The 72,089-nt window shown below is 38.6% G+C and overlaps 1 protein-coding gene across 1 annotated transcript; it reads right to left on the reverse strand.

Annotated features, from left to right (window-relative positions):
* Nucleotides 1-10,388: 10,388 nt before the first annotated feature.
* LOC127123384 (secreted RxLR effector protein 161-like) lies at nucleotides 10,389-11,147 on the reverse strand. The gene has a single exon (XM_051053604.1). It carries the CDS (start codon nucleotides 11,145-11,147, stop codon nucleotides 10,389-10,391), a length of 759 nt encoding a protein of 252 aa, XP_050909561.1.
* Nucleotides 11,148-72,089: the final 60,942 nt, after the last annotated feature.

Raw genomic sequence — 72,089 nt, forward strand, 5'->3', positions numbered from 1 at the left:
TTCTACTCAACTCACTGCTCGTTACCTGAAAAATATAACTGTAAGGGTGAGTTCCTCAATCGATATAACAAATATTATAAATCATCATGTTATGTTAAGTAACTTTACACGTTAATCACCCACATCATATCATGCATTCGGTAGCAGCATATTCAACTCAACATCATATTCAAACACAACGTAAATGCAACTCAAATGAGACTCGACTCTTCATGCATGTGGTACCATTTGGAGTAAAACTCCCAACTTAAAATCATTGCCAGTTTAGTGGGCATCAAGGCATAAGCCTTCAACTTTCAACTTAAAATTTTTGCCAATCCAGGCCAACGTGGTGTGAGCAAAAGCCCCATAATTTTTGCCAATCCAGGCCAACGTGGTGTGAGCAAAAGCCCCGACTTAATGCATATGAATGTATATGGCATGTACGACTTGAAAGTTCAACAACATAATAACGACGACAACATAACAACTTTTTTTCAGCAACAACAACTTAAAATCAACTTTGGCTCATCAGCCTACAAATCAGCATTTTCAACAAAACAACTTATATTCAACTTTGGCTCATCAGCCTACAACTTAATATTTTCCACAAAAACAACTTATCAACATATTTGCATCAACATTTCGCAACATAGACTCCACGAATTTATTTATCACAATTGGATACAATAGGCCAATCACCAATTACACTTACATCATAAAAATCAACCATTTTTACATACTGCAACAGTGTTAACCGGTTAACGCTATAGGTTAACCGGTTAACGCAGGAAAATTACACTTCCAGGCAAAACGCAACAGTGTTAACCGGTTAACGCTATAGGTTAACCGGTTAACGCAGGCAAAACTCAACATTTTTCACAATTTATAACAGTGTTAACCGGTTAACACCCTGGGTTAACCGGTTAACGCAGGCGAAACAGCAGTTCCTGCGCTAACACAAGGCAGAATGCAGAGTTTCCGCATTTTCCGCCGTTGGAGGACTTCCGGACCTCCGATTCAACTTCCGTAAAAAGCTATACGCTCAGAAATTCACAATACACTCAAACACAAATTTAATTTCAGCTTTAATACAACTTATTCAACATAATTTCTCAGCATTCTAAATCCCAATTAGGGTCAATCGACGGCTTATCACTACCCATTACATGTTAATCGATAATACCCATTAAACGACGATAAACCCCCCTTACCTTAACAATCCGGCAACTCTTCGAGCTTCAAGCTTTTCCGTTCTCCAACCTTTGCTCTACAGCTCTTTGCCCTTTTCCTCTTCTCTGCAGCTTCTCAGTTTTCACGTAAAAACCTTTTCCAAAAATGAAAACCTTTTCTCTTATTCCACTTATATATTTTCCAATAATAATTATTATTCCAAAATAATAATAATAATCCAATAATTCAATTTATTTAATTAAATTATTAAATATATTATTAACTTAATTAAATAATTCTTTTACTTTATTTGGGGTGTTACACATATGACCATCACTGGAGCGTCCAACTCTCTAAAATGAAATATTTTGTTTGGCACTTTCAAGGATGCAACCTTACGATGGTATATGGGTCTACCTCGAGCCTCTATCACCAACTATCAAGAGTTGGTGAAGATACTTATATATTAGTTTACATCCAGTCGACATAGAAAGATGTCCATCCCTATTATGTTTAACATTGATAAGGCCCCTCAAAGTCATTGGGGGGAATACCTCGACCATTTGAACGAGGCCACCATAAAATTCGCCCACCCAAATCAAGAAATGTTCGAAGGAGTATTTTAGAATGGCCATAAAGTATGGAACTTCAACAACTCCCTCACCTAAAGGCCAAAATTTTCGTTAGTGGAGGTGGTCACAAGGGTGGAATGTTACATAAAAGGCAAGGAATGTAACACCCAAAAGAAGGTGTTGACCTAAAAGAGCATGTTCCTAGTACCGAAGGCTCACAACACTTACGGAAGAATAACTACATCTCTCCCATTAAGGATAAAGTGACATTCAAGCAAGGTGAAAAAGTTGTAGAGGGATTCACACCCCTAAACCATCATCATTAACATATATGGTAGAAGTTTCTCCACTTGCATGATATCCCTACTATCGCATCTCGAAAAATACGATCCCTCGCGATGGTCACGAAAAAAATGATTTGAATAGAGTCATCACCAAACTTTATTTATTTCAATGAAGGAATAGGAAAATATTGATAAAACCTTTAAAAAATAGAATAATGGTCGTCGCAACCATATTCGGGTTCGGGAGTTGATTACGCAAGGGGAAGGTATTAGCACCCCTCACGTCTGTTGTACTCAATGAGAACCTTTTAGTCTAATTTGCAATTTGACTGTTAGCTAATTTTATTTGTTTTCTTCGAGAGATAAAAAGTTTGAAAAGAGAAATGAAAGGGAACCTCAGAAGGGGAAAATAGAGGTTTTTTATTAGCGTGCTCGCCAAGATCTTGCAATCTCATTCCTACGTATCCTTATAATGCAATAAGGAAATCAGAGCATTTTTAGTTCGAGGGAACTACAATTTTTTGGTGTTTGTTAATGAATAATTGTTTAGATCGCATTCTAAGGACTAAACATTGGCTTGTCTACTCTCGGAGGAGGCTTAAGCACTAGTTTGTTATACACATTAGAAGGGATTGAACCGTGTTCTTTCTGAAAATGGTTTTGGGCACGGGGGCGAGAAAAGATTAGGTTTGATGTGTTGAATATTTTTTAGGATGGGGCAACGGAAGTTTGAGCGATATGGCACACGGAAATCGTTCAATTTAATCGAGGGAGAGTGAGGCGAGCACCCTCATTCCTTTTTTGTCCAATTTGATATTTGAAAATTGTTTGCGGAAGTCGAATGTTCGTGGTAGTGAGACGAGCGCCTCCCACTTGCATATTCGAGGAATAATGAGGCGTGCGCCACCTATTCCTTTATTCAAGTTTATTTAGAGCGTTTTAATCGGAAGACAAAAATTTGAGCAATATGGCAAGCGTCAGTCGTTCAATCATTTGAGGGATAGTGAGGCGAACGTCTCTCATTCCCTTTTTCGTCCGATGTTTAATTAAGAAAAAGTATTTAATCGCTTCGAGTAGGTGTACAAGAAAACTCGATGTTGATCGAGTGTTTATTCGCATTAGTTTAAAAATGATTTGTGAAATGGTTTGAATTGAAATGATTGTTTTCGTTTTGAAATGGATTTTAAAGTTGAGGAAAGTTGGAAATGATTTTGAAAAATGTACTTGATGTTGATCAAACACCTTTTATTTTAGTATTTTTTGAAAGATTAATTTTAATGGTCATTTTTTTTTGGATTAACAATTATGCATCAATTAAAAATACAATAAAATAAACTAAAAAATAAAGTAATAAAAAAGGAAAAGAAATAATAAAAGGGAGGGGGCACACTATCAATTCAAGATGTAAAAGAATTAAAAAAACTATAGGAAATAAAAGAAAGAACAAAAATAAATAAAGAAAGCAATAATAAGAAAATAATAAACCAAAAATATATACAAAAGAAAAAATAAGCTAAAAATGGGGTGTAGTTATGAACATGTTTTAGGCCCAAAGAATGGAGTCTCCCAATGGTGCATTGAGCAATTAGGGTGTGTGGGGTAGACTTCATCTTCTTCAACCTCATATTTGATTACTATTCTCGTACCATAAAAAATGAAAGAAAGTGGGTTTCAACGAAAACGTAAAAACACCATAACTTTCTCAATTTTTCACGGAATTAAGCAAATAAACAATAAAATTTTATCTACTCGATCTCACAAACACAGCGGTATATTTTAAATCAGAAAATAAACAATAATAAATTTCGAAAATCAACAAAAATGCAACAACATATATTTGTTTGATTTGACCATTTTATTCACCCTCGTGACAAACGAACTATGGATTCATGCTCGGGGTGATGTTGGGAAGTTATTGAATATATTATTTATGTAAAACAAACATCAATTTTCATTTGACCATTTTTATTTATGGAGGTTCATGAACACTTTAAACTCTTGATTTTGAAATCAATTGAGTTTTCATACAAAATGGTGATTATTAAGGTACTAAATAAATAAAACAAAAGTAAAAATACAATTGAATTAAATAAAGAATAAACATAAGAGTTATTTAAACAATAATAAACCACTTTTGTTTATGGAGGTTCAAGAACACTTTTCAACTCTTGATTTAAAATCAATTGAGTTTCCATGCAAAATGGTGATGATTAAGATACTAAATAAATAAAGCAAGAGTAAAAATTCAATAGAATTAAATAAAGAACAAACATATGAGTCATTTAAAAAATAACAAATCACTTTTGTTTATGGAGGTTCAAGAACACTTTTCAACTCTTGATTTAAAATCAATTGAGTTTCCATACAAAATTGTGATGATTAAGGTGTTAAATAAATAAAGCAAGAATAAAAATGCAATAAAATTAAATAAAGAATAAGCATAAAAATCTACCTATTCAATAAAAATAAAGAAATGACTTGAAAGAAAATGAAGAGAAAAATGAAAAGGGTTTTTGCTTAGTTTTTGTGAATGATTGGTGGTGTCATTTGTGAATGAGAATGATTTTATTTTATAGGCTCTAAAAAGGGTAGTTTAGGAATTACGCAAAGAGTGTGAGTGTCTTCTAGAAATTTATTTAATTAAATAGTGAAAAATGATGTAATATATGTATGTAATAATAATGTAATAGATGAAAGATGTTTTGCGTTTTCTAGAAACATTGACTTTTTATGATGCATGAAAATGATTAATAAAATTCAAATGGATATTTTGATCATAAATTAAATGATCGTGAATTTAATTTTTAAGATGCATAATGAAGAAAAAAAATGCAATTTTAGTCAATTTCTCCAACATGTAAAATATTGACTTTATGTTGATTTTGTTACTATATATGCATATATGTATAATTATGGTGACTTTATTTGATGATAAAAATGCATGTGGCTAAAAATCCTTCCAATTGTATCTAATACAACTCTCGAATAATTTAGTTGTGTGAATAACTCCTTATTCCAATCCATCACATGGATCATTTCCAACTCTTACTTCTAAATATATATAATCTTATAATAATTTGTTTAGTTAAGTTTGACTCATTGTTTTAGCAATTGGATATTACAATTATCCCATCGCACCTTACTAATATATAATATGCATCTCGCGTAGGCGAAACCTACATTATTCGATACTAGTCTTGATGAGTGTTAAAACTTGGAAAGCATAAACTTAATGTTTAATTTGAGGGAATTTGAAATTATTCTGATCTCACCGGCTTATTTATCATATAAATCGTCTCTCACATGCATCAATATACATACAAAATGAAACAGTTATGGCCCCTAGCGCAATTGTTCTCCCAAGTCAATGCGAGAATCTAAGCTAACCTAATAACGATTTAAGCTTCTCCAAGCAAGATCTTCAAGGTTGTCCTCCTTTGATATTGTATTCTTCTCTTTCTTCATAACATTACATTACATAAAAGAAACTCGTTTTACATACGAGGGAGTGAGGTGCGAAAAGAAGTTACATTAAGAGATTAAAAGAGAGACACGACACGCAAGTCGTATTTTAAAATCCCAAAACAAAATAAAGAAAAACTAAGGCCATAATCGATCACCACAAGACAATAATAATAAACACATTATTATTAATTTAAATTCTGTTAATTAAATAAACAAAATTAAATTTCGGCGATCGATCACACTACGCAGAGTTATCCGAGGGTTCTACTGCCCGGGAAGCGCCCCTTGCGGGGTTGCACGAGCAGCGCCCCGACGCAAAATCTTAATGAACAATTCATTTAAAATCGATGTCTATTTTCGCATTAACACTTGATACTTTAAAGCACAACTCTTGCGCGGTCACAACCCTAATCGCATAACTCTTTGACAGCACAACCCTTGTACCGTCATGAATCCTAATGCACCAATTTCATACCGTCAAACACACCTCGGTTGTTAATTCAGTATGATTGATCAACACGTCATTGCTTCACCATACTTTCGTCGGATTCCGAAGTAAATGACCATAGATCGCTCAAAGGAAAACAACCATTAAGTGTTTGAATGAGCGAAAGAGAAACAGTACATCATATATACCGTATTTTGCATCAGAATTACTTATATCATATATATAACTTGATCGATCTTAATTGTGTAACTTATGGACGACCGATGTATCGCTGCTTCACCATATTAACGTCGGATTCCGAAGCATAGTCAACATCTATCATCCAAATCATACACACATGATGCCAAATTTTATTACTTGTTTATTCTTTTATTCATTCTGTCTTTTAATCGTATTAATACAGAAAATACAGAAAATAAGCAGCTATCAGATGCATGGTTTCGTAAGTGGCTCTAATACCACTGAAGGAGAATAACGATCCAAAACACAACGGAAATTAAAAAGTTTCTCCTTTAGTGATCCTTACGAATGGGCATGATCAGTGATAGAATCGTTATCTCTTATGGAGATTGAAACCTTTGATGCAGATCTAAGAAGTGATCACAAACATTGAATGGTAACAACACCTCTACTCAGTCCACACGAACAGATTCCTTCAATCTCAGTGCTAGCTGCTACGAATGAAGGCTTTGAGTGTGAGAGAGAGAGAGACAAAGGAAATTTCAACTATACAAATGCTTCTGCACAAGGGTTCTATTTATAGAACCACTTGTGTGGGTTGTAAGCTAAAAAATCCACTTAAGTGTATGTGGCTCATATCTTATGATATGCCAAAATCACTTAAGCGCGTGGTACCTTACCATATTTCGTATTCTACTTAAGTACACCGTACCTTACGATGTTCTACAATTTACTTAAGTGCATTGTACCTTATGGTGTTCCTTATTTACTCTATCTCTCATCAATCCATCCTTTTCTGTGTGACCCTGTAGGCTTTCGCGACATTAGCAATTATATTAAATCATGTATTTAACATAATAATCTTAATGCTTTAATGTTATCCCATTTCACAACAAAGCTCGACTACGAATACTTTAAGAATAATGTCCTTATGTTTAATGGAATCTCATGATTAAGTCACACTATATACATAATAGTCTTAATGCTTTAATGTTATCCCAATTCACAACAAAGCTCGACTACGAATACTTTAAGAATAATGTCCTTATGTTTAATGAAATCTCATGATTAAGTCACACTTGATACATTAAATGGACTATCTATTCTAGGGACTTTATTAAACAAACATAATAAAGAAAAAGTCTTGTTTTATTAATAAATAATTCGATACAAGTACCAAAAGTATTGGCCTCTAGGGCTTACACCAACAAGAGATCCATAAGGAAAAAGACCATAACACATTTCTATTTAAGGAGACTCAATTCTCATGTTATATTTGATAGTTTTATGCACACGACTGAATTCTTAGTGCCTAGGGTTTGTGAGTATTTTGTTTCTTGTATTCCACGCTAATGCCATAATAAGGATTAATGTTGAATTTTTGTGTACACAATTATATGTTTCAGTAACTTGGCATAGTTGTTGGTTTATCTTAGTTGAGTTGTAAATTCAAGAATCAATAAACTTGTTATTGAGGTTGATCACTAGGGGTTAGTGGTTGAAGAAAGTGAGTGGGTTCTCATATTTAGGAAGAGACCTAAATATAACGTCACTAGGATTAGGGAGAGGCATATAACTTCATAGGGTTTGGGGTTCTTATAAGACTAATTTTTTTACTTCGAAGTAGTGAATTTTCTTTCTTGGGTAGAGTGCCCCCTTAAACGTAGGCGTGATTTCACCAAACTGGGTTAACAATCTCTTATGTTATTTTACAACTTTCTGCATTGTTTATTATTGTTGTCAAACTATTTTTAAACTGGTTTTAGAAGTTGGACAAGTTGTCTCAACATCTGGTCCAACATTTGTCCCTTGAGGAACAAAATTTCAATACACATAACAACATAAAGCTTTCCCTTTCTTAAACAAAACTAAAACAACAAGATAGAAGTAGAAGAAAAAAAGAGTGAATCAAATCGAAATAGAAAAAGACCTGTGCATTTTCGAAATCGTGAAACCATCCAGCATCTCTAGAAAACTAAAGCTCAGCCACCACGACCTCACTTTTGACGCAAAAATAAACACCGCATGAAACACATTCTCCGCGCGTCCCACCTCATAACCACCGTAACATCAACGTCACTGAGGAACAACATCACCATTCAAAATCACTTTCTTCGTCGATCTCCTCCACGGTAGACTTTTTCTCTTTGATTTTGTCTTAATTTTGATTGATCTTGATGATGTATAAAAGTAGAGAAAGATGCGAGTTTTAAGAGAGAGAGAGAGAGAGAGAGAGAGAGAGAGAGAGAGAGAGAGAGAGAGAGAGAGAGAGAGAGGCTTTTCAAAATGTATAGATTGAGAAGGAGACTTGTTTCACTTTTATTTACTTTTTTAATTTTAAATATTTTGCAAAGTGAAAATCACGTGGCAACGTCCTTTTTTAGCGACATGGTTTTCATGTTGCAATATCACGTGGCAAAACTTGATTCTCATTTTTTAAATTTTAAATGTTTAGCGACGTGAACATCATGTGACAACGTCTTTTTCTAGTGACGTGGTTTTCACCCATAAAAGCCTACAAAAAATAGGATGGGATGGGGTTAACATATTAGAGGGTGCGAGTCTACAACCTTGTCTCTCTCTGAAAAAAAATGGAGGTAAAATGTACAGGCCCTGAAGTACATTATGAATCTAATTAGGTTCATGCATCTTCGAGAAACCTCATTAGTCAACCAGTCTGAGCGGGATAGGGAGATACATGCAAACACTTTTATGTATAAGTTAGAGACTATCACGTGTGCGAGGTATTAAAATTAGGAAAATATATATAAGTTAGTGATTATCACGTGTGAGAGGTATTAAAGTTAGGAAATTGTGTGTACCTTGATTTGATGTTTATGGTCCTTTCTAGAGTTTTTGGAGGCCTATATCTTCTATTGTAAGCATGTTCTTGAGATAGACAAATTTTAGAGTATAATTCATTTTTTCATCTAATAATAATTCTTTAACAATTTTCTCACACTACAAGAAAAAAGAGGAATTACAGAGATTTTTTTGGATTTACGGTGGTTCTAAAAGTCGTAAAATCAGATTATGACGGTTCCACATCAACCACAAATAAATGTGTGTCGCGAGCCCATTTTATGACGATTAAAAAAATTGTCGTACCAACCGTTATAGATAAGCACGGCGGTTCTAAACCACCTTCAAAGTAAAATAGCGACATTCTCATATTGTAGTGAATTTTATTTAATCTTTCGTTTTATGTGTTGATAACGACGGCTTTAAAACGACTATGGAGATTTATAACCCCAGGCTAAAATATTTAATGTAGCATTGCTATATATATATATATATATATATATATATATATATATATATATATATATATATATATATATATAAAACAAATCACACTATATAACTACATCTCAATACAACTCAAACTCATACTCAAGAAAATCTCTTACCCATATTAGTACAATTTAATTTACAACGTATAACCACGTCACAAAACAACACAAATTGAATCAAGTACTCAACATATGCAGCAATTTAATCCTACAGAAAAAAAAATAACAATTTGACAAATATCAATGAAATGGAATTACAGTGAGCTTCTAATAGAGCAAATTCTAAACCTTATTCATATTCATAAGTTACTGCATACCTCTCATAATAACTTAAGGACCTAGAGGAAGAAATTCCTTGACTCCGTCACGACCAAATCGTACTTTTGATGAAAAGAATGGGAGTTCTCTCACCTATAACAATAGACTTTGTTAGTCCTTTGAAAAAAATACTTATTCGAGCTTCAACTTTGAGCAGAAAAACCAACTACACACTAAACTACATTTTATTACAATTATGATAGGGAAGAGGATTTAAGATTATCTTAACGTAAAGCAGGTTTTCAATATATCATGCTTCAAAATCAAATGCTCAGAATAAATTCCTTGATATTTATTCAAAAATAAATTAAAACCCGTCAACTTTTTGCGGTTTGATATCATGTTACAAGAAGCTATATAATCGATGATTTCAACCAAATCAAATATTTACCTCAAAAAAATTGATGCGAGCATCAGCATCCAATATTAAATTTCCAGAAAGCAAACACACTGACAGAAGAAGCGAGTAGTTTTATAAACTTCTATTTTTTATTGGAATGCAATTTTGGACTTTATACATACAAAAAACTTTAGCTATTATACTAATTATGATAAATAGTAAATACTCTTAATTTTCCCACTGTCTATTGACCTTCCAATTCTCTCCACTAACTTATTATTAAAAGCCCATTAACTGTAACATTTAAAGTTTATTCAACAAAACTCCTCTGTAAACTTAAATGTTTCTTCTATTCATGATGCCTATCAACTTCTTGCCTCTGTCGAAGATTTCCTTTGATAGTGGTTTTGTGAAAATATCTGCTGCTTGGTCCTTACTTGCTACATGCTTCAATTCGACACTTCCTTCCTTCACGTGTTCTCGAATAAAGTGAAAACGAACGTCAATGTGTTTGCTCCTTTCATGGTTTACTGGATTCTTTGCTAACTCAATTGCTGACCTGTTGTCAACGTGTATTATTGTAGCATCTTTCTGTTCTAGCTCCATTTTACTCATCAATCTTCTGAGCCATATTGCATGACAAACGCACCAGGATGCTGCTACATATTCTGCTTCACATGTCGAAAGTGTTACTATTGGCTGCTTTTTAGAAAGCCAAGTGAATGCAGTATTTCCCATGAAAAACACATATCCAGAAGTGCTTTTTCGATCATCTATGTCTCCGCACCAATCACTGTCAGAGTAACCAACCAACTTGTATTTTTCTGAATTCGAGTAAAACATCCCAAGTGACACTGTTCCTTGGATGTACCTCAGAATTCGCTTCAATGCCTTCCAATGTGTGTAAACTGGCTCCTCCATGAATCGACTTACAATGCCTACACTTAATGAGATATCTTGTCTTGTACATGTGAGATAGCGAAGACTTCCTACCAAACTTCGATATCTTCCTGCTTCGACATGTTCTCCTCCATCAAATTTCGACAGTTTTGTTCCTGGTTCCATTGGCGTCGAAGCCGGATTACAACTTTCCATCTTGTATCTTTTCAAGATTTCTTTTGCATATTTTTCTTGTGAAATAAAGATTCCTGTTTCTTCTTGTCGAACTTCCAGACCAAGAAAGAATCTCATCAGGCCTAAATCTGTCATCTCGAATTCACGTGTCATTGTGCTTTTGAATTCTTCTATCATCTGATCATTACTGCCCAGAAAAATAAGATCATCAACATAGAGAGCAACAAGTAATACATTCATTCCATTTTTCTTCACATAGAGAGCATGTTCGTATGGACATTGCTCGAACCCGTTCTCCTTGAAATATGTGTCGATACGTGTGTTCCATGCCCGAGGTGCTTGCTTCAGCCCATATAGCGCTTTCTTCAATTTCAGTACCTTCTTCTCTTCTCCAGCTTTCATGTACCCGAGTGGTTGTTCGACATAGACTTCTTCTTCTAGTACACCATTCAGAAAAGCTGTTTTGACATCCATTTGAAATATTGGCCATTTGAATTGAGCAGCTTGAGATATGAGTAATCGAATTGTCTCCATTCTTGCAACAGGTGCAAATACTTCGCCATAATCAACTCCTGCTTTCTGTTTGTATCCCTTCGCAACAAGTCTCGCTTTGTATCGTTCTATTTCTCCTTGAGCGTTCATCTTTTTCTTGAATACCCACTTTACACCAATGGGTTGACTATCTTTTGGCAATTCAACTAGCTCCCAAGTGTTGTTGTGGATAATCGCCCTCATCTCTTCGTCCATGGCATTTTTCCACTTCTTGTCTCGTACTGCTTCTTCAAAACTGATGTTTTCAGCATCTGCCAAGAGACATACAAGGTGCACTTCACTTGTCGAATCATACAGATCTTGCAAACTTCGCATTCTGGGTTGTGTAGGTTCATCTTCACTGTCAGAATCTCCAAGTTTTGTCGAAATGTTTGGTGGTACAGCGACATATGATTCTTCAACTTCGACAATAGCTTCTGTCGAACTGTTCCAGTCCCACTTACTTGCTTCGTTTATTCGAACGTCTCTACTCACTATCACCTTCTTTCTTATGGGATCAAATAGCTTGTACCCTTTTGTTTTCTCATCATACCCAATGAGTATGTATTTCTGACTTTTGTCTTCAAGCTTCGTTCTTCGTTGATCTGGTACGTGTGCATAAGCAACACTTCCAAATACTTTGAGATGAGAGACTGTTGGCTTCTGTCCACTCCACGCTTCTTGTGGTGTTTTATCTTCTAACTTCGAATGTGGACATCGATTCTGAACATAAATGGCACATTTTACAGCTTCTGCCCAAAATTCCTTTGGCATGTTCTTGCTTTTAAGCATTGAATGAACCATGTCAAGAACTGTTCGATTCTTCCTTTCAGCTACCCCATTTTGTTGAGGTGAGTATGCTGCAGTTAGAAATCTCCTTATACCCTGCTCTTCACAATACTTCATAAAAGCTGTCGAAGTATACTCACCACCTCTATCTGATCGAACTGCTTTAATGTGTTTGTCGGTCTCCTTCTCCACCATTACTTTGAACCTTTTGAACACCTCGAATGCTTCAGACTTTTCTTTCAAGAAATAAACCCATGTCTTCCGTGAGTAATCGTCGATAAATGAAATAAAGTACCTTTTGCCACTGAAAGATTTTGGCGTGATTGGTCCACATATGTCGGTGTGAATCAAATCAAGGATATGCTTTGCTTGATATTCTGCCTTCTTTTGAAATGAAGTTCTTGTCTGTTTGCTCAGCACACATTCTTCACAGAACTTTCCTTCATAATCCATATCTGGTAGTCCATGCACCATGTTCCTTTTCGCCAACCTTCTTAAACCAGCATGATGTAGATGACCAAAGCGTAGATGCCATATTGACGCTTTGTCTTCGACATTTACTTGTAAACATTTTTCTCGAACGTTTATCAGATTCAGTTTGTACATTCGATTTCTCTCCATTTCGACACGAGCAATCAGATGTCCCAGCTTGTCCTTCAAATACAATATTCGTTCTTTCATAAGTATCGAATAACCTTTTTCTGTAAGTTGTCCCAAACTCAAGATGTTGGTTTTAAGATTTGGTACATAATAAACATCTTGAATTGATCCAATCAACCCATTTTTCTGCAGGTAACGAATCGTTCCCTTGCCTTCGACCTTCACTTTCGATGCATCTCCGAAAGACACATTGCCATCTTCAATCTTTCTCATTTCTTTAAACAGGTGTTTGTGACCACACATATGGTTACTTGCTCCTGAGTCAAGATACCAAACGTTGTCATTTGTGTTGATCTCATTTTGAGCCATCAAGAGAAAACCTTCATTTGCTTCAGCTTCCAAAGTTAGATTGGTTGTTTCTTCTACCTTCTTTTCAATTCGACAATCTTTTGCAAGATGTCCCACTTTATCACAGTTGTAGCATTTGAATGAGTTACAGTCCTTCGCATAATGACCATACTTGCCACACTTGTAGCATTCAAAGTTGGAATGGTTCGACCTACCACCTCTTTGACCACGTCCTCTGCCACGCCAATTTTGCTGGATCGACTGTCCTCTGTCGAAGTTGTTGCCTCTACCACTTCGACCACTGTCACGTTCTCCACGACCACGTCCTCTTCCTCGAAAGTTTTGAGAAAAGAGTACCTTTTCGTCTTTGATTTGCTCCTTGGTTTGATTTGCGTCCTCTACTCCTTCTTCCTTCTTTTTCATCTTTCGTTGTTCGTGTGCTTCGAGGGAACCAGCGAGCTCTTCGACTGCAAGCGTCGAAAGGTCCTTCGACTCTTCTATTGCACACACAATATTCTCAAATTTATCTGTTAAAGATCTCAAAATCTTTTCGACAACTCGTGCATCAGTTACTGTTTTGCCATTTCTGGTGAGTTGGTTCACCACCTTTTGTACACGCGTGATGTAGTCAGATACATTTTCCGATTCCTTCATCTGCATCCTCTCCAATTCGCCACGAAGAGTTTGGAGTCGAACTTGCTTTACTCGATCTGCTCCTTTGAACACTTTCTCCAGTGTGTCCCACGCTTCTTTCGACGTAGTCGAACCGGCAATCTTTTCGAAGCCTGATTCATCAACAGCCCTAAACAGCATGTATAGTGCCGTTTTATCCTTCGATCGCGTCTCTTTCAACGCCTTGTTTTGAGCTGCCGTATATCCCTCAGTATTTGTTGGTTCTTCAAACCCATCTTTGGTCACCTCCCACGCGTCTAGAGATCCGAGAAGAGCTTTCATCTGAATACTCCAGTTTTCGTAATTCAACTTCGTTAGCCGTGGCAACGGCATTTGATTCATCATATTTGTCATTAGCTCTGATGCCAATTTGACAGAAGAAGCGAGTAGTTTTATAAACTTCTATTTTTTATTAGAATGCAATTTTGGACTTTATACATACAAAAAACTTTAGCTATTCTACTAATTATGATAAATAGTAAATACTCTTAATTTTTCCATTGTCTATTGACCTTCCAATTCTCTCCACTAACTTATTATTAAAAACCCATTAACCGTAACATTTAAAGTTTATTCAACACACACTCGCTTCTCGAATTCAGTATTGTTGCCTTCATTCACAAGACTTAAACTAGAAACACATCAACCTTTACAACCCAATAGATAGACATGCATAGTAACATAATACTATGTGGTTATTACACATCATTTATTGTTGATCTGCTTCTGTCACTACTACACCACATTAACAAGCAATTTCAAAACTATCTACCCATCATGCAAAATAACATGCAAATAGTTGGAATGAGTGGTTAATTGATCAGAGGCTCCAAGTCCAAAAATATAATAAATAAAGAGGAATTTTAATTAAATAGTAAGTATGAATATGTGTTGTTTACCTTTCCAAAATAGTAGATAGAGCACTCAACTAAGAAGCAAATAAATACCATGACAATAACAATAAATGCAACTAAATATGTAGGTGTTTAACAAGAGAATGGCCATGCTGCATAAAATAGTAATCAAATAAATTTAAAACAAAGCTGGGCAGATTGTGTATACAAAACAAGCTGGAAAATTGCAATGGTTTGCTTATATTTTTCATGGAATAAATTTATTAAAATAAATTTATCAAAAAGTCCTGTAACATAATTCCAAAAGCTAAATATTACTTTAGAAAAAAACCCAGAAAGAAATAATACTCAAAATAAAGTCTTTCCTTGAATTTATTAGAATATAACACAAGATCATATTCATCACTAGAGAAATTCACAATGACCAGCTTCAATCACAGTTATAAATCTTGAAATTCCAAATCATGGTGCATAGAAGAACACCTGATAGCCACCCTGAAGTCTATTGTAAACCAGAGTTGGACGGATAATTAGCATGGATTGGAAAAGATTGGTCATTGTCACAGTACGGTAAGGATGGTGCGCTACCATTTCATAGTGATAATAGTTCATTAGCATGGTATGATGATATAATCGGCTTCTGCTATAGCCTTCGCAGCAATATATATTGTAGCTGTGGGTGCGACTAAGAAGACAATGGAGATTGTAGCCCATCATTAGTCTGCGATATTGCTCGCAGCAAATTAAGTTGAGGTAACTGTTTGGTCTCCTCCTCCTTGAAGAAGATGATACAATTTTATTGTTATTCTGTGGCCTTTGCTGCCGTAGGCGATTAAAAATGGCTCGTGGTGGCGGCAGCGATACCCTAGGTGTTGGTCGCACTGGCACAGATAGTGAAGGTGATGGTGGCTCTGGCAGTGATAAAGAAGGTGATGATGGATGCAATGAAGGAGATGATGCAGTAGAATTGGATGATGAGTGTGGTGATGTTGGTGCTGGTTGAATATCAAGGTCTGGTCGTGGTAGCTCCGATAGCCATGGCTGCATCATAGACTGCGGTGGTTGCTGCCTTGAAGAAGATAGTGCAATAGAATGGGGGGATGATGTTCGTAGATGCAGTGAGGCTTGCCTTCGCCGCCATAAAGATTGTTGCGGTGGCCGCGGTGAAGGTATTGGTGCAATATAATGGATTGTTGGTCTTTGCGGCGCCGGTGAAGATGATCCATTAGATTCAGCTGGTTTCTTTAATAAAGCTTCTTTTTGCCGCAATAAAGGAGGTAGTGGTGGCCGCGATGAAGGAAGTGGTGGTGCATTGGAATGAGATGGAGGTAGGGGCTCTAATGATGATGACTGTGGTGGTGGTGGTGGTTGAGATGAGGATGGTTCTGCTGCATTTTGTTGTTCTTCCACGGCTGGTAGAGGTGGTGATGTTTCTTTTTCTTCTTTCTTTGAATCCGTTGTTTCTCCTTTATCTTTTCTTCTCCAAACCCAATGTTCCTTCTTTTTCATCATGCCGTGGCGTGGCGGTGGTATGGGAGAAGCTTCTTTTGGATCCATAACAAGTGACTTTCAGTTATGAAGTGGGATATTATATTGAAATAAATCTTATATAGATATAGAGAAATGATATTTCTACACCATAACCTACACTTACACTCGTATTTCACTGTTCATATCAATACGGTGAACAGTGAAATATTATAATAATATATATTTTTAAAAATTAAATATTAAAAAATATTATTTTATTATTTTTTTAATTTTTAAATTAAATGATATTGATATAAAATTTTATGATTAACCAATTTTATAATTTTATTAACCAACTTTTTACATTGTATTAACCAATTTTGATGACTGCTCAAAATTTATTTGGACAACTGAACGTTTATTAACCAACTTCATAATTTTATTAACCAATCTTTTACTTTTTATTAACCAACTTTGACGTACTGCTCAAACTTTGACGTACTAGTAATCAACTTTAATATCTGGACGTGTATTAACCAACTTCGTCATTTTATTAACCAATTTTTTACATTTCATTAACCAACTTTATTTTATTACTTTAAAGACACTGTTCACGATTATTGTTTATGGGTTCTGTCCATGCACTGTTCATGGGGTACTGTTCATGCACTGTTCATTTACTGTTCATAATTATTATTTTTTAATTAATAAAAACACTGTTCACCGTATACGGTGTATGGATTAGGTGTAGAAAATGGTGTATGAATAGCATACCTGATAGATATATGCAAGCATATTTTATTTTAGAGGGAGTTCCAAGGTGAAGTTGTACAAATGACACCTTTGAAAAATCAATTTCGGAATGAATTTAGTGTTATACAATGGTGTATAATTTTTATTCTTTATTAAACTTATTTATTTTATATTATTTATTATAAAAAAATTCTTAATCATCGTCTTCAACTTTAAATGAGTCACTTCAATTTTTTTTCAAACTTGTAATATCAGTATGAAATCCGACGGTCTCAAATCCATTTAAAAGATTGAAAATAACAATTAATTATCCAGGAACATCACAAGTACCATTTACAATATATTTATGATTTTAATTTTGATTTTTAAATGGTCTAAAACAAAAAATCTAAAGTTAGAATTTTCAAAAATTTGCATGTTACATGTCCACTGTGTTAAAGACTTTTGCACAGTATTATAGTTGGTTCATAAAATTTGCTGAAGAAACTTAGAGTAGACCCACAATGGGTTTGACCCTGATTTAGACCTTGCCAAGATGGAAAGGGAATTTCACAAAAATTCTAAAAATCATCAAATCAACGAATTAATTCACAAATTATATAATGTTGGAAAGGAATTTCACCATAATTTCAAATATGTATTCAAATTTGCAAAACAAGTCGTGGATTTGATAGATCAAAGTCAAAAAAGTGGCGTGAAAATCGAACACAAATACGCTCGATCTGACTTGGTTATGAAATTTTATGAAAAACTAATTATAGAATCGTGTTCGTGGTGAAATTTCGCTTCTAATGGTGTATTCATTTGCTTGAAACAATTAAGAATTGTGATTTTGGCATATTTGTATTCTTGAGTTCATGAGAGTTTTTGAATAGAATTTGGAAAAAATTTAATTAAACGTGTTTACATGCAGTTAATGATTGATCTATAGATTTATGAATGTACAAGATGGACATGAAAATCTAGATTTATATGAGAAGATGAAGATTAAAATTTTTGATCTATGAGATACATAGAGGATGTTGAATTATAATTCCTTGTGTCGAAGCAGGTTGCTCGACAGAGCAAGGAAGTGTCCAACCACCTAGTGTGTTGAGTAATGTTAGCTATTTTAGGTTTTTATAGTTTCGGGCTTTTATAGTTTTGGGCTTTGGCTTGAGGTTCAAGTTCACCTAAATCTATAAATAGAGGGAGTAACCCTTATTTTTGTAATAGAGGTGAATAGAGCATTCGCAACACATTGTATTCACAGTATTTTGCAGTTGCAAAGTGAATAACAAGTTTTCCACAATTTGTGGACAGAGAGAAACTCTGCAGAATTTTATTACTCTTCTCCTTCATCGTTCTTTACTTTCTTTCTTTCTCTGTTGTTCTTCTCTTTTCGTTGTTATTGTGTGGGTAATAACAATCTTGTTCATCAAGATTGATTGAAATTCTCCATAGGTTTTGGGGGATTTCCAACATCTGGTATCAAGACAGTTTAATCGATTCGTGGGAAGAAAATCACCATGGTAACGAATCATCCAAACGGGCATTTTCCAGCAAATCTTCTGATTCTCAAGAACAACAATTATGAGAATTGGTGCAAGCAGATGAAGGTTGTGTTCTGTTATCAAGATCTTTGGGATCTTGTGAAGGAAGGAGTAGCAACGCTTGCAGAAGCCGCGACGGATCAAGAAAAGGTTGCTCATAAAGAATTGAAGAAGAAAGATTATAAAGCTCTCTTTATAATCCATCAATGTGTTGATGCGGATAACTTTGAAAAGGGTAGTGATGTAGAGTCAGCGAAAGAAGCATGGGAAATTCTGGAGAAATCATTTGGAGACGCGGAGTAGGTGAAAGAAGTGAGGTTACAAACTCAAAAAAGAACGTATGAATTGCTTCAGATGGAAGACAATGAAAGTATAACTGATTTCTTCACCAAGGTTACGAAACTTGTGAATCAAATCAAGGTATGTGGAGAAGTGTTGACATCAAGATCTGTTGTTGGAAAGATCTTGAGGTCGTTGGCTCCTAAGTTCGACCACGTGGTAGTAGCCATAGAAGTGTCAAAAGATTTGTCAAAACTGGCAAAGGAAAAGCTTCAAGGGACGCTTGAATCTCATGAACAAAGAATGGATGAAAGAGCTGTAGGAAAGTCGAAGAGTGATATGGCTTTGCAAGCTCAATCAGCGAAAGAAAGAAAAGGCAAAGGTAGTTGGAATGGCAACAAAGGCAGAGGAGGCTACAACAATTCGACTGGTCGAAATCAGCAAGAAGGAAACTGGTCGAATCAGAGAAAACCCTAGAACCAAGGCAACCAAAGAGGTGGTGTTGCAGGTAGAGGAAGAGGTGGTGGTCAAAAGTCAGACAAGAGTCACATTCAGTGTTACAATTGTCAGAAGTGTGGTCACTATTCTAGTGATTGTCCATAAAAGCAGAAGAATTAAGAAACCTATGCAAAGCTGGGGAAACATGAAGAAGAAGAGACGTTGCTGATGGTTACAACAAGAGATGAAGAGATATTCAAGGACCAGTGGTACTTGGACTCAGGATGCTCATCACACATGTCTGGAAGAAAAGATTGGTTTGTTAACATAAAGCCCTCAATGAAGAACATGGTGAAATTTGCAAATGACAACACTCTAGCAACTGAAGGTGTTGGTGATATTCTGATCATGAGGAAAGATGGCAAGAGGTCAGTAATTTCAAATGTGTTGTACATACCAGGCATGAAGACTAATTTGCTCAGCATAGGGCAGTTGGTCGAAAAGAACGCAAGAGTGTCGATCGAAGACAAGATTTGAGTGTTCTCGACTCAAATGGAAGGTTGATCTTGAAGGCTCCAATGTCCCAGAATAGAACCTTCAAGATTGAACTAAATGTGATGGAGCATAAGTGCCTTGCAACAGCAACCAGCAGAGATGAATGGATATGGCATTACAGACTTGGCCATCTCAATTTCAAAGACATTAGAGATTTGAAGAGAAGAAATATGGTTTTAGGATTACCAGAAATCGACATTCCAAACAAAGTGTGTGAAGAATGTGTGCAGGCAAAGCAGCATAAGAACAACTTCAGTAAGGATGCAGGAAGCAGGTCGAAGGCAATTCTTGAAGTCATATACTCTGATGTATGCGGTCCTCTCCAGGTGGATTCGATTGGAGGTAACAAATACTTTCTTACATTCATAGATGATTTCAGTCGAAAACTATGGTCTTACCTGATCCAGAAGAAAAGTAAAGTGATCGAGGTATTTGCCAAGTTTAAATCTATGGTCGAAAGACAGAGCGGTCGAAAGATCAAGATTTTAAGAACTGATGGTGGTGGAGAATATATGTCGAAAGATTTCGATGCATTATGTATGAAAGAGGGGATTATGCATGAGGTGGTGCCACCCTACACTCCACAGCAGAATGGAGTCGCAGAAAGGAAGAATATAACCATTATGAATATGGTTAGAAGTATGTTAAAAGGCAAGCATCTACCCAAAGAGTTATAGGGAGAAGCTGTGTCAACTGTGGCATATATCCTGAACAGATGTCCGAAGAAGAATGTTGGTATGGTGTCAAGCCTAGCCTGAGTCATATGAGGGTGTTTGGATCTATAGCACATAGACATGTTCCAGATCAGTTGAGAAGAAAACTTGATGACAAGTCCAGTAAGATGATCCTGATAGGATATCATTCGACTGGAGGATACAAGTTGTTCGAACCAGTGAATAAGCAGGTGGTGATCAGCAGGGGTGTGATCATAGATGAGCTTAGAGAATGGGATTGGACTGAGAATGTCAAGAAAGATTCAGTGAGAATCTTTTATGATGAACCATCTAGTGAATTCGAAAGAGAAGTTCGACAGGAAGAAATCAGAGGTGAAGCAAGTACAAGCAGACCTCAAAGAACAAGACACATGCCTGCAAGATTGCAAGAATGTGTGATTACATCAGATGATGTGGTCGATAAAGAAGATGAGCTGGTACATTATGCTTTCTACGCAGATGTTGAACCTGTCAATGCAGCTGAGGCGTTGAAAGATTCGAAGTGGATGAAAGTAATGGACGAAGAACTGAAGTCAATCGAAGTCAACAACACTTGGTCACTTGTCGAATTTCCCCAAGACAATAAGGTAATCAATGTGAATGGGGTATACAAGGTGAAGTTGAATCCCAAAGGAGAAGTGACTCGACACAAGGCGAGACTTGTGGCGAAAGGATTTCTTCAGAAAGAAGGAGTCGACTTTGATGAAGTTTTTGCACCGTTACTAGGATCGAAACAATCAGGTTGGTTGTTGGTCTAGCAAACATGAACAACTGGAAGATGTTCCAGATGGACATGAAATGTGCATTCCTTAATGGCCCCTTAGAAGAAGAAGTTTATGTTGCACAACCAACTGGGTTTGTGAAACATGGCGAAGAAAGATGTACAGGCTGCATAAAGCCCTATACGGACTTAAACAAGCTCCAAGAGCTTGGAACAAGAAAATAGATGGCTTTCTAAGGGAGAAGAAATTTGTAAAGTGTAAATCTGAACATGAAGTATATGTAAGAAGAAGCAAGAGTGAATTGCTTATACTATGTCTCTATGTCGATGACCTATTGATAACAGGTAGTTGCAAGAAGGAGATCGGAGACTTCAAAGGTGATCTCAACAAGGAATTCTAAATGTCAGATCTTTGTGACATTTCATATTTCCTTGGCATCGAATTCTACAAGAGTGGTAGAGGTTTGATGATGCACCAAAGAAGGTATGCAGGCGAAATTCTCAAGAGATTTGAGATGCAAGATTGCAACCCAACTTCGACTCCTGCTAAGCCCAGATTACAACTGTCGAAGGATTCAGATGAAGATGATGTCGACCCAACCCAATATAGAAGACTTATTGGGTCACTTCGATACATGTGTCATACAAGGCCTGACTTAGCATATAGTGTAGGTATGGTGAGTAGGTTCATGCAGAAGCCAAAGGTATCGCATCTAGCAGCAGCGAAGAGGATACTAAGGTATCTGAAAGGAACTCTCAACTATGGCATTTTGTTTCCTGCAGCTCATGAAAGAAAAGAATGCAAATTAGTGGGATACACCGACTCAAGTTGGTGTAGTGATACCGAGGATCGAAAATCCACAGCTGGTTATGTGTTTATGCTAGGTGGTGTACCAGTTGCTTGGAGTTCGAGAAAAGAGCCAGTAGTGGCATTATCATCGTGCGAAGCAAAATATATAGCTGCTTCTCTTTGTGCATGTCAAGCAACATGGATGGTGAATCTGATTGAAGAAATAACAGCGAAGAGTCATGGAGCTATTACCATGAAGATCGACAGCATGGCAGCTATCAATTTGGCGAAGAATCCGATAGCACATGGTCGAAGCAAGCACATCGAAATGAGGTTCTATTATCTTCGAGAGCAGGTAGTTGATGGGAAGAGTGAAAGTGGAATACTGTAGAACTGAGAATCAGATTGCAGACATCATGACAAAGGGAATGCAGATCGAAGTGTTCAGAAGGCTAAGAGCTATGATGAATGTAGATAGCTTATACACAACGAATTAGGTGGTGTGTTGAATTGTAATTTTTTGTGTCGAAGCAGGTTGCTCGACAGAGCAAGGAAGTGTCCAACCACCTAATGTGTTGAGTAGTGTTAGCTATCTTAGGTTCTTACAGTTTTGGGCTTTTATAGTTTTGGGCTTTTATAGTTTTGGGCTTTGACTTGAGGTCCAAGTTAACCTAAATCTATAAATAGAAGGAGTAACCCTTATTTTTGTAATAGAGGTGAATAGAGCATTCACAACACATTGTATTCACAGTATTTTGCAGTTGCAAAGTGAATAATAAGTTTTCCACAGTTTGTGGGCAGAGAGAAACTCTGCAGAATTTTATTACTCTTCTCCTTCATCGTTCTTTACTTTCCTTCTTTCTCTGTTGTTCTTCTCTTTTCGTTGTTATTGTATGGGTAATAACAATCTTGTTCATCAAGATTGATTGAAATTCTCCATAGGTTTTGGGGAATTTCCAACAGAGGATACACAATAATGGCGTGTACCATATAATCCTATTTGACATTGACTAAGTCAACACTGTTTTTTGATTGGACAAATTTATGACTTCAACAAAAAAAAGTTAATTTAATGACTTCAGTTTATAATTTTTTTTTAATTTCTATTTTAAAATAAGAGAACAATTTATTATGAATAGGTTGGTCACAACTCACTAACTACTCCATTAATAGGAAAAAAAACTAAGTTAAAACAGGAATTGATGACGTAAACATTTTTTCATCTCAATAGAATTAAATTGAGATAGAATTAGTGATAATTTCTCATCACATGTTGAATTGCGTGGTTTTAGAAAACATGATTTCAAAAAAAGAATTGGTTTAGAATTAGGGTTATTTTAAAAGTAGTTTTAATATTAAGAAGTGGAAAAAAATGAAATTTGCAGATTATAAATTGCTTAAATTTAAAAGTTAAGGGAAAAGAGAAAATACTGAAAATTATAGAAGTTCGATCAAATGAAGAAAAATGATATATTCCTTTCTCCAATAATTAATCTTGAGAGTATCTAATAAACTTGAGAGTTTTTCGTAGGTTATACTCATAAACACTCTTTATACAAGGAAAAATGAAGTTTAAGGTTGACTCCGAACCAAAGAACAAATATCGGGGTGAAGTGGTTAGTGTTTCTTTCAAATGGAGGATCGAAGCGGTTAGTCTCCTTTCCACGATAATCTAAGAGCGATTAGTCTTCAAGCTTCTAAACAAAATTTGTAAGCTTTTAACACCGGGTTGAACTCATGAACATTAAAACTTGGCTTTACCATGGGATAGCCAATAACCCGGGAGACTATAACGTCGGGTTAATCTTGAACCTTAACTTGGTTTTACCACGGCCTAACCAAGTGTGTAACCTTATTTTGCAAGTGATATACTTTTAACGAGGACATCAACTTTTGATGATGACAACTAACAATAAGTCAATATGAATGATTAAGCGGATAAAGATGAAAACCTTATCTTTAAGGTTTAATAAACTTACATAGTAATAATGATCTCTTATTTTAGTAATGAATGAACGATTGTAAGGAAAAAACACTTACTCATAAAAGCATATGGCTAACAGACATACATAAAACCATTTTTAAAAATGCTTAACCAAAAGAAAATATTTGGAAAAATATCTAGAAGTTGTGTCATATGAATTGGGAGCAGTCAAACTATTAATAGGAAATTTTTTTACATTCCTAATCGATTAGAAAGTTTTTCTAATAGATTAGAAATGAGAAAACTTAAGGTTCAAGCTATTTTATGGGGGGATTGATTATGTGTAATGACTACATATCTTAAACTTCCTTTTTGAGAACTTACAAATGATTATGTTGATGTTCTGATCGATTAGGAGTAGGTCTTAATCGATTAAATTGTTACAAAATGTTTTTATTAAATTTTCATTTTTTTAGCTAACCACAGGCCCATAAATAGAGGTGTGATTTCTCATTTCATTTCATCCAGAATCATGTTTTGACACTTTCATCTCTCTCTCTAAACATTTCTTTGACTTTCTCTCACTATGTTTTTAGCCTAAGTTCTTTTGTGAGAAAAGTCATTTTGTGAGTGAGATTATTTTTGTAATTCTGGAATTGATAGAATTGTTAAATTCACCAAGGGAACCTTTTGTGTATATATTGGTTGAATATTGTCCAATTAGGGATTTGTTTGGGTTAAAGCTAAACCCGTAAAAAACTTTTGTTTGGGATTGAGCGTTTTAGTCCTAGTTTAGTTTGGAGATCAGCCTGTATAAAATCTCCTAGGTTCTTGGCCAACCCGATGTTAAAACCAAGATAGATTGAAGCTTAACCCGGTATTAAAATCTTCATAGGTTAGAGATCAACTCGATGTTAAAATCTCTCAGGTTTTTAGCTAGTCCATGTAAAACTAAGGTATTGAGCTTAAAGGTTTTGAAACTTGAAGACTAACCCCTCCAAAGTCCTTGTCTAGGAAAGAAGACTAACTTCTTAAATCCATCATTTGGGAAAGAAGATTGACCCTTTCACTCTCAAGTTTATTCTGAAGAAAAGACACAAACACACACATCCATCGTCTTGTATATTTTGGTTTAAGTCCAACCAACATTCCTTGTGTAAGGGGGTTCGGGAGGCTTTCCTGCTAAAATCTCTTAAAGTATTATTGGAAATATCAAGATCAATTACTGGGGAGAGGAGTGGGTCCTTTTGTTTTGACCGAACCTCTACAATTTTTGGTGTCCTTCTTTTCCCTTAAGATTAATTTCCACAATTTATTTTCTTCTTTTTATTTTTCGCCTGCTAAGTTTTTCAAAATGCTTTTTAACTCTGATTTTCCCAAAAAAAAATTTAGACCAAAAGTTTCCAAACCACACAATTTAAACCCCTTCCCACCATCCTCATTTGGTGTGAAGTCTCAAGTCCAACAAGTGGCATCAGAGCCTAACTCCTATTTAAGGACTAATCGTCCCAAAAGGAGGATGACTTCCGACACAAGATCTTTTCTAAATACACTGTCACTTTTTGAAAATATCAGTTTTATTATTTAGCAAGATAGGTTAAAAAAATTCTTTAAAGTTTAAATTGTGAATTGTGAGAAACATTAGTCAAAGGCACGATTTACCCTACCCATCAAAACAATGAAGTAGTAGAAAAACCCAAAAGAAAAAACAGAAATATATATATATATATATATATATATATATATATATATATATATATATATATATATATATATATATATATATATATATATATATATATATATATATATATATATATTAAAACCAATAACTTTATAAAAATATCTCTAGATGATAGTAAAATTTGTGATGCTCATCATTGTAAAACCGCCAAGGAAGTTTGGGATGCTCTTGAACTGATATATGAAGGTTCTCCATGTATCAAACAATAGAAGATGAACACGCGAGGCAAGGAAGATAATCAATGTTGTTTTTCTAAAATTAAAAGTATCGTTGGAAATTGTGTCACTAACAAATATGTTAGAATTAAGAATTTGAAGTGCAATCCAACTCTTAAATCAATAGATGAGGAGCCTTCATGAATTTCAGGAAAAATCAAGAAAGAAGAAAATTATAGAGAAGATGAATGAACCATCTTAACTACTCAAAGATGAAGGAATCCAAAATGAAGAATCATCATCCTCATCTTACTCCTATCATACAACTTGTGTACAGTCCTTAAAGAAAACACTCAGTTGTTGAACGATCTTCGGAAGATTCAACAGCAAATGAATGATCCTCTTATTCAAAGAATGACATAGAAGATTAAGAAATGTTTTCCATAATATAACGAAGAAGAGGAGGAGAAACATCAACCTTGGGGAGAAAACTAAATTCATCTTCCAACGAAGACGATGAAATATGCTTAAAGGCATCCCACGAGGGATACACAGTTCCAGGTATCAAACCTTCTTATTCTCAACTATTTAAAATGAGTGGACACTTAGTGGAAGAAAATGGAAAACTAAGAGATCGTACCCTAAGTCTTAAGGAATCCTTAAGATACCTTAAATAAGTCAACCACTCTTTCAAAATATATATAACTAAGCATAGAAACTTGAAAAGAGATGTAAGCAATGTAATTCTCTTATAAAAGAAGTAGTTAACCTACGAGAAACCTTACCAAAATCTACCCAAGGAAAAAGGAAGCTTGACCCAATTTTCTAGTAAAAAAATCCTCCTTCAATGGTATAGGATTTAAAGAGAAACAAGATCATAAAATATAGAAGCATCACATATATAAATGCACTCACTCTCAAAGATTAAGGCATTTAGAATCTTTCTGTTTTGATAAGTTAAAAAGATCTAAAGGTAACAACCTTAGATCTTCTATGACTAATGCAGCTGGACTTAAGAAGAAAACGGAACCAAAGGTGAAACCTTAGTGTTTTGCAGGAAGACTTTGCTGCTTGGAATTATGGAAAATTATTATTTAAAGCAGTACAAAGAAATAGTATACTTTTAAAAGCATACAATATTGATGACATTTCTGATCTCGAAGATGAACGATGATATCAAATGCCAACAGTTGTGACCAAAACATTTCTTTGAGAATATCACAAAGCATATGATCCGCGGTGATCAATTGAATGAATATGTTTATAATTGACTTATTCGTTTTGTGGTTTTACTAATTGTTGCATCCAATGATGTGTAAAGAAGGATACATCATTTGGTATCTGAAGGTAGAGAAAAATAAGAAAGGGGAGTTTGAATTTTTTTCACAGTAATAAAAAACTTTAGCAACACTACACACACGAAAGTAAATGCTAACAACACATGAAGTTTATACTGGTTCGCTTGAAAGTCAAAGCTACTCTAGTCCACCCGACTAAGGTGATTTTGCCTTCAATAAGGACTTAATCCACTAATGTCAATAGATTACAAAAACGTCTAAGAGTTTAACAATCTCTTATCCCTCTCAAGTCTACAGACTAAAACAAGTCACTTGAGGAATATCAACAAATTTAGAGAAATACAGGTGTTTGCCTTAGTGCTTTTAGGTAAGCAGTGTAAACACAATTAAGAACATTAAAACAATGAACAACACAATATGAGCAATAACTCTTGTGTGATTACTAAATATTACAATGAAAATATGTTGAGTATTATAGATCGAAGGTATTGTCCAATTGCGTGTCGTTAGTATGATGCATAATTTAATGTCAGTCCATAATTCATAATTTCCTTAAAGAGAATTATACCTTACTTAGAATGCTTCTTGATTAAGTTTTCTGATCTGGTGATATCAGATAGAGTGTTGAGCGTGAATCAGAGTGAGCAGAGTCAGAGTCTTTGAGTAGAAACTTGCAGTCTTCATAAATTCTCTTGAATAGTCTTCAGATAGATTCTTTTGAGTAGTCTTTTGATAGATTCTTTTGAATAGTATTCAGATATCAGAGTTGAACTTTAGTGTCAGATTTAGTGTGTTTGCTTCTTAGAGGTGTTATTGTTTAGATTCAGATTTGATTTCTTCGTGTTGGATCGGCTTTTCTGGACTGCGTCAGATGCCAGATATTAGTTTCCTCAGATTCATTTTACCTTAGAAGCCTGCGCACTTAGAGAAAATTATTAGGTTACCAATTTGTTTCATTCTTTGTTATCATCAAAACTTAGAGATATATTGCAGAACTAAATTTTGTTCTAGCAATCTCCCCCTTTTTGATGATGACAAAAACTCAAACTTTTAATGAAACAATGGTACTTTACAAAGATACATATTTAAATTAATCAGAGTCAGATCGAGAAATATTTTGAATGATACTTAGAAATTTTTTAAAGACAATTGTATCATAAATGTTTTTGGGGTAAAGGATTTCTTCCCAAATCTTCTTAGGTTGCTTGCCTTGTTTTATATTTATTTCTCATATACAAATTCATTTCTTTCTTTGTTTAGATAGATATGTTATTTCATCAGATAGGCTTCTATTCGCTTCTCCCCCTTTTTGTCAGACTTAAAAAGTTAATGAAAAAACACAAATGAAAAATTCACAGAAAGCATAATTTCATTGATAAGTCAGAGAGATACACAATAGGAGAACATAGAATAAAAGGGCCTCAAAGGAAAAAAAACTCTTAGAAAAAAATTACAAGCAAATAGTCCTAGAGTGCCTCAGGGTTTGGAGGAGGAGGCATCATCTGAAGTAGTTGAGTAAGCAGAGTCTGGATGTTGGAGTTGACCTGATCCTGCTGGTCGAGTCTGGCTCTGACCAGTTGTTGTTCTTTCTGTAGCTCTTCCAGAGTCTTGAGGACTAGAGGAGCTAATTCAAATGTTGATGACTCACCTCGAGTCAGAGCAACTTCATTTGTCCTCTCAGCGTCTTCTGTAGCTATGTAAGCAACTTCAGCGGCTAGTGCTGCTTCAACTTCACCTTTTGCTTTAGCTTCAGCCTCTGCATCATATTTCTCATATTCCTCCTTAGCAACAACTCTTTCTTCAGCTTCTCTCTGTGCTCTTTCAGTAGCCTCTTGCACCAGACGCACCTCCAGCCTCTCTTCAACACCTCTGATGTGGTCATTTCTGACTTGTTTAGAAAGTCCTTTTAGCTTAAAGACCTTAGATGTCATCCACCTAAGAAATTCGTTCCAGTGAGTCCTTACTTTAGAAGGATTTCCACTGAGCCTGGATTCTTCAGATAGATGTCTGAGTCTCGAAGCAGAGTCCTCTGAGAACTTGGCAAAAACCTCATCAATGGTGGGAAAGATGAGGTCTGGTTCAGATGTTTCAGAGGTGGGTTTGAAGGGATTATGTATGGGTTCAAAAGGAGGTGGAATGGGTTCAGAAGGTTCTGGTGTAGGCTGAGTCTTTTCAGATTCAGTTGTGGCCTGAAATTCTGCAAGTGTTAGGGAGGTTGGGTCAGGGATATCGGAGTATTCAGAATTTGAGGTTAGGTCATAGTAGGGAGGAGAGATGGGGGTAGAGGAGGGGGGAGATATGGGTTCGTTGAATAAGATGGCTTCAGATACAAGGATTAAAGTAGTTTTGAGATTGAATTGGGGTAGTGGAGGTGAAACTGTGTTTGGTTCAGAAGTATAGGGTTCATAAGGAATGGGTATGGAGATAGTTGGTTCATAGGGAGAGATGATGGGAGGTGGTTGAGGTAGCGATGAGAGGATTTTCCTAGAACCAGAAACTAAAGGATCTTTTGAGATAGGGAACTTATAGGATGCTGAGGAGCTCAGAGGCACAAATTTCTTCTGAGATGCTGAAGATTCTCCCAGCTTCAGAGTCTTCTTCTTCTTAGAGGGCTCTCTCTTCCTCTTCATGAAGTTTGGTGGCTGATCTGGTAGCAATCCAAGTTGAAGCTGGAAATGTCAATTCCTTGAGCTTCCATATCATTAAGGTAATGATCGATGACCTCTTGGGGATCAATCTTGGAGAAGAGGTACATACCATTTGATATCTCCCTTTGATTCTTTCGAGCTTCCCAGGAGGCGTCCTTTGTGGGTTTGACTATGAACTTGTCTATTAAGCTCGTGCTCTTCATATTCTTCGCATTTAGAGGCTTCCCCACGTCCACAGTGACTTCTGCCATGATATTGAGAGACATGAGATAGTCCACCAACCCACTCTCTATCAGAACATCAGAAATTAATCTTCCCATAGGGATGTAACTTATGGGCTTCATGTTATTTCTAGTATCTCTGGCGAAGTCCCTCAGATACTTGAAGAGGAGAGAGGGAAGATTCAGCTTCATCCATTTATGCAAATAGTACAGAAATCACTTCTGGTCCGTGTTGATGTAGTTAGAGGAGCTAGAAGCAAGACAATGATGGATTATTCCCAGAATGATCTTCAACAAAACTCTCAGATTTTGGTGAAGTTCTTTATGCTTTGAGGTTCTACCTTACGACTTCTGAGAGAAAATAGAAGGGATAACTTCCTGGGACATATACTTTGCCCTAGGGTTAATGTTGTATATCCTTCTTCCCCCAGCTTTTTCCATGTCCATAAGCTTGGTAATTAATTTCTTTGTGATCAATGTCTTGACGCCCAAAACATAAGATACGATGTAGTGATCATCGCAATCAAAGAATCTCTAGAATTCCTTCACCAGGAATGTGTAGACGGGGCCATAAAGGCGTTTGAAGTAGTTTTCCCACCCTTGGTTCTCCAGCTCTTCAGTTAAATTTATGCCACTCTTCTTGAGGTTGTTGAAATCAACCAAAAGTTCACACAGTACTTCCAGTTTTTCAAATGGTGTGGCAAGATTGATGTGAGGAGGAAGATCAAGAACATGAGGTTCTTGATATGTGGTTGTTGAAGGCGTAGCAGTTTGGGTTAAAACTTGTTGTGGAGATTCAACATTTTGCTCAGCGGTATTCATTTCTTGTGAGTATTCGAACAGTTGTTGTTGTTGAGGATTCATGTTGCTGTTAGTTGAAGGAGATGAAGTTGCAAATAGGTTGAAGTTGCAGAGAAATTGAAAGCAAGGGTTTGTGTAAGTTGTGAGAGTGAAAAGTGTGAATGTGGGAGTCATGGTAATATATATACAAGTCCAAAACACATGCAAAACGACATCGTTATATTAAAGAGGGGACAAAAGTAATTATGATTGCTAGAATCTGAGTTGGCAAGCGTAGGGAGAATTAAATGCAACTAATGATGGTTGTCTAATCTCAAAAATATGCACACTACTCAAGGAGATCTCAACTGTTTGGCTCTTGAGTTCTGAGCTAGACAGTTGTCTAGAAGATCCAAGGCCACACATTTGAGAGACGACATGTTGATGTTTCTGGAATCAAGAATACCAAAGGGTTTCTGACTCAGAGTATTTCTGATCCAAATATCACCTAACTTGTAGAAGTATCAGAACCAGAATCAGATAAATAACATAAGTTTAAATGATAGTCTATTTTTAACATTAGAGATGAGAGACACATGTTCAGATTCATTCTGGGTAATCTTCCATATTTAAATGTTTCAGAATGAAAATAAATTTATCTTCAGCTAAGGGTTTTGTAAAGATGTCAGCCCATTGATGGTTTGTATCTATGAATTTTAAAATGATTATCCCTTTCTAAATATAGTCTCTGAAAAAATGATGTTTAATTTCTATGTGCTTCGCTCTAGAATGTAAAATTGGATTCTTACTTAAATATATAGCAACAATATTGTCACAAAGATAGGGATGTTACTCTCATAAATTTTAAAGTCCTCAAGCTGGTTCTTCATCTAGAGCATATGAGTGTTGCACAGTGAAGTTGAAATGTATTTTGCTTCTGTAGTTGACAGTGCAATGGTTGATTGTCTTTTGCTTGCCCATGAGATGAGATTTTCTCCCAGGAACTAACAGTTCCCAGATGTGCTTTTGCATTCCAACCTGTCTCCAGGGTAATCTGCATCACAGTACCCAAAAAGCCTAAACTATGATGTTTTCTTATACATCAGGCCAAGGTTAGGTGTTCCTTTCATACACTCGAGGATTCTCTTAACAGTAGTTAAGTGAGATTCCCTTGGATCTGACTGAAATCTAGCACAAAGACATACGATGAATAATATATCTGGACGCATAGCAGTCAGATAGAGGAAAGAACCTAGCATACCACGATAGAGTTTCTGACAAACCTTTTGACTTACCTCTTCTTTCTCCAGAAGGCAAGTAGGATGCATGAGAGTCTTGGCTGGTTTGCTTTATGACATGTCGAATTTCTTCATAATATCTTTTATGCATTTGCTTTGATATATGTACGTGGCTTCTAAAGTTTGGTTAATTTGAATCCCTAGAAGGAACTTTAGTTCTTGCATCAGACTCATCTCAAATTCTGCATGCATTAACTCAGAAAATTCTTGACACACCGTGGGGTTAGCAAAACCAAATATTATGTCATTAACGTATATCTGACAGATCATAAGATCGTTTTTGATGTTTTTATAGAAGAGAGTGGAGTCCACTTTGCCTCTGATAAAGTCATTCTCCAGAAGGAATGAACTAAGTCTTTCATACCAAGCTCTGGGAGCTTGTTTCAGACCATAAAGAGATTTTTTAAGTTTAAAAACATGTTCTAAAAGTTTCGAGTTATCAAAACCAAGAGGTTTATGGACATACACCTCTTCAGAAATATAACCATTCAGAAACGCGCTTCTAACATCCATCTGATATAATTTAATGGAATAATTTATAGCAAAAGATACAAGGAGACAAATAAATTCTAACCTTGCGACTGGAGCAAAGGTTTCATTGTAGTCAATACTTCCTATTGACTATAACATTGTGCCACCAACCGTGCTTTGTTTCTGACCACTTCACCCTTTTCATTTAGTTTATTTCTGTAAACCCATTTGGTTCCAATCACATGGGTTCCTTTGGGTCTTGGTACAAGATCCCAAACGTCATTCTTGGAATACTGATCAAGTTCTTATTTCATTGCCAGAATCCATTCTTTGTCTTAAAGAGCTTCTTCACATGATGTTGGCTCTATCAGAGATACTAGTCCCAAAAGTGTTTCTTCAGAAACTTTGAATGTTGATCTTGTTCTAACAGGTTCATTATTGTTTCCCAGAATCAGTTCTTCAGAAACATTTTTCCTATTTCTTGGTCTTTTCTAATTGATTGTGACTTTAGGTGCTTTTGACGTGTCTTTTTCTGCTTCAATAGATTCTTTGGTCTTTTCGTCAGAACTTGCAAGTGTTATCTCCAAATCTGCAATGTTCTCAACTAGCTTTGACTTTTCAGAGTCAAGCTTGTCATTAGATCTGACATGTATTGATTCTTCCATAATTTTTGTTTCTGTATTGTATACTCTATATCCTTTAGAACATTCTGAATATCCCAACATAATACACTTTTGTGCCTTAGAGTCAAACTTGTTCAGATTATCTTTAGTATTTAGAATAAAACAAGAAGTTCCAAAAGGATGAAAATAAGAAATATTGGGTTTTATTCCCTTGTACAGTTCATAAGGAGTCTTCTCCAGAATAGGTCTGATAGAGATTCTATTCTGAGTGTAGCATGTTATATTCATAGCTGTAGCGGTGTATTCGTCGCTATATGATTTATTGATTAAACCACAAGCAAAGTATACAATGAATCGAGTCGCCACCGCACTTTTATTTATCCTAAGGAATGGTTAAAAAGCGAACAAAAACCTAAGAAGTTTTACACGTAGAAAATTAATAAAAAGATCAGAGAGTCTGGGTAAGGGGTAAATTACGCAATGGGAAGGTGTTAGGCACCCATCACGTCCTAGGTACTCCTAGGGATCCCTTTTCACATTTGTTGTATAAAAATGTTTATTTGTTTATGACATATTGTGCAAACATGAATGGGATGATGAGAAAAGAATATACAAGTTAGTTATTTTTGTGTTTGAACGGATGAACCCGTTGCCTACGTACCTTCCATCAAAGGTAAGGATCAAAATGCCGTAGTTCGGCTAAAAGATTTCCAAAAATTAGTGAGTTCATTTTAAAACACAAGCATTAAGGCTTTTCATTACCAATGGGAGAAAACTCAACCTGAATTCAACAATCCACCATGCGAGGACGGCTTCGACGTACTAGAGGGGTTAACCCTGTTTTCAGTACGGAAGTCTTACAATCGACTCACTAAGGACAAGGTAAGATTTACATCAACCGCTATGGTAATTGAAACCTATGGCTAATGTATGAAAGCATATTAACAATGGACAAAGCCACAAAACAATTGAATGTGTGAAGTTAATTGATTATGAGTATTCACAAAATATGGTCAAGGTATGATTAAGATTGATTCAAAGAAGTGTTATGAAATGGAGCTTGAAAAATCAAGGACTTATGGTCCAGGTTTCTAATTTGAAAAGACATGAAGATGTTTGCACAACAAGTCAAAGTTTTTTGAAAGCAAAGTGAAAAGGTTTAGGACAATGAGGGTATGGATAATGGAATAGAAAACTTCTTAGAAAGGTTCACCTCTTGAAATCAAATAGGAGATGATTCAAGTGTGTCCTTAGGAATGAGGCAACAAAGCAAGTAAGAAAATAAAACAAGGTGATACCGGATGTCATCAATGGACTTATACCAATCTCACAAACAAAAGCGGATATCGGATACCAATAAATGGATTTATACCAATCTCCTAAAACAAAACAATGATACCGGAAGCCAATAAATGGTCTTACTCCAATCTCACAAAGCAAAAGCGGATATCGGATACCAATAAATGGATTTACACCAATCTCCTAAGGTAAAACAAAACTTGGATGTCGGATGCCAATCTATCTGGACTTATACCAACCTCTAAAGGATGATCATAGGAATACAAGAGCCAACAACATGGTCTTACACTTGCACCCTCACATACAACAAACAAACAATGCACTAAGCAATGGACATGAGTGACCAAGTGAAATGGTCTTACACTCTATCCCTTCCAAATCATAGGAACAATGGCCAATTAATGGACTTACAGTTGTCCTCAATGGGTAAACTCAAACATGGATCACAAAGATATGCAATGATGATCATGCAATAATGAACAATTAATGATGATAAATGCACAAAGGCAAGCAAACATGTACAAATGCAACAAGCAATCAATCAAACAAACAAAGTCATTTAGCACCCACTATAACCAAACAATTAGGCTCAATCAAAGGGTTAGACTTAAAAGTCAACTGGAATAGGATAAATGGTGCTCTTAACCTTGACATTGAGAGCCAAGGTGAAGCAGATGAAAGGATATGAGGGGTGTGCCTCATCACTCTTATCCCTGGTCAGGGAGAGCATTGAATATCAGAAGGTGTGGGAGTTCAGAAAGATGGAACTCTCTCCACAAGTTAGACTCGATAGATCTTGGGTTTTTACTCACTATGCATCAACACATGTGGTGTGAGCAAGGTGAGTGACTCACAGAATAGTAGGAGATAGGCTACATATCTCTTTTGTCTACCAATTGCCTCATATGAGGTCTTTACCTGCTTGGGGACAAAGTTAAACAATCACAAACATCGCCTCTTAAGGAGGACTTCAGACAGTTGCCTGGCTAAGTAACAAGCCAGGTCTTCCAGACTACATGGAGACAAGAGAGTCTACCTCAATGCTTAAGCAAAGCAAAGCAATATCAAGTTCTCAAAGGAACTAAAGCGACTATGGTACCTGAAATCAATCAAATATAATCAGTATCCCAATCACAAAGTCAAAACAGACAAGGTATGAACCAACAGTCAACACAAACAATCACATGTGCAAAGCACAAACTCAAACCAAATGAGTTAGCATCCTACAAAACAAGCCAAGTTAGTTCATCACAATAAACCAAATTAGATCAACTTGAATTAATCTCTTCAAAGCATTTGCTTCTTAACCTGAAAAGTCAAACTTAAACATGAGAAGTAAGACCACTAGGACAAGCCTAGGGTCAAAGGAGGTGAAGAATTCAAAACAGCAAGTGAAAATTGATCAAAATCAAGATTTATCAAACAAGAGTAGAATCTAATTGGTCTCACATCAAAACTATGCACCAAATCCATTTCATAAGCTAAACATGTCAAACTATGCACTTTGGAATCACATTGGAGCAAACAGAATGATCACAATCAAACCAATACCAAAATAGCTCAATAAATTCCCAGAAAATTCAAGCTTAAACAGAACACATTCAATGAGCAACATACCAAATTTCATGCTATTTGGACCAGAGGAAGTATAGAAATTAAAATCAACAAATCATGGTATGCAAAAACAAACCCAACCAAGGCCACAAATCATGTATCAAATTCAAGTGAATGCAAAACAGAATTGGCATAAGGTAAATGAACCACACCAAAGCCAAAATGAAGTTAAACATGTTAAGAATCAATCCACAAAATCTCAGCTTCATATGATAAGGCATGAGAATTTCACAAAGCATGGAAGTTCCACACTCAAAAAGAGTTCACAAATGACCAAACAGCAAAGAAAAATCCCAATCAAATAGGAAATGAATCTAAAAAATCTATAAAAAATCATGCTCACACAAGACATACAGAAGTAATCACATGCAAACATTTAGAGCAATTGGCATAGCCTAAGCATGGAAACAAAATTCAAGAAGTTGGACAAAACCTAGTGTGACATACATTGTCACACTCATGAAGATCACATCATATCTCTCAATCCAGAAATGCAAAATTAGCAAACCATATACCAAAATCACCACGAATGAGTCTAGATCATGCATATAAAATTTCAAGCATTTTGGAGCAAGCATCAAGATTTCATGAATGAAATGGCAAAACATATGCAAGAAACATACATGAACAAAGATATTAGGCCAAAATAAAAACCATCCGTGCACAACTTGTATTATCATGCCTATACAAAACTAGAGATCATCAAGAGCATTTCACAAAAAATCCCAGCCAATTTGGACAAATATTGAAGAACTTATGAATTTTCTAAGATTGACATACAAAATGAAAATAAAAAATGAAATCAAAATGAAATTAAATGGAATTATTGGACGTAGTGGCAAAAGCGTAATTACGCTGCTCACTTAATGAAACTCTGCGTTTCATTAAGTGAGGTGTCCTCACGTGAGTGGTGGCCAGGCGCGGGAAACACAAATTTGAACGCGAGGCACAGGAAATATGGATCTAACGCGAAATCTGAAGCAAAAATTCGAACACATCATCGTGTTCTTCATGTTCATACTGGTCAACAACAAATCATCACAAAAATTATCATGCCATATACCAATCGAATCATCACATCATGTAGATCACTAATCTAACAAGCAATTAACCTAATTCTAATCATGCTTCACGGATCGAGCAAAACTAATTTCACACTCAAATGTTCAGATCAAGATATCTTATTCGATACTCAACGAAAATTCATGATTCAAGTTGCAGTGAGCTCAGCAAGGAACGATCTATCAAAGCCATATCATGATTTTAGCAACTGTAAGAATCGAATTCTTACCTCTTGAAGTTGCAGATCTTGAATTTGGTGATTTCGCGGCTTGGAAGTTGAAAACAGAAGTCTAATGATGATTAGGAAGGTGAATGGAGGTGATAATTCAGCTCGACACAGCTTGATGATGAAGAAATGTCAAAATGCCATGGACGCTCGAGGTTTCAACAGTTGCGATCTAGCACTAATTTGTCCACGTTTTGCTTCAACAGTTCTTCAACAACATCTGCAAATGATGATTAGCACGAAAGAAAGCAAAAAGAATGATGAATTCTTGATGAACAAGTGAAGAAAAGTGTGAGAAAAATTGAGAGAATTTGGAGAATTTTTGCTTTGGATCTGAGTTTGTGATTGTGGATCCCGAATTTCTGTTACAATTAAGCTCTTATAGTCCCTGCTAATCCAACTGTTAAACATGATTAAGCAAATCAAATGGATTAGTAAAAATGAGCTTGTTATGTAATTTGGCAAAATTGCCCTTTTGATGATGCAGCCAATGGAACAGTGAAATATCTGTTGAAGCAAGTCACAAATCATGTTTAGAAGCAATTTGAATTGGCTTGGCATGAAAATTCCATGTATTTTTGAAAATCACTATTTTTCCCACCAAAATTCAATTGGTTCACTTGAAAAATGACCTTTTTATGTGATGCTTTTTGATGAAATGTAATGATGGATCATGATAGTACATGTCAAATGGGATTTTCTCAAAAAAGAATCACCCAAATTGGCCAAATGGTTTGAAAGTTATGCCTCCTTGAAGTTCAACTTTTTCTGAAAATGATTTGATCATAACTTGCCAACCACACATGAGAAATGAGTGTTCTTGGACTTTTTGGAAAGGAAAGATCAAGATATTCAACTTTCATGTTGGACAAATTTTGATTTGAAGCTTGCTTGGACATGTAAATTTGAGGAGAAGAACTTTCCATTTTGGGCAGTTGAAAATTACAGGTCCTTACTATTTTGGGAAACTTTTTGTCTGACCTCCAATTCCTCAATGATGATGTTTGACATGTTATATGAGGCTTGTATGGACATGAATGAGACCTTTCTAACCATCTCACACCTTCAAATCCCTGATTAAATGCACAGTTGACCACAGTTGACTTTGCTAGGGTTTTGGTTGACTGAGCCATGTTCTGATGACTTTCAAGCCTTTTTCTCTTGAGATCTTGATACCAAATGATGTCACAACTCATATGAACTCTTATGAATGATCATGGTGCCCAAATTCTTCAAGAATGGCCACCATCTATTGCTCAATGACTTGCTTGACTGATTGACTGATGATTGCTTCATCTGCAAGTAACATGGTTAGATGACAATATTTTTGTACTTTTGGGTTAGTAAACAAATGAAAAGCAAAGATATACAAATGCAAAACATGCTTGGTGATCCAGAACCACTCTCACAAGGTAACCCACCCACTAGGAGGGGAGCAGGGTGCACAAAGATCCTTGAGGCAATGATATGATATGATATGATGCTATGAGGGATCTTAGGGCAAAAATTGGGGTCTTACAGATGCCCCTATTTAAGGTCATTCTAGCCGGAGAAGTGAAGTTTAGAAATATTCATCTTGACGCGGTAGAATGGGCTTAAATAACAGTAATGAGACAAATTTTGGTCCCTAAGAGACCTCACGATGCAGATGTATGCATGTAAAAGACACAAACTCTGTGGGGAATATAATTCACACAGAAGAAAAGACGATCCGTCAGAGTAATACACTCACCAGGAACAGAGACTCTAACAGGACTCTCGTGGGGATTCTTATTGGGGATTCTTATTGGGGATAAGAAAAAGAAAAAGAAAGCGTGAGCAGGACACGACTCTGAGTTAGGGGATACCAAGACATCGGACTGGAGACCTTACTGGGGAAGTAAAAGACTCAAACTGGGGAGAGAAAGAAATTCCAGAGGAAGGCACTTCCATTGGAAAGACTGAAGCTGACTCAAAAATGCATGTATTGGGGATAATACCAATACAGCAACACGAATAGGAATACAACTCCGCTGGGGAGATCTAGAAAAGACTTTCCAGGGGAAACCAAAGGATGAGATGTTACCGGTTAGTGAGTAACAACCTCAGGAAGAATGAATATCTAAGACCGGTATACGGGTGAGAGATATCAATCAACCAAACATCTGAGAAAGACCTGAAAAAGGTACAGCAACTCAGGAAAATCTGACTCCACAGGGGACCAAGGTCATAATAGGGAGCAGAAAGGAAGGAACACCAAGGATACCGGGTTATAGGTATGTAACAGGTGACCGGCCAAGGCGTGAATTGGTGTGTGTTCCAAAACACTCATCATCCTGAAGAAAGCTGGAAAAGCAGACTTGTTTATAGGATGGACATTTGATTCTGTAAAGAATGCAAATCTTACTCAATTGGGGAAACAAACAAAGGATCCGACAAAAGAGCGCATGAGACATATTATCTATAGCCGTCAAAACGTAGATAATATACTCGCATGGAAGATTATCCTGAACCGGGTTGTAGGTTGTTTATAGGATAAAAATCCGAAAACGTGAATTGGTTTGTGTGCCAAAACACTCATCATCCTGAAGAAAGCTAGAACAGCAGACTTGTTTATAGGATGGATATTCGATTCCACAAGGAATACGAATCTTACTCTGCGGAGAAAACAATCGAAAGATTGACCAAGAGTGAAGGAGATATAATATCCATTACCGTCAGAACGTGGATAATATACTCAAAAGGAAGATTATCCTGAACCGGGTTGTAGGTTGTTTATAGGATAAAAATCCGAAAATGTGAATTGGTTTGTGTTCCAAGACACTCATCATCCTGAAGAAAGCTAGAAAGCAAACTTGTTTATAGAATGGATATTCGATTCTACAAAGAATACGAATCTTAATCTATTGGGGAAGATCAACAAAGGATTCCAACCAAAGAGTGCATGAGACATATCATTCATTACCGGCAGACCGTGAATAATATACTCGAAAGGAAAAGACACCAGAGATACCGAAGTATATAATAGGTGACTAACCAAAAAGAGAGACAATCGATACCAAGCATCCGGGTAAACGAAAGACAACTCAAAGGGATAAATCGCAAGCATCCGGCAATTATCCAACAACAAATATTCGATTCCGCAAAAGGGAAATAACGAATCTTACTCGACTAGGGAAACACAAAAGGTTTCAACCGAGGAGTGCATGAGATATATTATTCATAGCCGTCAAAACGTGAATAATAACCTCGAAAGGAAGATTATCCTGAACCGGGTTGTAGGTTGTTTATAGGATAAAAATCCGAAAAGAAAGGCATCGGGATACCAAACTAGGTATATAAAGATGGCCAATCAAAGGGAGCAACAGACATTACCAACAAGAGGGTAAATGAAAGGCGATCTGCTGAGGATTCATTGGTAAAAATCAATGACCCGGGGAACACAATCACTGGCAAACGGTGGAAGGACCCGCTGGGGATAAAATTGCTAGCATACGGCAATTATCCACAAAAGACTTGCTAGGGATATAAGTGCTTATTCAAGCAACTCATCCAAGCGAAGAAAAATCAACATCAAGTACTAGATGAAGATAACCACAAATAGGGGATTACATCGGTTGGGATGAACAACAAAGTTAACTCCGTTAGGGGAGAAAACAGGGTTTGTAACTACCGGGTAGTAGGTAGAAAACCGCAAAGATAGGACTTACAACTGCTAGTTTGTAGGCAGAAGCCAAAACATTCCACTGAGGATCAGATGAATGAGCGCCGGTTTGTAAGCAACTATTCATTTATACCACAGGGAAGCGCGAGAGACAGTTGAAAAAGGCCAATTTAGGATCGAACCAAAAAGGCAAACTGAATCAAGACTTGTCCTAATGAGGATATAACTCAAATAGGAACATCCATCCCAATATATATGTTGGGAGGAAACGGAAGAAACCGTCATCCACGAGGAGATATCTCAGTGGGGAACTGCAGAAGGAAAGACAGACACTTTCTGCTTATGGGGCTGACTCTATATTGAGAGATTTTAACACCAGACATCTGCTTGGGAAGATCTATAAAGAGATCTATATCACCCAAAAGCAGGGAACAACGAACAAAGGATATATGGCAAAAATGCAACATGAATATCTGAATGTTTATGAATATGCATGAATATGTGTGATTTATGTTTGATGAATGCTGACAAAACAGACATTTCTAACACAAACAGAACCAGGAATCAAACGTCTGGTACTATACTTCCAGGGAAACCAACTGGAAAGCCAATTTGCTGGAGATCTTCAAGCTGAAAAGCAAAGATCCGCGGGGAGGCAGAAGATCGGAGATATCAGGAAACACCAAATCTCTGAGTGATGGATCAGCAATCGACCCAACTGGAGTACAGAAAGTCACAACAGGCAATAACGGCCACAAAGACAAATCTGTTGGGGAATGGGAGAAATCCCAAAACATTTGCAGGGGATTCTCAGTATCAACTGAAGCACAAGAGTTCGCTGCACAAGCAAGAACTACCACGAAGGCAACTCCGCAATAACTCCACTGGGGAACAACCCACTGAGGGAGAACAGATCATCCACGTAGAATCTGACTGCATAAGCAACTCTACCTGGGGAGAACACAAATATCCATTCCGTTGGGGAACAACCCACTGAGGAGGAAGAAAAGATCACACAAGTAGATTCTGCAATAAGCCACTCTGCTGGGGATCAAAAGCAACAGGAGATCAACCAAATCTATGGATGATAGCTCACCAACCAACCCTACTGGGGGAACTGAGGTTTCCAACTCTGGCGAAGATTCTGAGGGGAATATCATAGATGCAATCCTGATTCTGTTGAGGAATACCCATTCCATTGGGGTTTTTGCATATATACGATCTGCCGAACCACAAATCTGCAGACAGATCCATTGCTTCTGAACTTCCTCTTTGATCTTCACTGCCATATCTGGATGAGTTCTTCTGAGCTTCTGCTTCACTGGCACGCACTCAGGCTTCAAAGGAAGGAAATGTTGCACAATATCTGTATCTAGACCCGGCATGTCTTCATATGACCAAGCGAAGATATCGGAATATTCTCGTAGCAAACTGATCAAATCCTTCTTGACAGACTCTTCAAGAAGTGCCCCAATTTTCACCAGACGAATACAATCCTCAGACCCCAAGTTGACTGTTTCCAGATCTTCAAGGTGCGGCTGAATGATCTTCTTCTCGTGCTCAAGGAGACGGGTAATCTCATCAGGAATCCCTTCAACATCATCTTCCTCTGCCTCGAATACAGGGGATTCAAAATTGGGAGATGGCGTTGGATCATTATGTTCAATGGGTTTTAGAATCAACCTGCATAATGATTTTGGTTAATGAAAACTTTAGAATTTAAATAAGCAAATCATTATGCAGATGAAAAATGTTTGCTTTTATTCTTGTTTTTATGGGTTTTTTGTGATCACTGATTTCATGCAAAAAGCAAAAAGTGAAAACAAATGGAAAAACAAATGTTTAACAATGCATTAATTGAATGAAACATCATTGTATTAAATGCTGCCAATAATGTCATCACTTCTCCTTTTGGCATGGGAGAAGGGTTTTGAACAAAGTGAACAATTACTCTGATCTATGGATGACTGTAGGAACATCTACAGCGACCCAATTGTGGCAGACACCACCAGGAATGACGAAATTGTTCAAATCCTCTGCATCCTCTTCCAAGATAGCAGCAACTTCTTCTTCAGGTTGATCGTCATGGATGAATCCTCCACTTGTGAACAAACCTTGCTCATTAAACGCCCCAGTACAGTAGCCAATGTCAGCCCGGGATCTATTGTCTTCCAGCTCGATCACCTTCCCTAAACCAGCAACTGCACCACATTCAATGGCCAGTTTCGCATCACGGTAGGAAGTGAATGAAGGAGACTTCTTCTCAATTGGTTCATCAATAGATAAAGCTTGGAACGGCGTTCCAACTTCATCCTCAGCGTCAATGTACGAGAAAGAAGACAAGTGGCTAACCAGGAGAGCCTTTTCTCCCCCTACCACAACCAGTTTCTTGTTCTTGACAAATTTCAGCTTCTGGTGTAGGGTGGATGTCACGGCGCCAGCCTCGTGAATCCATGGTCTGCCTAAGAGACAGCTATAAGATGGGTGGATATCCATTACCTGGAAGGTAACTTGGAAGTCACTTGGTCCGATCTTGATTGGGAGATCAACTTCCCCAATCACAGTTTTGCGTGACCCATCGAATGCTTTCACAACAACACCACTCTGCCTCATAGGGGGACCTTGATATGACAACTTGGAGAGAGTGGTCTTTGGCAATACATTCAAAGACGATCCAGTGTCCACCAGCACGTTGGACATGGCATCAGATTTGCAATTCAGGGAGATGTGTAAAGCCATGTTGTGGTCTCTTCCCTCCTCAGGGAGATCAGCGTCACAAAAACTCAACGTGTTGCAAGCAGTGATGTTTGGAACTATGCTATCAAATTGTTCAACAGTGACGTCGTGATCAACATACGCCAAATCCAATACCTTCTGCAGAGCCTCCCTATGGGGTTCTGAATTCAACAGCAAGGATAACACGGAAATCTTGGAGGGCGTTTGTAGAAGCTGGTCTACAACATTGTACTCACTCTTTTTGATGAGCTTCAGCATCTCATCAGATTCTTCATTCAAAGTGCCACTCGGGCCAACTGAAGAAGTAGGAGCCTTTTGTACAAAGGAGGAGGGTTGTCTGGCAACAGCAAGTGCCGGATTCTGAATATTAACAGCTGTCCCAACCGGACGCTCAGCAGTATTAGAAGCAACAAGAGCCTTGGGAGGTGCGGAAAACACACGACCACTACGGGTCAGCCCGCTCACATCAGCGATATTGGTTACAGACGTTGAAGGCAAAGGTACTTCCACCCCATCTTGCACGACAACGGGATTATATCTAAATGGCACAGCTCGATCTGAAGAATAAGGCACAGGGCCTGCAGGCTTAATGACCAATGAAGGAGATACCTTCGGCTTGCTGCTATCATAACGAATAACAACAGGCTCGGGTAATTTGAACACTGGTGAAATCACATTCACCTCTGGCTCGTCTTCATCAACATTGCGATTCTGGAGAATCTCAATGGTACCCTCATCCAACAATTCTTGGAGTTCTCTGCGCACCTGATTGCAACCCAGACGATTGACTGAACAAATACGGCACTTGTCGTGGTCATGCTCCATGTGGCTGTACTGACACAGCAACCGATGTAATTCGACCAACGACTGTCTAATATGGCTTACATATTTGACCTTGTACTTCCCAGGGCACCCCTGGACCATATTCACAGATTTCCCATGCGCGGGCAATGGGTTCTTGGTAACATTCGGGCCAGAATCTTCAAAGCTCAGAATGCCACATCTCATCAGATCTTGCACTTTGGTCTTCAGCTGAAAACAATTCTCTATATCATGGCCCGGAGCGCCAGAATGATAGACACAGTGCAGGTCAGGCTTGTACCACCACTGAGGGTTGACCGGTACAGCCGGAGGATCCCTTGGACTAACCAATTTCCTTTCCAACAAGGAAGGATAAAGCTCTGCATATGACATAGGAATTGGATCAAAGCTGATCTTCTTCCTATCATAGTTCATGTTAGCTTGATTAGTTGTACTACCACGAGGCTGGTAGGCCTGCTGCTGTGGACGAGATTGTTGCTGATACTGCGGTTGCTGTTGATGCTGATGTTGAGGTTGCTGGTATTGAGCACTGTCTCTGAATACAGGTGCTATATGAGCCACCTGGTGCTGGTTATTGTTATGCCGTGCAGGCTTCCTCTGAACAGAGGGTCTCTTGGATTTGGCATGGGATTTCACAACATGCGCCTCTCCATCCTTCTTCTTAAACGCCCCATACCGTTTAGAAGAAGAGCTCTCATCTTTTGCCAATCGTCCTTCACGGACACCTTCTTCAAGACGCATCCCCATATTCACCATCTCGGCGAAATCAGAGGGAGCACTTGCAACCATCCGCTCGTAATAGAATGAGCTAAGAGTCTTCAGGAAGATCTTAGTCATTTCTTTCTCCTCTAGCGGTGGAGTAATTTGAGCAGCCAGCTCTCGCCACCTCTGGGCGTACTCCTTGAATGTTTCCTTTTCCTTCTGGGACATGGCCCTGAGCTGATCACGGTCAGGCGCCATATCAACGTTGTACTTATACTGCTTGACGAAGGCTTCGCCAAGATCGTTGAAGGATCGGATATTAGCACTGTCCAAACTCATGTACCATCTGAGCGCAGCACCAGACAGACTGTTCTGAAAATAATGGATCAGAAGCTGATCATTATCAGTTTGGGTTGACATCTTCCTGGCGTACATGACCAGGTGAGCAAGTGGACAGGTGTTCCCCTTATATTTTTCAAAGTCAGGCACTTTGAATTTAATCGGTATCTTGACACCGGGAACTAAGCACAACTCGGCAGCAGACTTGCCGAACAAATCTTTACCTTTGAGGGTCTTCAATTCCTTCCTCAGCTCGAGGAATTGGTCATTCATAGCGTCCATCTTCTCATTGACATCCGGGCCCTCAGACGGCTCGGAATGATAGATGGTGTCGTCTACCCTCGGCATGGTATGCACGACAGGAGGAGCAGCAACAGGGACCGGGCTAGATGCCGGCATGTGAGCAAAGGTTGGAGCAGGCAGATCAGGCATGAAACCTGGAGGCATACCCCAAGGAAATCCGGCTGGCATGGCGTGAGACCCAAAATGAGCACTGGTAGCAGGCACAGACGGAGCCACAATCTCTGAGATAACTGTCCTCTGAACAGGAGTAGCAGGCGGTTGAGCAGGTTGATTCTGAGCAGCAAGGAGTTCAAAGCGCCAAGTCTGGCGACCTCTTCCTTCAGTTCTCTGTTCTCTTGCTCTAGCTGATCCATAACTCTTGCGGAATTGGCTCGAGTATAGTACCGGTGAGTCAGCTTGTCTTCAAAATAAATGAAGAACACAGAGTCAGAACAGGAAGACCAGAAACAAGGTACCTGCTTATGCGATATGATGCATGAAATGCTTGTGCATATGCTTTATTTTATTTTCAAGGAACCTTTAGGGTATTATTTGCAATTTTTGAATATTTTAAGCATTTTAATCATTATGGAGAATATCTCAATCAATATAATCGAGACAAAGAAGTACAACATTTTTTGATTCAATTACAAAGAGAAAAGGAAAATAACATCCTATGGATCCTTAATAGCTCGGGATGCTGGAAAACGAGAAACACACAGCTTCTTGATCTCTCTCTCATAGGCAGCTTCCATATCTGCTTTCTCCTTAGCAAGCTGATCATACTTCCTCTTCCAGAATTTGGAAGACTGAGGAAGCAAAGAAGTCCAAGTATTGTTGGGATCGTCGATCACCCGATGCTCGAGAAACTTAATCAGAGTGTCCTTCTTCTTAAGTTGCTGAAGTAATTCTTCTCTTTCACGGATCCAAGCACGTGAAAGGTCTTCTTCTCTCAACTCCTCTACACGTTGGGTAGGGAGGGTTGAAGGCCCAGCCACATCCAACGGTGTAGGTCTCAGATGATCATACGGCATCAAGTATACTGCAGCTCTCTGTCTGACCCAAGAGGTATAGGGCTCCAAAGCAATGCAATTCTTCGGACCCAATTCATTCCTACTCTTCTTGCAGATCTTGCGCCAAGCGCGGACAAATCTGGCTTTCAGGCCTTGGGGATCTTTACCCTCTTGGAAGAATACACCTTCTAACAGAATGTTATGAGGTTTATCCTTTAGGGGGAACCCAAGCTGACGTCGTGCGAGAATAGGATTGTAGCTGATCCCACCACATGTACCAAGAAGAGGCACATTAGGGAATCCACCACAATAGTCAATGATCTGGACGGTATCATACACGCGATCATACCAAGAGATATCATCATTAGTGAGAGACATGAGTCTCTGAGACCACCGTAGACATCCCTTGTTCTCCTTAAAAGTAACAGTCTGCGGCAAGTGCGAAATAAACCACTTGTACAGCAAAGGTAGACAGCAGACGATAACTCCTCCACCCTTTGCATTCCTCAGGTGCAAAGAGAAATAGGCATCACCCAACAAAGTCGGAACGGGATTAAGAACTGAGAAGATCCTAATGGCGTTCATGTCCACGAATTTGTCGAAGTTGGGAAATAATACCAATCCATAGATGAGCAACACAAACAAAGCCTCAAAGGCATCCTCACTCATGGCCTTCCCATAGATGGTAGCTTGAGCGACGAGGAACTCGGAAGGAAAACCCTGAATTCCACCTTTGGTAGTCAGATTAGCTTTGATCAAAGCTTCATCTATGTGCAACAAGGCTGCAATCTCTCGAGCAGTCGGAATACTCTCTAAGCCACTGAACGGCACCTGATCCAGAATCGGAATCCCAATAAGATGAGAATATTCCTCCAAAGTAGGCAACAACTGGAAGTTCGGAAATGAGAAGCAGTGATACAAAGGATCGTAAAACTGAGCCAAAGTACTCATCAAACCCTCATCAACCTGAGTAGTCAACAGAGGCAGAAGCTTCCCATAGCGAGCTTTGAAACCCAAGGGATCTAATACATAAGATGTCAGATTCCTTAACTCCTTCACATCAGGCTGTCTAAAGCTGTACTTCTTTGTATGCCTTTTTGGTCTTTCCATGTCTGAATTTTTTTTGCAAATAAACCCTTTAAGTTCCTTGAAAATTTTCTTTTTTTTTCGATGACATGAAATGCAGATGAATGCATGAATGCATGAATGCAACAATCACACTCAAGGATCAAGCAAGTCACACCAAACAAAGGTCGTGGGAAAGCTCATTGTATCCCTAATATCAATCATCCATTTTGGTGGATTTAGGTTTTCACCTTATCAACACCCAAGTTCCATTGATATTAACGGTACATGAACCGGCTCTATCATCCTTAATATCAATCATCCATTTTGGTAGATTTAGGTTTTACACCTTATCAATACCCAAGTTCCATTGATATTAACGATGTTTGAACGACTCAACCACGAATCACGGGTTTGCTGAGAGTCACGAGCATGGAGTCTCGGTTAAGAACCACCCAAAGGGAGTGTACTAGGGTTTAAACCTGCCAGACATGTTCTACCAGAGGTTCCCATAATCATCGTCCCATCTCTCGGATATTATCGGAGAAACGAATACTCGTATTCCAAAAATATTCTCAAGAGAGACTCTTATGAGTGTAGTATCGCGTAACAATCGCATCAGATCTTACATCTGAACGACCTCCTCACTACGTCCTAAAAATAGGCCAAGATGGGTTTGGTAAACTAAGGTCCTTGGCTTCTAAGGCACATGATTGAACGAATAATGCCTAACCACAAATGACTTGTGTGACATTATTAATCCAACATGACCTCCACCAAGTGAATGGACTCGCAAGTCAACTGGCTAAGGAATACTCCACACCAGTCAACAAGACTACGCCATTCTCCTATCCTAAGGTGCACTCGAGTTCGGGTATAGAACTCATCTCACAGAGATCACCAAAGCAAACAACAATTGTATATCAAGCAATTCAAACATTACAATCAATACAGTTATCCCAAATTGTACAAAAATATGTCAAATAACACATAAACAAATATCATACAACAAGGGTGAAAAGTAGGCAATACCACCAGGGAAGGTCTAATGATTATCCCCAGCAGAGTCGCCACTTTTCTGTAGCGGTGTATTCGTCGCTATATGATTTATTGATTAAACCACAAGCAAAGTATACAATGAATCGAGTCGCCACCGCACTTTTATTTATCCTAAGGAATGGTTAAAAAGCGAACAAAAACCTAAGAAGTTTTACACGTAGAAAACTAATAAAAAGATCAGAGAGTCTGGGTAAGGGGTAAATTACGCAATGGGAAGGTGTTAGGCACCCATCACGTTCTAGGTACTCCTAGGGAGCCCTTTTCACACTTGTTGTATAAAAATGTTTATTTGTTTATGACATATTGTGCAAACATGAATGGGATGATGAGAAAAGAATATACAAGTTAGTTATTTTTGTGTTTGAACGGATGAACCCGTTGCCTACGTACCTTCCATCAAAGGTAAGGATCAAAACGCCGTAGTTCGGCTAAAAGATTTCCAAAAATTAGCGAGTTCATTTTAAAACACAAGCATTGAGGCTTTTCATTACCAATGGGAGAAAACTCAACCTGAATTCAACAATCCACCATGCGAGGACGGCTTCGACGTACTAGAGGGGTTAACCCTGTTTTCAGTACGGAAGTCTTACAATCGACTCACTAAGGACAAGGTAAGATTTACATCAACCGCTATGGTAATTGAAACCTATGGCTAATGTATGAAAGCATATTAACAATGGACAAAGCCACAAAACAATTGAATGTGTGAAGTTAATTGATTATGAGTATTCACAAAATATGGTCAAGGTATGATTAAGATTGATTCAAAGAAGTGTTATGAAATGGAGCTTGAAAAATCAAGGACTTATGGTCCAGGTTTCTAATTTGAAAAGACATGAAGATGTTTGCACAACAAGTCAAAGTTTTTTGAAAGCAAAGTGAAAAGGTTTAGGACAATGAGGGTATGGATAATGGAATAGAAAACTTCTTAGAAAGGTTCACCTCTTGAAATCATATAGGAGATGATTCAAGTGTGTCCTTAGGAATGAGGCAACAAAGCAAGTAAGCAAATAAAGCAAGGTGATACCGGATGCCATCAATGGACTTATACCAATCTCACAAACAAAAGCGGATATCGGATACCAATAAATGGATTTATACCAATCTCCTAAAACAAAACAATGATACCGGAAGCCAATAAATGGTCTTACTCCAATCTCACAAAGCAAAAGCGGATATCGGATACCAATAAATGGATTTACACCAATCTCCTAAGGTAAAACAAAACTTGGATGTCGGATGCCAATCTATCTGGACTTATACCAACCTCTAAAGGATGATCATAGGAATACAAGAGCCAACTACATGGTCTTACACTTGCACCCTCACATACAACAAACAAATAATGCACTAAGCAATGGACATGAGTGACCAAGTGAAATGGTCTTACACTCTATCCCTTCCAAATCATAGGAACAATGGCCAATTAATGGACTTACAGTTGTCCTCAATGGGTAAACTCAAACATGGATCACAAAGATATGCAATGATGATCATGCAATAATGAACAATTAATGATGATAAATGCACAAAGGCAAGCAAACATGTACAAATGCAACAAGCAATCAATCAAACAAACAAAGTCATTTAGCACCCTCTATAACCAAACAATTAGGCTCAATCAAAGGGTTAGACTTAAAAGTCAACTGGAATAGGGTAAATGGTGCTCTTAACCTTGACATTGAGAGCCAAGGTGAAGCAGATGAAAGGATATGAGGGGTGTGCCTCATCACTCTTATCCCTGGTCAGGGAGAGCATTGAATATCAGAAGGTGTGGGAGTTCAGAAAGATGGAACTCTCTCCACAAGTTAGACTCGATAGATCTTGGGTTTTTACTCACTATGCATCAACACATGTGGTGTGAGCAAGGTGAGTGACTCACAGAATAGTAGGAGATAGGCTACATATCTCTTTTGTCTACCAATTGCCTCATATGAGGTCTTTACCTGCTTGGGGACAAAGTTAAACATTCACAAACATCGCCTCTTAAGGAGGACTTCAGACAGTTGCCTGGCTAAGTAACAAGCCAGGTCTTCCAGACTACATGGAGACAAGAGAGTCTACCTCAATGCTTAAGCAAAGCAAAGCAATAGCAAGTTCTCAAAGGAACTAAAGCGACTATGGTACCTGAAATCAATCAAATATAATCAGTATCCCAATCACAAAGTCAAAACAGACAAGGTATGAACCAACAGTCAACACAAACAATCACATGTGCAAAGCACAAACTCAAACCAAATGAGTTAGCATCCTACAAAACAAGCCAAGTTAGTTCATCACAATAAACCAAATTAGATCAACTTGAATTAATCTCTTCAAAGCATTTGCTTCTTAACCTGAAAAGTCAAACTTAAACATGAGAAGTAAGACCACTAGGACAAGCCTAGGGTCAAAAGGTAGTGAAGAATTCAAAACAGCAAGTGAAAATGGATCAAAATCAAGATTTATCAAACAAGAGTAGAATCTAATTGGTCTCACATCAAAACTATGCACCAAATCCATTTCATAAGCTAAACATGTCAAACTATGCACTTTGGAATCACATTGGAGCAAACAGAATGATCACAATCAAACCAATACCAAAATAGCTCAATAAATTCCCAGAAAATTCAAGCTTAAACAGAACACATTCAATGAGCAACATACCAAATTTCATGCTATTTGGACCAGAGGAAGTATAGAAATTAAAATCAACAAATCATGGTATGCAAAAACAAACCCAACCAAGGCCACAAATCATGTATCAAATTCAAGTGAATGCAAAACAGAATTGGCATAAGGTAAATGAACCACACCAAAGCCAAAATGAAGTTAAACATGTTAAGAATCAATCCACAAAATCTCAGCTTCATATGATAAGGCATGAGAATTTCACAAAGCATGGAAGTTCCACACTCAAAAAGAGTTCACAAATGACCAAACAGCAAAGAAAAATCCCAATCAAATAGGAAATGAATCTAAAAAATCTATAAAAAATCATGCTCACACTAGACATACAGAAGTAATCACATGCAAACATTTAGAGCAATTGGCATAGCCTAAGCATGGAAACAAAATTCAAGAAGTTGGACAAAACCTAGTGTGACATACATTGTCACACTCATGAAGATCACATCATATCTCTCAATCCAGAAATGCAAAATTAGCAAACCATATACCAAAATCACCAGGAATGAGTCTAGATCATGAATATAAAATTTCAAGCATTTTGGAGCAAGCATCAAGATTTCATGAATGAAATGGCAAAACATATGCAAGAAACATACATGAACAAAGATATTAGGCCAAAATAAAAACCATCCGTGCACAACTTGTATTATCATGCCTATAAAAAACTAGAGATCATGAAGAGAATTTCACAAAAAATTCCAGCCAATTTGGACAAATATTGAAGAACTTATGAATTTTCTAAGATTGACATACAAAATGAAAATAAAAAATGAAATCAAAATGAAATTAAATGGAATTATTGGACGCAGTGGCAAAAGCGTAATTACGCTGCTCACTTAATGAAACTCTGTGTTTCATTAAGTGAGGTGTCCTCACGTGAGTGGTGGCCAGGCGCGGGAAACACAAATTTGAACGCGAGGCACAGGAAATGTGGATCTAACGCGAAATCTGAAGCAAAAATTCGAACACATCATCGTGTTCTTCATGTTCATACTGGTCAACAACAAATCATCACAAAAATTATCATGCCATATACCAATCGAATCATCACATCATGTAGATCACTAATCTAACAAGCAATTAACCTAATTCTAATCATGCTTCACGGATCGAGCAAAACTAATTTCACACTCAAATGTTCAGATCAAGATATCTCATTCGATACTCAACGAAAATTCATGATTCAAGTTGCAGTGAGCTCAGCAAGGAACGATCTATCAAAGCCATATCATGATTTTAGCAACTGTAAGAATCGAATTCTTACCTCTTGAAGTTGCAGATCTTGAATTTGGTGATTTCGCGGCTTGGAAGTTGAAAACAGAAGTCTAATGATGATTAGGAAGGTGAATGGAGGTGATAATTCAGCTTGACACAACTTGATGATGAAGAAATGTCAAAATGCCATGGATGCTCGAGGTTTCAACAGTTGCGATCTAGCACGAATTTGTCCAAGTTTTGCTTCAACAGTTCTTCAACAACATCTGCAAATGATGATTAGCACGAAAGAAAGCAAAAAGAATGATGAATTCTTGATGAACAAGTGAAGAAAAGTGTGAGAAAAATTGAGAGAATTTGGAGAATTTTTGCTTTGGATCTGAGTTTGTGATTGTGGATCCCGAATTTCTGTTACAATTAAGCTCTTATAGTCCCTGCTAATCCAACTGTTAAACATGATTAAGCAAATCAAATGGATTAGTAAAAATGAGCTTGTTATGTAATTTGGAAAAATTGCCCTTTTGATGATGCAGCCAATGGAACAGTGAAATATCTGTTGAAGCAAGTCACAAATCATGTTTAGAAGCAATTTGAATTGGCTTGGCATGAAAATTCCATGTATTTTTGAAAATCACTATTTTTCCCACCAAAATTCAATTGGTTCACTTGAAAAATGACCTTTTTATGTGATGCTTTTTGATGAAATGTAATGATGGATCATGATAGTACATGTCAAATGGGATTTGCTCAAAAAAGAATCACCCAAATTGGCCAAATGGTTTGAAAGTTATGCCTCCTTGAAGTTCAACTTTTTCTGAAAATGATTTGATCATAACTTGCCAACCACACATGAGAAATGAGTGTTCTTGGACTTTTTGGAAAGGCAAGAGCAAGATCTTCAAATTTCATGTTGGACAAATTTTGATTTGAAGCTTGCTTGGACATGTAAATTTGAGGAGAAGAACTTTCCATTTTGGGCAGTTGAAAATTACAGGTCCTTACTATTTTGGGAAACTTTTTGTCTGACCTCCAACTCCTCAATGATGATGTTTGACATGTTATATGAGGCTTGTATGGACATGAATGAGACATTTCCAACCATCTCACACCTTCAAATCCCTGATTAAATGCACAGTTGACCACAGTTGACTTTGTTAGGGTTTTGGTTGACTGAGCCATGTTCTGATGACTTTCAAGCCTTTTTCTCTTGAGATCTTGATACCAAATGATGTCACAACTCATATGAACTCTTATGAATGATCATGGTGCCCAAATTCTTCAAGAATGGCCACCATCTATTGCTCAATGACTTGCTTGACTGATTGACTGATGATTGCTTCATCTGCAAGTAACATGGTTAGATGACAATATTTTTGTACTTTTGGGTTAGTAAACAAATGAAAAGCAAAGATATACAAATGCAAAACATGCTTGGTGATCCAGAACCACTCTCACAAGGTAACCCACCCACTAGGAGGGGAGCAGGGTGCACAAAGATCCTTGAGGCAATGATATGATATGATATGATGCCATGAGGGATCTTAGGGCAAAAATTGGGGTCTTACAATAGCTTCAGCCCAGAAGTGATTAGCCACATTAGTTTCATTGATCATGGTTCTGACCACTTCTTGGATAGTCCTATTCTTCCTTTCTACAACTCCATTTTGTTGTGGAGTTCTAGGATAGGAGAAATTATCGGATATTCCATTAGAGTCAAAAACTTCTTCAAAAAATTTGTTTTCAAATTCTCCACCATGATAACTTCTGACTCTGATGATCTTAGAGTCAAATTCATTTTGCACTTTTGAACAAAATCTAGTGAACACATAATGTGACTCATTCTTATGCCTTACGAATTTTACTCATGTCCAACGACTATAATCATCAACAATGACAAGTCCACACTTCTTACCATTGACTGATGATGTCTTAATAGGTCCAAAAAGATCAACGTGTAGAAGTTTCAGAGGTTTAGAGGTAGAAATAACATTTTTGGTCTTGAAGGTTGTTTTAGAAGATTTTCCTTTCTCACATGCTTTACAAAGAGCATCTAAAGAAAACTTCGGCTCTGGTAGGCCTCTGACTAACTCAAGTTTATTTAGTTGAGAAATGTTACTCAAGCTAATGTGACCTAAGCGTCTATGCCACACCCATTCCTCTTCATTTACAGACATTAAACATTTTACGATTTGATTTTTCAGACCTGAAAGCTTTATTTTGTAAATGTTGTTCTTTCTCTTTCCAGTGAAAAAGACCGTGTCATTTTTCTGACTAACAACCTTGCATATTTTTTTGATTAAAGAATATATCATAACCATTATCACTTAATTGACTTATGGATGAAAAGTTATGCATTAATCCCTCAACATAGAGGACATCAGAAATTGAGGGAAGATATCCATTACCCACTATTCCAAATCCTCCGATTCTTCCTTTCTGATATCCTCCAAAGCCTACGAAGCCAGCATCTTTAAGTTCCAGGTTTAAGAACATATGCTTTCTTCCCGTCATGTGTGTCGCATCCGCGAAAAACAACCGGCGGGAAAAAAAAACAAACAGAGCCGCCACCATGCGTTATTTATCCCAAAGGAGGGAAAGGAAACGCTCGAAGTAAACCTGGAAAGGAAATGGTCTTGCGACCGGAGATTGCAAGGATCGGGAGTCGGTTACGCAATAGGAAGGTATTAACACCCCCTCACGTCCGTCGTACTCGACGGGATCCACGCTCAAAAGGATAGAATAAGGTTGCTAAATAACTGCTCAAAAAATGCACACACACTAGAATAAAACACAGATGGAAGAAGACGGAAGCGGACTCGGCAGGATGTCGCATCCTGGGCCTACGTAGTTTGTCAAAAACAAACATCAGAGTCGACGTAGTTCGGGGATATGGGAAACGGGCTCACTAGGATATCGCGTCCTATGCCTACGTATCTCATCTGGAATGAGAATCAGAGCTACCGTAGTTCGGCTAACGCACGCCGAAACAAAACGCTAAACCAAAGACGCTGAGACGTCAGAGCAAACACACAACTGGAAACGGAAGGCCAATCGCTGGTCTTACATCCAACTCCACAACAGAAACAGGAAACAGATAGCCAATCAATGGTCTTACATCTGACTCCACAAACAAACAAACACAAACGGGAAACCGAATGCCAATCGCTGGGATTACATCAGACTCCAAACACACACCACAAACGGGAAACCGAATGCCAATCGCTGGGCTTACATCAGACTCCAAACACACACACAAAGCAGAAGGGTTGAAAAAGAAAAAAGGTGAGCACACAGACTAACAGGGAGTCGGGAACTCGGACCTAATAGCTGTCAAGCAAAACACACGCAAAAAAGAAAAAGGGTGCCCGAAGAGATCTCGCACGATCTCCTGCCTACGTACCTCATCTGGTATGAGGATCAGGGCGACGTAGTTCCCCTTAACAGGGAAAAGCTTTTATCCTAACCAGAGACTAGGGAGGTAACAACTAAAAGGGAGACTACGACTCGAGCCTAGAAGTTGTCATGCAAACGATCCCTATGTTGAGGTCTCTAATCAGAACCTAACTCGCACAGGAAGCAAGCTAGCCTAAACAGCAAATAAACAAGCATAGGTGAACAGGTATCACACGCTATATGCAAACAAGTGGCTCATACAAGGCTTGGCTTTAGTCAAGGGGTCATATCAACCTCGACAAACAAGCCAACACTAGAAGGGGTGTCTGAGGCTCTTAACCACTGACATTGACCGTCAGGGTGAGCAGATGAAAAGGTAATGAGGGTAAGACCTCATAGCTCCTAACCCGGGCCTGGGTGAGCTTCAATCAATGAAAATGTGGGGGTCCAGAATGTGGGACCCTACTCCACTTGACGGACTCTATATACAAGGATCTTGGGTGTTTATTCAAAAGCATCAGCACGTAGTGCGAGCATAATGAAAGACTCAACTGAATAGCAGGGGATTGATTGCTAATCCCTTCTATCTGCCAATCGCCTCTTCACTTAGGAGGACTTGAAGTACATGGCTCAAATATAAACAATCACAGTCATTGCCTCTTAAGGAGGACTTCAGCCAAATGCCTGCCAAACAGAAACGACAGGGCTTCCAGACTACATGGAGTTAGAGGATGATTACCTAGGTGGTATGCCAACCACAAGCAAAGCAAAGCTCAAGCAATGAGCTAAAGCGGCTAAATTACCTGTAAGAAAGTCAAACAAGTTAATATTCACATTCAGACAAATCCAACAAACAGTCAACAGTGTTACAACCAATATGCACATAAGGCAAGCCAACAACTCAACAACTCAAGTGAGTTCATCACCAAGGAACCTACAACACAACAAAGGTTAGTGGATAAAGCAAATTTGCATCTCAAGTCATGAGATTGCATCAACCACTAGAGCTAATAGCTTGAACCTGAAATACACAGCCCAAAAAGTGAGAACAAACCACTAGTCCAAGACTACGGTCAAAGGCAAAGCAAAAAGTCAAAACAGCAACCAATATTCAACATGAAGCACATTTATTCAAGTAAGAACATGTCCTAAAAAGGACCAAATTCAAATCCTAAGGCAAATCCATCTAATGGTCATGCTAAGGCAAAGGCAATTACAAAGCACACAATTGGACATTAAGAGTAGAGATTCCATATTAAAACAGAAATGAATCAAATAACCATGGAAATTTTTATATGCACACAACATGTTAAACAAAATCATCATGCAAAAACTTGTAATCAGAAAAGCTCAGATGACATGTATATGAAAATGAACAAGTATGACATCAAATTGTGTGACACACATTGTCACACCATGCATCCATGTGTCCAAAACAGAGATGGAAAATGCTAAAAATGCCAAACAAAAGCTCACAAATCATGCAACATGTTGGGAATCAGCATACCAAATTTCAAATCAATTGGCCAATGTATGAGTATTTCACAATAGAATTGGTACAACATGTCACACTTGCATACATGTTCAAAGAAGCCAACACAATTAAAATTCCAGAAATGATAAAATCATGAAATCACAACCACAAAATGATAGACATTCAACTAATCATGTGAGAAAGAATTTGGAATTATTTGGATTAATTTTCTAATTGTTATGATTTTTTGAAGTTGGATGAAAATATTTGGAAATAATATGAAATAAATGGAAAACATAGAAATAATATGAAATGAAAATGCAATTGGAAAAAAAACATCAGCATGGATCGAACTGAGTACACATTAAAAATGAGGCGCTGAGCAAAATAAATCACAAAATGCTGCCAATGGGAATCGAACCGTGTACAAATGTGCGCTTAGCAAAACACGGTCGTTTCACTAATTGATGTGGCAAGCCACATCACCAGTCCAAGGTACGCGTGGATAAGGTCAACGAAGCATAGCCTATCATTTCGCCATGAAGACACACGTGTGGCAATTACATGGACAAACCCTAGCCTAAAAACCAGACGACGGAGGGAGGTGTTTTCCGCCGTCTTCTCCGACGGTTCCAGCGGAGCATCCATAAAATATTTTCCAGAATTAAACATGGCGCACATGGTTGGACAGGTCTCGATGAGTAGATCACAAATATCACACTAGTTTCATCTAATTCCTCATGAGTTTCACGAATCGAAGCAAAGAAAATCCTAGATCTAAACTTTAATTCAACATAACTTCATCAATTTTTCACCAAATCAAAAACTATTTATATCAGGATAATCAACATGCAAAGATCTACAATATCATGTACACAAAATCAAGAATTAAGAGGTTTGAATTTTCACCAACCTGGAATGGCAGTGATGAAAAACTGTGTATTCAAGCTTCCTAAGCCTCCAATCCTTCTCCAGTATCCTTGCCTTGAAGCTTTGAATGAAAAGATACATGCGAATCCTCTTGAATCTTGCTTAATTTGGACTTTCCATTGACATGCACATGCACTCGAACAGCTCCAAACCTTGCTCAATTTCCATAAAAAATGTATGGATCTTGCTCAAAACTCCATGACGATGCAGGATCTATGAAGAAAAAGTGTGTTTGTGTGGAGAAAATTTGAATTCCAATGAGAGAGAAACTTGGAGGGAAAATGAGATCTAGATCTAGAGCTTGTGATTATGATCCAATTCTGTTATGATTAGCCTTATATACTCCTCCTTAATCATGTTCAAATTGAGTTTAAGCATGGCTAATGAAATATTAATGAAATATGGGGTGTAATGCAAAAATGGTAAAAGTGTGGTGCATGGCCTAATTCACACGTGAACAGTAACATGCTAGCATCCAAATCCACTTAAAATCATCTCATAAACACAATGCAAGTGGAATTTTACTCATGTGATGCACCAAATTTGAATTTTCAACTTTCCCTCCAAAATGCACTTGAATGGACATTTGATCATTTGAACTTTTTTCATGCAATGCAATGCTTGATTTGGAAAATATAGGTCAAGACAAGAATTTTGCAAAAAGAGTGGCTTCATTTGGAGTTTTGAAACAAAAGTTATGGCATTTTGAATTTTCATGCACACTTGGTGATCATTTGCTCATAACTCCTCAACCATTCATCAGATGCTCATGATCTTGAACTTTTTGGAAATGGGAGAGAAAGATCTTCTACTTTCTTGTTAGACAAAATTTCATTTGAAGCTTCTTTGATGATGTAAAATCAAGTTGAATTTGGACCAAAATCTTTCCATTTTTGGAAACTTTCAATTACAGGTCACTTTCCATTTTTGGAAACTTTTGATCTGGCTTCAAAATCTTCAAGATAGATGTTTAACATGATGAATAAACCTCTTTTGGACATGAATGAAGTGTTGAGACTCATTTCTCCACCTCCTAGCCCTCAGTTGACTTTCAGTTGACTTTTATGGGCCCTAGATGACCTGGCAATGCACTGATCAGCTTGAACCTCCACCACTTGAGGAATTTGCACAGAAATGAAACCCTAACTCCAATAAGCTCTTCCACATAACCATGTGATCTTCATCATCAATAGAATACCTCTACTCCTTAAGAATCCCTGGTTGGAATAGCAGTCATTGATTAGGGTTGACCAGAGGTCAAAACCCTAATCCAAAGGAACTAGAGCATACACAATGAAACCCTGGAAGATGATAGAACTATGATGATGGTGATACACCCTTGTAATCAAGACACTGCTCAAAGCCTTTGACGGATCAGGAAAACCCTAATTGAAGGGCCAACCCTCAGATGGCTGATCATCAATTTATGGAGACCCTCAGGCTTGAATCTCTTAACCTCTCTATCTTCTGAGAAAGACTTAGGAGGATGACTTTCTATTTCCACATGATATGCAATATGCAATGCCTAATACCCTAAATATGAAATGTAATATGCTAAACTAGTCCCAAGAAGAGGAGGGCAAATTTTGAGGTGTTACAGCTGCCCCTATTCAATCCACTATGAACCTGCCGATATGAACAGCCTCGGCTTTCAGATGATCAGGGTGAAGAGTGGTTGAATACCAAGAACAGACGAACAATTTGCACTCCGTTGGGGATTATTCTTATTTTTTGCTTTTCTTGAACCCCAAAATTTTCTGATTTTTTTTCTTCTTCTTCTTTTTTTTTTCTCTTTCCGCGCGGATGATCCCTGATCGCCGCATTTGAACCTTGACAACTTCATGTCACTCTTGCTGCCAAACAATGAACCTCGTTCTCCCTTTTCCCATGCTAATTCCGTTGGCAATGCCGGAAATAACACCAACCACCACTCTGATGGCGACATATCAGAGGGTATACGACCAGACATTAACCAATGACTGGGAAGAAACTCGACGTTTACTGACATCGAACAATGATGTTTACTGACATCAAAGGAAAGATACTCGACCAGACATTTACCAATGACTGGGAAGGAACTCGACGTTTACTGACATCGAACAATGATGTTTACTGACACCAAAGAAAGGATACTCGACCAGACATTTACCAATGACTGGGAAGGAACTCGACGTTTACTAACATCGAACAATGATGTTTACTTACACCAAAGAAAAGATACTGGACCAGACATTTACCAATGACTGGGAAGGAACTCGACGTTTACTGACATCGAACAATGATGTTTACCGACACCAAAGAAAACAGACATTACGGGGATCGGCACGACACTTACTGGTATCGTAGGGATGACATCTACATATGTCAAAACAAAGCAGAAGCTTGTCGGGGACTAACTGAGGAATGTTGTTGATCCAAAATCACGATGCTGAACTCCTCAGAGTAACACCTTCCAACTTCCATCTCGCACGACAGAAATTCTTCCTCCAACATCGCACTACTGGGGAATACCATTGACCCAACGTCACGGTGCTAAACTCCTCAGAGTAACATCTTCCAACTTCCATCTCGCACGACAGAAATCTCCTCCAGTATCGCACTACTGGGGAATACCGTTGACCCAACGTCACGATGCTAAACTCCTCAGAGTAACATCTTCCAACTTCCATCTCGCACGACAGAAATCTCCTCCAGTATTGCACTACTGGGGAATACCGTTGACCCAACGTCACGATGCTAAACTCCTCAGAGTAACATATTCTCCATCCGGTGAAACCAAATCTCAAACGGTAACAACGACTTGAGTTGCGCTGATCCAACGTCATGATGCTAAACTCCTCAGAGTAACATCTTCACCATCCGGTGAAACCAACTCTCAAACGGTAACCACGGCTTGAGGCTAGCTGATGCTTGCAATGCTGATGAATGAGTTTTTTTTCAGCGTAATGCTCCATAACCATGGAAATGCTACGCAATTTATTATGCAATATGCTATGATCTTCTAAATGATGAATGCATAAACAAGTATCCCCCTCAAGGGACTCTACTGGGAAGCTCGAGGCACTCTGCTGAGGAGCTTGATACCACTCCAATCTCCACCCTGCTGGGGAATAGCACTACTGCTGGGGAAATGAAAACCCTCATTGGGGATAACCTCCACTGAACCCGATCCGCTTAGGGACTTCGTTGGGGAAAAGCTACCTTCGCACACCTCCGCTGCAGAAACAACAACCTTCGACTTGCTGAGGAACTAACAAGCTCCACCATGCCAGGGGAAATCGCAACCTCAGGCCTGGCTGCCGAGGAAACACCGATCTCGAATCCGCTGGGGAGATAACAATCCCAAACCTTCTAGGGAACACAGCAACCTTCATTCCTGACCGCTGAGGAAACACCGATCTCAAACCTGCTGGGGAGATAACAATCCCGATCCTGCTAGGGAAAATACGGAATATTGACATGGAACGCCTGTCGACTCGTCGAGCACTGGCATCCACCATCCAACCACAGTATCGGCTTTCCACTTTTGAGACTTTGAAGAGTCTTCTTGATTAATCCTCCAGGATCGTCGCCATTCTTTCTATGCCTTGTCCCTGATTGGACTCCACGGGGATCTTTTGTCAAAACGAACGTTTCGCGTCACAATCTGCAAGTGAGTGAAAATATCTAACAACACCTGCAAAAGAGATCGTTAGATAAAAACGTGCCCCAGGCGTGCCAAGATTTCAACACCTAGGTCACTCAACCTTCCGAATAAGATTTCAAGTTTTCAATCTTATAAACATGCATTGGAAGGGATCTCCATGTCTCAAAATGCAAAGATTCTTTATCAAAATAAACGAATGTTTTTGCAATCAAAGCGGTAATGAAAACAAAAACAAAATTATTTGACTGAATATGCATTTTATTGATTGAAAAAGGTGGCTTGTGACCGAGCAAAACACAGGAAGCAATCCCTGAAAAGAGGTAATTGCGCACAAAAGGAAAAATCTGTCCTAATGGCAATGTGAAACCGCGATCTCATCGAGTTCCAACTCGGTTACACCCCATATGTCCTCAAGATTCTCCGTGCTTTCTGCCTTCTGAATAAGACGCTTCCGATCGATCCCTGCTGGGAATTATCCAGGTGTCATAACCAAAGTACAAACGATCATGTTGGACGCAGTTGTTCGTTTCAATCCCTCTTTTGCCTGGACCGCCATTTCGGGTTTTCAGTCCACCGGGATACCCTTTTTTGCCCAAGCCGCCCTTGTGGGGTTTTCGACTTGCCGGGTGTACGGTTTTTCCTTTTATCCCTAATTTTTGTCTGAACATTTTCATTTTTTTTCGATTTGCCGGGATGCCCATTTTTGCCTGGACTATTTTATTCTTTTCGTCCAACGGGTCTCTTTTTACGAAGTATATTTTAACTGCGTCCGCATTCACAGGGGATGGAAAATCCTCGCCATCCATGGTCGTCAACAACAAGGCTCCGCCAGAGAAAACCTTCTTGACCACGAATGGACCTTCATAATTGGGTGTCCATTTTCCCCTACGATCGTTTTGAGGAGGAAGGATCCTTTTCAACACCATATCTCCTACGTGGTATACACAAGGTCGCACCTTCCGGTCAAAAGCACGCTTCATCCGCTGCTGTTATAACTGCCCATGACAAATGGCCGCCAGCCTCTTTTCCTCAATCAGGCTCAACTCTTCATACCGAGTCCTTACCCATTCAGCCTCTTTCAATTTCACGTCCATCAGGACTCTCAAAGAGGGAATCTGGACCTCAACCGGTAGCACGACTTCCATTCCATACACAAGTGAGAAGGGCGTTGCCCCAGTTGATGTACGCATCGAGGTTCGGTACCCATGCAATGCAAACGGCAACATCTCGTGCCAATCTTTATAGGTCACGACCATCTTCTGCACAATCTTCTTAATATTCTTATTAGCTGCCTCGACCGCCCCATTCATCTTCGGACGATAAGGAGAAGAATTGTGATGCTCGATCTTGAATTGCCGGCACAGCTCTGCCATCATCTTATTGTTGAGATTAGAACCATTATCAATAATGATTCTTTCGGGAACCCCATATCTGCAAATGATGTCTCTCTTGAGGAATCTGGCCACGACCTGCTTCGTCACATTCGCATAAGAGGTTGCTTCCACCCACTTGGTGAAGTAATCAATAGCCACTAATATGAACCGGTGCCCATTCGAAGCCGTAGGCTCGATCTTTCCGATCATATCAATGCCCCACATAGCAAACGGCCACGGAGACGACATCAAACTCAACGGATTAGGAGGCACGTGCACTTTGTCAGCATAAATCTGGCATTTATGACACTTCCGCACGAAATTGAAACATTGGGCCTCCATCGTCATCCAATAATATCCGACTCTCAACAACTTTTTCACCATTGCATTCCCACTGACATAGGTACCGAACGACCCCTCGTGCACTTCTTTCATCAATTATCTTACTTCTTTGTCATCAACGCATCTGAGCAAGACCCAATCAAAATTCCTCTTGTACAAAACCCCATCCTTGTTCAGATAGAACACCATGGCCAACCTCCTCAGAGTCTTTCGGTCCTTCTTGGATGCTCCCTCAGGATACTCTTGGGTCTCCAGATAGCGTTTGATGTCATAGTACCACGGCTTCTCATCATCAGGCGCTGCCTCAACAGCAAACACATAAGCCGGTCTATCCAGACTTCCCACCTCAACACTAGGGAACTGATTCCACCACCTCACCTTAATCAAGGCGGCCAGAGTAGCCAAAGCATCTGCTAAAGGATTCTCTTCTCTCGGCACATAATGCCATTCCACCTTGGTGAAAAACGTCAACAATCTCCTCGTATAATCCTGGTATGGAATTAAATGAGATTGATGCGTATACCATTTTCCGTTAACCTGATTCACAAGCAAAGCTGAATCTCCATATATAACAAGGTTCTTGATCCGCAAATCAATCGCCTCCTCAATCCCCAAGATACAAGCTTCGTATTCAGCCACGTTGTCGGTGCATTCAAATGTTAGCCGGGCAGCAAAAGGAATGTGGGATCCTTTCGGCGTAACCAAAACAGCACCAACTCCACTACCATTCACGTTAACGGCCCCATCAAACATCAGAATCCATTCGGATTCAGGGTCAGGCCCCTCCTCCGGGATTGGTTCCTCACAATCTTTCGATTTGAGAAACATGATGTCCTCATCAGGGAACTCAAACTTCATCGGTTGATAATCCTCAATGGGTTGCTGGGCGAGGTAATCAGACAATACACTCCCCTTGATTGCCTTCTGAGAGGTATACTGGATATCATATTCAGTTAAAATCATTTGCCACCTTGCAACCCGTCCGGTCAATGTTGGCTTCTCAAAGATATACTTGATCGGATCCATCTTGGAAATCAATAAAGTGGTATGAACCAACATATACTGTCTCAGTCGCGAGCAGCCCATACCAAAGCACAACAAGTTTTCTCGAGCAGTGAATATCTTACTTCACAGTCAATAAACTTTTTGCTAAGGTAGTAAATTGCATGCTCTTTTCGACCAGACTCGTCATGCTGGCCCAGTACACACCCCATAGACCCCTCGAGGACCGTTAAGTATAGAATTAAGGTCGTCCCTCCACAGGAGGCATCAGAATCGGAGGCTCCTGCAAATATTCTTTTATCTTTTCAAATGCCGCTTGGCAATCATTATTCCACCTTACCGTTTGATCTTTTCTCAACAACTTGAATATGGGTTCACACGTGGCTGTTAGATGAGATATGAACCGTGAAATGTAGTTCAATCTACCTAAGAAACCACGAACCTCCTTTTCTGTTCTCAGTTCAGGAATTTCTCGTATTGCTTTTACTTTAGCAGGATCAACCTCGATTCCTCTTTCACTCACAATAAACCCTAGCAACTTACCGGACCGCACTCCGAAAGTGCCCTTGTTCGGATTCAACCTCAGTCTGAACTGTCTCAACCGGTCAAACAGCTTGGCCAAGTCCACCAGATGCCCCTCTTCTGTTTGGGACTTTGCTATCATATCATCAACATATCATTCGATTTCATGATGAATCATATCATGAAACAAAGTCACCATAGCTCTTTGATGTGTGGCACCGGCGTTCTTGAGACCGAATGGCATCACCTCCGCTCTTGACACTCGCCTCCAAGGCGGCCCCAACCTTCACTTCCTTTCTGACCTCTTCGGTGCCCAGATCAACAATTTCAACTCGCTCCTCGTGCGGTTGAATCACCTTCTCCTCTTGTTTCAACAACCTGGCTAATTCTTCCGGCAGTTCACAATCTTCTTCGCCTTCTTCTTCGGCATGATAGATTGGATTGTCGAAGTCATACAGGGTGTAACAGAATCGTTATCAATGAGATCCGGAGAATACAAAAGTCGAAACGAAGCCAATCAAAAGGAAGGAAAAATGAAAATAAACATTGCCATTTTTTATTTTTGTTTTAAACTGCAAAAATAAATGAAAAACAGGGAACACCGCTTTTAATGTAAAAACATCCATTTATTAATGATGCAAAATGTTGCACAATGAAACACATGAGGTCGCCCTTACAATGGACAATTATGTTTCGGGCAAAACGTATGGCTTTCATGCAAATAGAATTGAAAAACAGAAATATTACTCTTCACACAGAGTGACAGTGATGATCTTTTCGGCCTTCCAGTTCTGGACTTCCATCCCTGGTACGCACGGTTTTATCCAACCATCGAGCTCGCAGTCATTGTCAGTCTCTTCACCCACCACACAGACGTGACCTGAATCTTCAGCAATTACACCCACCATCACCTGACCATGCGCCGACATGGGATAAGCATTAACATTCAGAGATGGTACGAAATTGATGGCCTTGGAGTCTACCAAGTCTTGGACAACATGCTTGAAGGCTCTACAACCCTCAATGTTATGCCCTGGTGTACCAGAATGGAATTCACACTTGGCGTTCTCATCATAGTTAGAAGGCCTCTGACCTGGTCTTACCGGAGCCATCGTCCTCGGCTGAACCAACCCAAGATCCATCAATTTCTTAAACAGAAAAGCATATGTCACGGGTGGCCTATCAAACTGACGATAAATCCCCTTTCCTCTCACTTGGTACCCCTCTCTCTGTGCTCTCTGTTGAGGTGGTTGATGTTGCTGTTGTACCGATTGATTACCAGCAGGAATGGTTACCGCAGCAGTGTGCTGGTAGTAACGATCCCTACCGTGTCCCCTTTGGGCATACACAACACTCGATTCACCCTCATTCTTGCGCTGACCGTTCCCAAATGGCTTCTTTACTCCAGATGACGGAGCATTTCCCTGTATTTTCCCCATTCTCAGCCAGCTTTCAATTCTCTCACCAGCCACTACTATGTCTGCAAAGCCAGTGACGGGACAACCCACCATCCTTTCAGCAAAAATCCCCTGCAGGGTACCCATGAACAGATCAGACATCTCCCGATCCACCAGCGGAGGTTGAACTCTGGCAGCCAACTCCCTCCACCTTTGTGCATATTCTTTAAACCCTTCGTTCGACTTCTGAGACATACCCTGCAACTGGGTACGACTAGGAGCCATGTCAGCATTGAATTGGTATTGTTTAAAGAAAGCATCTCCAAGATCCTGCCAGCTCTTGACATCTGATGATCTCAGCTTGGTATACCATTCCAGAGACCCGCCAGACAAGCTGTCCTGGAAGAAATACATCCATAGCTTCTGATCCATTGTATAAGCAGAAATCTTTCGGACGAAAGCCTGGAGATGAGTTTCCGGGCAAGAACTCCCATTGTATTTGTCAAACGTGGGCACTTTAAACTTTTGCGGGATCACAATCCCCTCAACCAGCCCCATGTTTGTCATATTGATAGCCCCAGGAGTAGCATGGCTTTCCAGAGCCCTGATCTTCTCTGCTAGCACCTGAATTTCCTTGTTTGGCGGCAGAACACCGTACTGACCAAACTGTTCGTTCAACACAGAGAACTGATCTTCCTCTCTATCCTCCTCAGCCCCAAAGAAAGGAGGAAACTGATCATCCTTCAGATTATTGCCCATAGGACCTGGTATACCGCCTGCAGCGAAAACAAAACCTCCCCCATTGTTGATCACTACACCAGTAGTAGTCTTCCTTCAGGGGTCACCACCGTCCCTAGAACCACCAAGACCGTTGTTGGAAACACTCTCCTGATTATTACCACTGTTAGCAACTGAAGCCCGCTCAAGCTTCTCCACCTTCTCGGCAAGTGCTTTCTGTCCCAAGGCAAACCCTTGCATAGCACTGATCAACTCTCCCATTTTCTCTTTCAGCTCGAGAATATCTGCGTTGGATGTATCCATCAGTTTGGGTCTGTTGCGTCTGGTAGGGTATCTGTGCGGACGAGCTACGTGCAAAGGGATGATTCTACGTGCGCGAGCAATGATTCCTGTGTAAACCAAACACGTTAGGAACTGACACCTGCAAAACATAAGACAAGTTATTATGACTCACGCATGAATGCAATGTCTATCCGTATGAGAAACATTCTGTCCTTCGATCCTGGCTTCATCGAGACGGATAATAATTTGACAATAACATTCTGACATCAGGATGTCTCTCAACCAGAATTTCAATCGAGAATGTACCCTGAGTATGGATAGACATGGGTTAGATGCAGATGAATGCAAAATGGGAATGATGCTGATGCATGAATGCAATGTACTGTGCCATCCTCCAAGTCATCTGAACATCAACTGCACTAAGGCCCTGGTCTCTGAACTGATCACAACCATCTGAGGGAACGAGTAACCACAATTCCGACTTAGGGTTCCGAAATAAACGGAACAGAAGGATATATCACCATCATCACTGGAAAACCACAGATCTGATAACAACAAAATCATCTGTACCAACCCAGGGAATCCTGAAATAAACGGATCCCCACTGATAAATACCACGGACAGAACTCCGGCGTCTCAGAAATAAATATCCATAAATCCGACTGAACCAAAGTCATCATCAAATAGTCACCAATAGAACATGCATCTGTAGGAATCAAACCCTCCCCTCACAGGTGAATTCTAATAAGGTCATCCTAAGGCGGATAATGGTCTCGACAATCGGGCAAGATACTCAACGGGTTTGCCCTTTCGGGTGTGCCGTTGCAGCTCTCATAAGATCGTCTAAACCAAAGATCCGGGAAAGAACGGTCACCGAAGTCAACAACTCTAAAGAGATAACCCAACCAAAGCGGAATACTCCACCCGGAAGAGCTCTCTCAAAAGAACCTCGTCCGACTTGTGGTATGTCACGTCGCAACAACATACTGATCCAACATGTGAGGAAACGTGAGACCACACTAATCCTAGGTGTATACTCGGGCCTGGGTTTTAGCCCCACTCAGAACACCCATCCCAAATCAGAGGAACCAACCTGTACAGAATCCAGCACAATGATAATATGATGCATGCAAACATATATGCAAATATATACAATCACAGTATAATAATCATAAATGCAATAAATAAAGCAGTAAAAGCAACCAAAACTATCCTAGAGAGCGCTAGGATTGACTCGCTTAGGGAAGATGGACCAGCAAGAGGTCAACTTCTATATTTCCCCAGCAGAGTCGCCAACTGTCACATCCGCGAAAAACAACCGGCGGGAAAAAAAACAAACAGAGCCGCCACCGTGCGTTATTTATCCCAAAGGAGGGAAAGGAAACGCTCGAAGTAAACCTGGAAAGGAAATGGTCTTGCGACCGGAGATTGCAAGGATCGGGAGTCGGTTACGCAAGGGGAAGGTATTAGCACCCCCTCACGTCCGTCGTACTCGACGGGATCCACGCTCAAAAGGATAGAATAAGGTTGCTAAAGAACTGCTCAAAAAATGCACACACGCTGGAATAAAACACAGATGGAAGAAGACAGAAGGGGACTCGGCAGGATGTCGCATCCTGGGCCTACGTAGTTTGTCAAAAACAAACATCAGAGTCGACGTAGTTCGGAGATATGGGAAACGGGCTAGCTAGGATATCACGTCTTATGCCTACGTATCTCATCTAGAATGAGAATCAGAGCTACCATAGTTCGGCTAACGCACGCCGAAACAAAACGCTAAACCAAAGACGCTGAGACGTTAGAGCGAACACACAACTGGAAACGGAAGGCCAATCGCTGGTCTTACATCCAACTCCACAAAAGAAACAGGAAACAGATAGCCAATCAATGGTCTTACATCTGACTCCACAAATAAACAAACACAAACGGGAAACCGAATGCCAATCGCTGGGCTTACATCAAACTCCAAACACACACCACAAACGGGAAACCGAATGCCAATCGCTAGGCTTACATCAGACTCCAAACACACACACAAAGCAGAAGGGTTGAAAAAGAAAAAGGGTGAACACACAGACTAACAGGGAGTCGGGAACTCGGACCTAATAGTTGTCAAGCAAAACACACGCAAAAAAGAAAAAGGGTGCCCGGAGAGATCTCGCAAGATCTCCTGCCTACGTACCTCATCTGGTATGAGGATCAGGGCGACGTAGTTCCCCTTAACAGGGAAAAACTTCTATCCTAACCAGAGACTAGGGAGATAACAACTAAAAGGGAGACTACGACTCGAGCCTAGAAGTTGTCATGCAAACGATCCCTATGTTGAGGTCTCTAATCAGAACCTAACTCGCACAGGAAGCAAGCTAGCCTAAACAGCAAATAAACAAGCATAGGTGAACAGGTATCACACGCTATATGCAAACAAGTGGCTCATACAAGGTTGGGCTTTAGTCAAGGGGTCATATCAACCTCGACAAACAAGCCAACACTGGAAGGGGTGTCTGAGGCTCTTAACCACTGACATTGACCGTCAGGGTGAGCAGATGAAAAGGTAATGAGGGTAAGACCTCATAACTCCTAACCCGGGCCTGGGTGAGCTTCAATCAATGAAAATGTGGGGGTCCAGAATGTGGGACCCTACTCCACTTGACTGACTTTATATATAAGGATCTTGGGTGTTTATTCAAAAGCATCAACATGTAGTCCGAGCATAATGAAAGACTCAACTGAATAGCAGGGGATTGATTGCTAATCCCTTCTATCTTCCAATCGCCTCTTCACTTAGGAGGACTTGAAGTACATGGCACAAATATAAACAATCACAGTCATTGCCTCTTAAGGAGGACTTCAGCCAAATGCCTGCCAAACAGAAACGACAGGGCTTCCAGACTACATGGAGTTAGAGGATGATTACCTAGGTGGTATGCCAACCACAAGCAAAGCAAAGCTCAAGCAATGAGCTAAAGCGACTAAAGTACCTGTAAGAAAGTCAAACAAGTCAATATTCACATTCAGACAAATCCAACAAACAGTCAACAGTGTTACAACCAATATGCACATAAGGCAAGCCAACAACTCAACAACTCAAGTGAGTTCATCACCAAGGAACCTACAACACAACAAAGGTTAGTGGATAAAGCAAATTTGCATCTCAAGTCATGAGATTGCATCAACCACTAGAGCTAATAGCTTGAACCTGAAATACACAGCCCAAAAAGTGAGAACAAACCACTAGTCCAAGACTACGGTCAAAGGCAAAGCAAAAAGTCAAAACAGCAACCAATATTCAACATGAAGCACATTTATTCAAGTAAGAACATGTCCTAAAAAGGACCAAACTCAAATCCTAAGGCAAATCCATCCAATGGTCATGCTAAGGCAAAGGCAATTACAAAGCACACAATTGGACATTAAGAGTAGAGATTCCATATTAAAACAGAAATGAATCAAATAACCATGGAAATTTTTATGTGCACACAACATGTTAAACAAAAGCATCATGCAAAAAATTGTAATCAGAAAAGCTCAATTGATATGTATATGAAAATGAACAACTATGACATCAAATTGTGTGACACATTGTCACACCATGCATCCATGTGTCCAAAACAGAGATGGAAAATGCTAAAAAATGCCAAACAAAAGCTCACAAATCATGCAACATGTTGGGAATCAGCATACCAAATTTCAAATCAATTGGCCAATGTATGAGTATTTCACAATAGAATTGGTACAACATGTCACACTTGCATACATGTTCAAAGAAGCCAACACAATTAAAATTCCAGAAATGATAAAATCATGAAATCACAACCACAAAATAATAGACATTCAACTGATCATGTGAGAAAAAATTTGGAATTATTTGGATTAATTTTCTAATTGTAATGATTTTTTGAAGTTGGATGAA

This window comes from Lathyrus oleraceus, chromosome 2, assembly GCF_024323335.1.
Source record: "Lathyrus oleraceus cultivar Zhongwan6 chromosome 2, CAAS_Psat_ZW6_1.0, whole genome shotgun sequence".
Lineage (NCBI taxonomy): Eukaryota > Viridiplantae > Streptophyta > Magnoliopsida > Fabales > Fabaceae > Lathyrus > Lathyrus oleraceus.

Bases quoted from the DNA above. Each gene is read 5' to 3' on its own strand.
- LOC127123384 (XM_051053604.1), bottom strand. From the start codon at position 11,147: ATGGAAAGTTGTAATCCGGCTTCGACGCCAATGGAACCAGGAACAAAA.